Source organism: Ruditapes philippinarum, unplaced genomic scaffold (genome assembly GCF_026571515.1).
Source record: "Ruditapes philippinarum isolate M1 unplaced genomic scaffold, ASM2657151v2 ctg5162_1_1_1_1, whole genome shotgun sequence".
NCBI lineage: Eukaryota > Metazoa > Mollusca > Bivalvia > Venerida > Veneridae > Ruditapes > Ruditapes philippinarum.
In genome coordinates this window covers 1-72,089 of record NW_026856021.1, presented here as the reverse complement: position 1 = coordinate 72,089, position 72,089 = coordinate 1, and the positions used below count along the sequence as shown (strand labels likewise).

The window sequence follows — 72,089 nt, the reverse complement described above, 5'->3', positions numbered from 1 at the left end:
TTATTTCGTGTTAATATTATATGTTTTACAAAATTATTTATGACAATTATTTTTTTTAATTACATAAATGTCAGCAGTATATTGAATAACAAATATTTTAATTATCTATTAAAACTTACGTAAATCTAATAAATATTTCTGAGCTTTACTGAAAGTGTTAAGTATCATGAAAAATAACTATTGAATTGATATAATGACAAGCATGCAGCCCTGTACTAAAATGTTTCAATGATCTTCCAACAAACTTGTAATATTGTAACAATATCAAAAAGAGCGCACCAAATATTTCAAAGTTCTATTGAAGTGAGCATTTAATATTGTAGTTATCTACGAAGGAGCTACCAAGAAGCATGCGCTGACTTAGTAATGCATAACAGAGCGGTAAAATTATATGTATCTTATACTTGCATCAGATGTTTATACCATGTGATTTCATTTTCCATAAAAATCCTTTACCTCCATTTATAGTAGTTATAACACAGGCACCAATCACTGTATATACCTGCTCTATTCTGAGAGTCATCTCTGTTGGTTGTGAAGAAAGGGAATCAGACAATGCGACTTAGCCGCAGAAACTCTCTTATTTATTCACGAAAGAAGTATTGCTGTTGCATTCCCATTGGTAAGTCTATAATTTCCTTTCAGTATCACGTGATTTGCATTTTTTGTTTTCCTTGAGACTATATTTTGTCAGTTATACAAGTATACAAATATAAAAGTCCTTATTAATTTCTTTTACGCCACGAATTCTATGATATGAGTTTTAATAATGTGAACAGATGTATCGGATTTCTAAAATATAAGAGAAAGCAAAACAATAAAACAAACGTGCCTTTTTATTATTATGAGATTATTTATGGTAATGTTGTATTGTCTTTTCTCATGCTACCATAAATAATATATAGTATTTGATTAATAATTAATATCGGTATCAGCGGATGTATGGCTATTTACACCGGTTTAGAGTTTTGATGTGTAGGAATTGACCATGAAGGCCGTAGACAAAATCAGGTGGAGTGTTAGAATACACATTAAAACTATCAACACTTAAACGCCCATAACTGACAACATTTACAAGTTTATTGTTTTGTTTCAATTAAAAGAATTGTATGGAAACAAAAATCAATTTCGCCGGCTACAGTGAATGTAAATGAAACGACAAGAACTCCTAGGACAAATTTTGATGGGGTAAATGCTTTTCATAACCTTGATTGGGGCATGCTTTTTGCGTAGTAGTAAAAATATAATATTCATTCATTTTTGTTCAAAGTAGATACAAAAAATCTACCTATATTTAAAGAAACATGAAATGTACAGGATATGCTTGCTCATATATCCCAATAATATATTTAAGCTTTACTCGCATACGTACATCAGCTTTGTTGTTTCCTTTGTAAAGTAGCAAGATAATAAAGTAGTACTTATATCTCGCCTTCTCTTGTAATATAAGGTTGTAAATATGCTATTTATTGGCTTACAGAACTACAGTGGTTCTTTCGTGGGAACCGATTGCGTACGTGATAATGGATGGATAGCCTCTGGAGTTTCCTTCCACCAGTAATTATCCGAAAAGATCCGAAAGCAATTGAAATAAGCGAGGTGTTTAGGCAGAGATAAGCGAAATTGAATCAGATTTGATTTGCGGTACAAATTATCAAGCAATCACAATTACCTCCTTGTGCCGAGGCTTGGTCGTCACAGAGAAGGCACACGGAAAAAGCACCTCCTCCTCCTCAGGCGTGCACGTCGCAGAGAAGGCACACGGAAAAGGTACCTCCTCCTCCTCAGGCGTGCACGTCGCAGAGAAGGCACACGGAAAAAGTACCTCCTCCTCCTCAGGCGTGCACGTCGCAGAAAAAGCCACGGAAAAAGTACCTCCTCCTCCTCAGGCGTGCACGTCGCAGAGAAGGCACACGGAAAAAGTACCTCCTCCTCCTCAGGCGTGCACGTCGCGGAGAAGGCACATGACAGGTCAAAGTTGAGTCATTCTAAGTAATAGGTATAATACATATATCTACCTGTTATGACTACCTCGGAAGGATGTGGCCATTGTCATACAGAAGGTCGCGAATATGAAACATGCATGCTTATCTTCCAACGACTGTCGAACACCTTAACCACCATCGATTTACAAGATTAACTACGGATTAACATGTAAATTAAGGATCCGATGAAACTACTGAATTGAGCCGACAAGGACGGACGACGCAGGTCTCGAGCAAAGACTCTTTCCGGCTCAAGACCCCGAAATAAACATACCAATCAAATATAAGATTGCTTCGCTTTAAAAATGTTTTATACACAGATAAAAAGATTTCAGATGAAATCACACTTACTTGTTCATCGTTTTATAATTCTTTTTGCATATCGTGTCACATTAATTACTTGTACAATTAATGAACTTAAATTCTGAACTATTTAAATATTCATACACCAGTGATTCGTTTGATTGGGATACTGAATAGTTTGGTAGGAAATTTTCTGTCTGTCTGTAGTTTATGCTTAATGAGGTTCCATCTGCCCGTAAGGGTACAAAATGCAACCTTCGCTATAATAATAATAATAATAATAATAATAATAATAATTATCATTATTATTATTATTATTATTTCTGTCTGTCTGTAGCTTAATGAGGTTCCATCTGCCCGTAAGGGTACAAAATGCAACCTTCGCTATCGACCATGGACCCCGGAATTGTCATCAGACATGCCCTAAAATAGTTAATTGTTGATCTTAAAGAGTTAATTTTGAAGCACAAAGTGGTGATAATTATACCCCATGCGATTTCCATGGAGCATTAGCCATACATATGAATTTTGAGCCAAAATTACGTCACTGTACGGCTGTAGATGAATTTATTCATGTATAAACAATATTCAGTGCGAGTACTTAAATTGTGATACATTCTAACATGACCCTGCATTTTTTCTCTATTGAACATAAAATAACCGAAAGTGTGTGTTATTTAGGAAATAAATTATACTATAATGCACGAAGAATTATTATCGATTTTCATTCTTACTCACCAAGAAAAAATATATAAATGGACTATATGTTTGGTAGTTATCTCCTGCCGATGGAATCGGGAGGGGGATATAGTTTTGGTGTTGTCCGTCCGTCCGTCCTTCCGTCCGTCCGCACTCACAGGAGAGTAATTATGTGGCTAGAGGGACAATACACCGAGTCCAATCGTTCACTATGTTTCCCAGGCGGAGAACGCATGAAGAGATCAATTTTACAGGTGGAAAACCGATACTGTGGTAAGAAAATTGTCTTCAATTTCTTTGAAAAAGCATATTTCACAAAACTTTATAGCCTATTCTGATCTCGTATGATTACTTTATCCGACAGGCATCTCAAACTCGCCAAATCTTTGTTAACTTATTAGATCATTATCGACAACTGCACACGAAAAGTCACAAAATTGGTAAAATCGCACTTTGATAGGCAATAACTTGACATCCAAGCAAACTTCTAAACATTTTTATCGCTCTAAAGGTTCTTTATTAACATATCCTCATCCACCAAAAGCCTGTTCTATTTCTATTCCGTATTTTTGGAGTATAATATCGTTGGAGCGAATTTTCAAAATGAACGCATGAGCCGAACTATTCATGTGGTTTCATCAGATTGAAAAATGAACGCATGAGCAGGCGGGTTTTTTGGTTACTCCACTTTTCATGGATATCTCACATGCTATCGATCACTGAACCTTTAAATTCCAAAATTTTCGTTCCAAATGTGTGAGCAAACAGAAGTCCCTATCTTCATACCTTATGCCGAATTGCTTATAGGCAATAGATGAAGGTCTGTTCGGTTCTGTGAAAATATAATAAATCCTCATTGCTAAAACTTTGAGTAAAATATTTGCAAAATACAACATCATTGGTTGATGGGACTTAAATTTCCTGTATGTTATAATTAAAGATGTAACATACACTTAAAGATCCTGTGACTCAAAATTTTATGTTCATATATGAAAAATCGTTGGCTAAAATAAAGAATTAACAATGTTAAAAGTTACAGAAAACCTTTTTGATAAGGATATTGCCAAAATTTAAAATTTCCGATAATAAATGGAGATAATTTGAAATCTGTTTTTGGTAAAAAAAATCATTTTTGCATTCAAATAAAAATTTCACAACATTTTTTCCTCAAGAAATATCATATTATGTGTTTAATAATGTAAACTTCTTAACTATATGTTTTTCATAAGAACTGCGTTATATACAACTTTCGCAAGAATGTTACATCCTTAATTATAACATACAGGATCTTTAAGCAAGAATATATATATCACCTTCCTTACAACAAAATACATACAAGAAAATGTTGAAGTAACACATATTTTTGTAGGTTCATTATAAGTTTTTCTTTTAAAAATCATACACTTTCTATTTTAATGAAGAATAGGCAAAGTATTTTTCAAAACGTGTTTTAATTACCTCCCTGTATTTACGGAACTTGTTAAATTCGATAATGTCTATGTAAGATTGTGTAAAATTGGTAATTCTTTATTTGAGTATCAGGTTTATCATATTAGACTATTAAAGTTTTGAGGTACAGGGACTTTAAAAGAGTATACATATGCTATTACTTGTCCTTTGTCCTTTGTTGTATTTGTTGTTTAATATTAAGCATGTATGATAGTAATTAATCAGGATTCATGATTTAATTATCAAAGTACATATTTTGTAAAACAATCACTTACAATGCGTGCAAAAATCAAGGATTTTTCCAAAGTGTCATGTAAGATTATTATATAAATCAGTCGTCAGCTGTTGATTTTATTCAACATGACAAGACTTAGTTATCTCTTTGTTTTATGTATTAAACAATATTCATTTGTTTAAGTTATTCAATAAGAGGTTGTTCATTAAAGCTGATAGTATGTGTTATTTTTATTAACAGATTTAAGTTTTGGACATGAGGAAGAAAACCCACCTGACTCTTTACAAACGATTTAAACGATATGCACCGAGCAAATTATCAACACCAACAAAGTCCCCAAGTAAGAAACGACAAAGAGTGTCTACGTCTCACCAAACGCCATCGAAATCAATAAAAAAATCATCAACCTCTCCAAGTTATGTGGCATCAAAACTACAGTCTCCATGGAAACATCCGCCCTCAGCAAGTAAATGGATTGATGTAGAAACTGAAAACAATGAATACACAGAAGAAGATTGTAAGCATTTAAATACATTTAAAAGAGAATTAGAGAACTATGGTCTGTGGCAATACTTCAAACTATTTATTGACTTGGTGTCAAATCAAATGTATCCTTTAGACAATATAGCCATGCTCCTTTTTCTAGATACCGTTAAATTTTTTGGTAGTAAGTCTACAACTTGTATGAAGTACTTTCCTGAAACCAAACGATTCTGGAAATCTGGTTATCGCCTGTTTCATGCTAAGTTTTTATACTACATGGGTGGTCCAAAGAACGTCGGAGTTAAGGAGGAAAATCAGCGAGACCATATAGATCCATCCGCAGCAAGAATAAACTTTGCAGTACCAAGTATCAATGTCATTGAAGAGTTTGTTGTATCTGAATCTTCTACAAGTATGTCAAAGAAAATGCCAGCTGGGGTTATTGAGCCAATCATTGAATCAATACAAATGTCTGTTCAAGATAAAAGATTTATGCTATGTGCAGATGCCAAGAAAGTGACTGCCGGTATAGACAGACAAGGAGGAGATGTGGACCTTTTCGGATTCGAGGACGGAGAGACACTGGCTGAACGTCAAAAGAGATTGTCAAATGAGTTACAATCCTTGAAGGAAATCGAGGAAAAGGTGACAAGTGAAACTAACTTGCCAAAACCGGATTTAGCAGCTAAATTAAGAGAAAGTGTTACGATGATTGGTAAACGAATCCAAGAAGCTAGAGATTTAAAGTCTAGACAGGAATTTGGATTGAACAAATTCGTAGCTCTCGGTGGTGAAAAATGGCGAGAATCAAAATATATTTATGCAATAAGCGCTCTCCACACCTCATTGTACAGATTAAATGAATTTCTGTCAACTGCTCTTTCAACGTCATATAGATTATGCCGAGCTACTACTTTATTATCAAAGCCCATATGTTCATTAGTGGATGACCTTGTCGTAATGAAAGGCCATCAAGAAAATATGATTTTTCTTAATCCGGACTTACAAACTGATATTCTGGAACCAAGACATACATTGCAGAGAACACCTACTTGGCACGCAGTTAGAAAACTCGCACCTGTAACTGGAAGTACCATTCATGATGCTATAGGGCTAAGAGGATTACAGCAGCAGAAGAAACATATTACCAAGATATCTAACACTAATGATCCTGAAGTTTTTCCTGAAGACGTTTTAACAAGAATGGAGTATGGAACAATTAATGAAGGAAATGCATTAGCTACTTTAGCTGCAATCGTCATACCAACATTCTTTCCTAATTGTGTCTACGTAGAAGAAGGTTGTTTCCTAAAACAAGGGGATACCAAAGATATTCTAATGGTTATTTCTCCAGACGGAAGCTTACGCGAGTTTCAGTCAGATTTAAAAAGTACAGCAATACGGGAAAAGGGTTTGTGCACCCGTAAAAAATTGGTTGTTTTCCAAGGAGAATAAATTTCTTTGCACTATAGTTACCACAGTTTTTACTTTTGGGTCAATGCAGCAGAGATTTTTCGCTGGGAAACAAATGACGCTATTTTCATTGGTCCCCAGAACCTTTTTTTTTCAGAGGTTTTTTTTTTGATGCAGTTTTGTTTTCTGTATATTTTTTTTAAAAAAAAAACTACATACCGAACCTAAACGACCACACATGCCCCTGCTCAGTTGAAAAAGATCAAGCTAGGCATATCGAAGTTTGTGCAAACACATGTTAAGTTTTTAGCAGAAGTTCCTTCCGCGAAGATGTATTGTACAGACGTTCCTATTACGTCTTCATCGGAGCCATACATCATTCCTCTTCCAAGATCGTTACCAACAACGACTACATGTGTACAACCTGAAACTGAAGAAATCATGATAGCAGTTAAAAATGGCATAGGAGCAATTGAATTAGCCCATGATTTACAAAGACGTAGAGCAACAGAAGTTATGGTTTGGGTTTTGACTCACATTGACAGGGATACAAAGACTGATTTACCGTGCTCTGTACCGATTGCATTTGGATTAAAGGACTACAAATTAACATCAGGCGCCTTCAGAAATGCAACAAATTACGTTATAAATAAATGTCAAGAGAAAGGTCTTCAAATATGTTCACTCTCTACGGACGGTCAGTGGATCCAGCTTATGACAAGAGACAATGATGGTACACCTTTAACAATGTTACAGCTTCAGAAAGAAGTTTGGAGCAAGTCTCAAAAAAAATCAAAAGTAGACATATGCAAATACATTTCTGGTTTAAACAAAGTAAAAAATCTTGACAAAAATGTACTTGAAAGTGTTCAGATGGAGAAAGTCAATGGCAAAATATATTTGCAAAGTAAAGATCTTGTCGTAAGAAAGATCAAAATGCCCGACACTGAAATACTTCAGCGATTGATTGTCTCGAAAAAACGGACACATGGTTCAGAGAAAGATATAGATGCAAATTCCAACGATACAATAAATGCTGAAAACACCAATACTTCTGAGTGGATACCAGAACAGTTAATAACGGTATTACAGGATTCTAACGATGAGTCTGTGAATCAAGTAGTTCGAGAAATTGACGAAAGTTTAGAACGAAGAGATAAAACTGGAAGGCAAGATAGCAGGCCTTGATATGGGTTAGATGACACCTTAGATGATACGGAAGTAAACGGTCAATCTGAAGGAAAATCAAAGTTAAGTAATGCCGGTGAAGAAAGTTATACATCTGACCAGATTACACTAGAACTAGATTCAGATATGGAAATTACCACTTTATCTGAAGAACAGACATTGAATCAGCCTGAAGAAACAAATAGTGAATATATTATGGAAGAATATAGTGAAATTAGAGCTGTCCGCATCTGGTATGTTTGTCTCAGAACAACAAATTTGGTCAGTTGTAATGATTAGAAATCCTTGGCAAAAATCGTGCTAATTGATCTTTGGAATGAGTTTACAGTTATCGGATTATAACACTTGAATCCTGATAAGATGTTCGGTAGAGGCAGTTTATGACACACACAATAAGATGTTAAAGATGTTGTAATTTCCCAGGAACACATTGGTGGCAACAGTTCAAACGCCCGTGAGGAGTATTATAAGAAAATCAATGGAATAAGACTAAGAAATCTGAACTTTTAAAACGTTTGTTAAATGGAGGCATACATCCAATAGCTGAAAAGAAGACGACGCGACGTAAAAACGTACCTTCCCTTTCATCTTTGTGTGAACGAGTCATACGTTCAAAGAAAATGCCAAAGTCCATTTTAAACACAGTATATGCGTCATGCATATTTGATAGTGAGTATGAAAATTGGAAGAAAAAGATGCACTCTATTCCACTCCCCGATATATTGGACAAGAGCGGTGAACGGTCTGTTCCATTTTGGTACTCGTATCCTGAAAAGATGAATTCTGATGTAGTTGGTAAAAGCATCGATTGTTCTCACAACCTGACACATTTACGAGTAAGATCATGTACAACTGGTATTGGCTCAGTAACACCAGAAGCGTGGAAGAGAATTTCGAAAACGAACGAAACGAAATTAAATCCTGCCCTTGTTGAGGATTTAATAGACAAACAGAGTGTGCCCAATGCAAGAACAAATTTTTCTGAAGAAGTTGAAGAGTGCATGCGAAAGTATGGATATGTAGAAGCTGCATCTGTGACAAAAATTATACGGAACTGGTATGAAGCTTGTGACGCACCGGGAATAGCTGCTGAAACACGGATAAAGTTTCTTGTTGAAATGAGACAATTTCTCTTGAGTGATGTTAGCTTCTGTCGATTCCCACCTCCAACACGATATATAAACAAAATCCCAATCGTAACTTTTGAAGGAATGCTTATAGATATTGATACTAAGATCCAACTCCATTGGCTAGCAGGAGCATACAATATAAGGAGTGTTGGAAGTCTTGCAGCAGAAACAACAGTTGGTGTTCTTCAGCAACTAAATCCTGTCAGCAGTGTTTCAATTAAGGCCAGGGATGTTCCAAGTGTTATCTCAAACGTAGTGGAAGTAATGACATGCCGACTTAACCCTAAAAGGTAACATTCATATAAAGTAATTAAGACAATATTAAAAAACAAATTTGTTTCGGCTACATTTCATGAAAGTATGCTTTATCGCTTTTGGAGAAATTATTTAGAAATACAATAGAAAGTATGTGATTATTATTTGTAACAATGTGTTTAAATAAAACTACTATTTCATTTTAGTATAATATTTGATTGCTCATTAAGTGTTTAGATTTATGAAGACTTTCACATGAGAGAGACAAACGAAGATGGATGATATTAACAACAACCACGAGCGACCATTATAGTGGAAAAAGAAAGTTCATCTTCAATGTTGACGGCCTTAATTTTTCCATACAGGGTAAGGGTTAAATAAAAACATTTGATAACTCTTAAAAAGGAACAAACAAAAATAAATAAAAATCAGATTTTGTGTTTCACATTGAACCACCAAAGTTCCTAGAAAAAAGTGTAACTTAAGTATGTACACCGTTCCGTTTGGGCAAGAAAGTAAAGGTAATTTACTTTTTTGTCCGTGAGTATGATCAGAGTACTGAAAAATTGGAGAAAAAAATCTATTAATAATTTTGAGATTAAAGACGATTTAAAAATATAGTTACTTTTATTCAGATATATATGTGTTTTATCTTTTTCAATTTTTACAGTATATCGTTGAAATAATCCAAAAAGAAGAGAGGGCAAGAGAAAGGAGACGATTTCGGAACGTTCAGGACCGGACAGCTCCATCAAGAGGAGCATTACCTGTCCGTCAATTTCACAGGAAAGACGAATCGAAAATTTTACCCTCCAAAAGATTTGGAATTGATATGCTGGACATTTAGACATCACAGATATTCTTAAGTTTATAAATGTTATGTCCAATACCAGTTACAACGGAGGAAGTACGCCTCGTGCGAGGTTAAAACTAGAGACTAATGGATAACTATCTGATGAAAGGTCCATGGGTCACTCAGTTTATTTGTGACAATTGAATTCCAAGTAGAACATCTGTGCATATACAGTAATATTTCTTGATTAAATTATCGATGTTTGATATTAGGATATACATAATTTGTTCACAAGTATTCTACTACACACATATTTTTAATGACTGACATTTCATGGTGTTCCCTACATCGTATTTTATTGTGATTTGAGCATGCTATCAGGATATGCGACTGAACTAGTACATTTCACGTCTGTCTTATTCATGAAATTCCTGCCATAACTGGGATTTGAGCTTGCTATGTACATCTTAACAATTTGTATCTTATATGTCTCATTACAAGAACAATCCTGATACTTTAGAAATACGATTACTGATTATTATAAGAGTTTTTTTAGTATTTGTTAAAGTAAAAGTCAAGAACTATAGAACAGCAGAGGTTTCAATAATACATTCATTCAGTACAAAGATTGCACAGTTTGATTCACTTTTATTAACAATAACATTAAATAACTTTCAAAAAGAATAATTTGGCAACTTTAATCACAGGGTGAATTAGAGTATATAAATGATTTCCATAAAGATTTATAACGAAACGAGATCAACATATTAAAAATGAACATACATTCATACATTATTCAAACATTATGATGTAAATATCACAAGAAGGCAAACAATTAAAATATTACTTTAAATTATATATCATGAATGATTATTGTTAAAGTAAAAATCATGAAAATCCTACTTGAAAGTGTTGCTTATCATTCTTAAACATAAATAAAAAATAATTCGCGTTTATTTAACGTATATTTCGACTGTATCTCAAAAGCAAATCTCTAAAAAATGCGGTATCATAATCTACAATTCTATTCCCATTACAGGGTTGATATAGCAATAAAACATTCATTCGCAAGAATAAATCTATATGGTAAGAGTTCCTTCAGAAGGCCAATTTATATAAGCATAGATCGCGGCTGAAATTCTAAGAAGGAATAGGTCACTAGGTCAAAATATTTTTACTCTTTAAATAATATAAGGAAAACCTATCAACATATTAAAAATGAACATACATTTATATATTATTCAAACATTATGATGTTAATATCACAAGAAGGCAAACAATTAAAATATTACTTTAAATTATATATCATGAATGATTATTGTTAAAGTAAAAATCATGAAAATCCTACTTAAAAGTGTTGCTTATCATTCTTAAACATAAATAAAAAATAATTCGCGTTTATTTAACGTATATTTCGACTGTATCTCAAAAGCAAATCTCTAAAAAATGCGGTATCATAATCTACAATTCTATTCCCATTACAGGGTTTGATATAGCAATAAAACATTCATTCGCAAGAATAAATCTATATGGTAAGAGTTCCTTCAGAAGGCCAATTTATATAAGCCATAGATCGCGGCTGAAATTCTAAGAAGGAATAGGTCACTAGGTCAAAATATTTTTACTCTTTACATGATATAAGGAAAACCTATGCCCCATATCTAAGCTCTGGCTGAGAAGCATTTATTTTTTAATTTTTACATTTGGAAAATCTGTGACTGCCGGAGCAAGGTCAGTTTAGTCCCCAGTGCTATTATTTAGGTGTAATAAATAATTCATTGTTAACCAACATATATCCTCTATGTCATCAATAGTATAAGCTATATAACCTTAATTATGTGTCATGAAAACCTACTGATATTGTCATAAACGAAGTTTAATTTAGCTCAGGGTGTTCCTTTCTAATATGAAGAAGTCGTGTAGACCTATAACGGAAACTAGTAGGGCAGTGTTTACAATCATATAAAGTACTGTTGTGAACGTTTTTATTGTGCTGGTTGAGATAGCGTCTTTCTTTGAATGATTTATTGCATGAATTGCAAGTGAATATTTGCCTCCCTTCTTCAGACGTGCATGTGCAGCGTTTCATGTGCTCTTTCAGTTGCATGAAGTATTTGCCACACTTTGAACATTGCTGTTTCTCCTGATAGTGCGATGCAATATGTCTTTTAAGTTGAAATTTCAATGTAAATCTTGCGTTACAAACATAACACACATGTTTCTTGGTGTGTAATCGCATATGATCACTCAAAACTTTCTTTGTTTTGCACTGCTTGCCACACATATCACAAATAATAATGTTATCTTTGCTTTTATCATTACGTGAGTGAATATTCCTTTCATGTGCGATAAGGTTATCTTTTCTAGTAAAGACACGCTCACAAACTCTACATTGCAGATCCTCTCTTTCCTCGTGGACTTGAAAGTGTCTTTTCAGACTGTCCTTCCTCGAATAGGCCTTCCCACATATCTGGCACACATGTTCGGTCTGTAATATTGTAACTAAAAAACAGGAAATTATGATATGAAAACGTTTCATGATAATCTTTATATGTGTGTGTGCGCGTGCGTGTGTGTCACAATAACATACTAGAATATCAACAAATTGTACGAAATCCATTTTTAAGCATAAGTCTTGTCTTCAATTCACTGTAAAAATTTCGAATGAATAACACACACGCATGCACGCCAACTAACTTTAAGTTACTTTTAACTGTAATAAAATTGTAAGACTATGAGCAAGATTTTGCGAGACATTTAATAGCATTTTTCTTTTTACAATGGTATCTTATGTTTGGTAGTAAAAATTAACGGAGAATGCTGATAGCAAAGTATTTGAAAATCTGGACCTTGCTTAAAGAAGTCAAGACTCTTAAAGGAAATGAATGCTAAATTCTTACAACAAGATTGATCACTTCTCAAATTAAAGTGTACACATCTATATCTGATGAAAAGTATTGTAAATATTTAAAAGCAGCATAGGTACATTGTTTCCATTAATGTTGTGACAAGAGTGCCTCTGTTTTTTATTTTACAGATACGACAAATGTACGTTATCTGAAATAAAATGTTCCCCCTACATATTCTAATTGGCTTATTGATTATTTTATGCATGTTCCACTCCATATCAATACAAAGGTAGACGCATTTCTTCCATTTTTAGGTATTTTGTATCTATTCTAATCATGTTACAAACGATAAAACATCGAATATATAGCATTATACACTTTAAAACCATAAAATAAAAGCAAACTTTCCGTTCCCATGGCTGGCACTGGTGGTTCTTCCACGGGCATTATAGGTCCGTATTCTTCCATATTCTGTAATATTAATAAAAATACACTTCATTCTAAGTGATATTTTTTTTTGTTCCTTTTTTATGTTTTTTTTAACAAGTATAACAGCAATTCCGTATATATTATGTACAAGACAATTTGCACAGTGCAATTATTATTTCTTACCAAATCATAAGCATGTCGACATGCTACATAAATTTCGCATTAAAATGGCTTTAATTTAGTTATCAATGATGTGTACCTTTACATTGGACGGCATATAGCACTATACACTACCAAGATTTACTGGTATTCTATAAACTTGAAAAAGGAAATTTATATTGAAATGTTGAATATTTAAACATGATTCGTGTATAATATATTTTCATATGCTCATACTATAAAAACAGGGGGAAAATAATTGAACAAAATAACATGTATTGGAGAAATTCATGGAATTACGTCAATGCTACAATCGTTTACAAGTTTTAGAGGAATTATTATGCCTTTTTTGTCGTCTTAACCACTGCTTTTGCAAATATTACAAACGAGGAATTACTTCAATTTCACACGTTCTTTCCCAACAGACCTCGTGCTATTGCTTATTATACATATCTATACAGCGTTCAAAGTATATTCTAATTTGTAAAAAGAAGTGTCTCTCACTTATTTGGAATAAAATTTCAAATTTTTAAAGTTTGAATATGTTAAATTTGTTATATAATTAGGAAAAACTGGAGTTTTAAAAATACCACCTGCTCATGCGTTCACTTTGCAAACCTATGAAACCACATGAAAAGTTCGGCTCATGCGTTCATTTTGAAAATTCGCTTCAACGATATTTTACTCCAAAAATACGGAATAGAAATAGAACCGGCTTTTTGGTGGATGAGGATATGTTAATAATGAACCTTTAGAGCGATAAAAATGTTTAGAAGTTTGCTTGGATGTCAAGTTATTGCCTATCAAAGAGCGATTTTACCAATTTTGTGACTTTTCTTGTGCAGTTGTCGATAATGATCTAATAAGTTAACAAAGATTTGGCAAGTTTGAGATGCCTGTCGGATAAAGTAATCATACGAGATCAGAATAGGCATTAAAGTTTTGTGAAATATGCATTTTCAAAGAAATTGAAGACAATTTTCTTACCACAGTATCGGTTTCCCACCTGTAAAATCGATCTCTCCATGCGTTCTCCGCCTGGGAAACATAGTGAACGATTGGACTCGGTGAATAGGTAACTGTTCTTTCTCTTTGATGTCATTCATTCCGTAATGCTTTTATGTGGCTATTTTCTTTTGTGTGGCTAAAAAGAACAATAGAGAGAACAATAGAGTAGCCACATAATTACTGTCCTGTGAGAACGTCCGTCCACCCGTCCGTCCGAATTTCGTTTCCGGAGTAGTTCTCTGCAACTACTGGCTGGAATTCAACGAAACTTTATGGGAATCATCAATATCAAGAGGAGATGCGCATATCGTCGGCTTGTTCAGGTCCGACCCTTTAACTCAGAGTTATGGCCCTTGATTAGTTATGTAGTATGCATATAGAGTAAAAATCGTTTCCGGAGTAGTTCTCTGCAACTACTGGCTGGAATTCAACCCGCCGATGGAATCGGGAGGGGGATATATAGTTTTGGCGTTGTCCGTCCGTCCGAATTTCGTTTTCCGGAGTAGTTCTCTGCAACTACTGGCTGGAATTCAACGAAACTTTATGGGAATCATCAATATTAAGAGGAGATGCGCATATCGTCGGCTTGTTCAGGTCCGACCCTTTTATTCAGAGTTATGGCCCTTGATTAGTTATATAGTATGCATATAGAGTAAAACTCGTTTCCGGAGTAGTTCTCTGCAACTACTGGCTGGAATTCAACGAAACCTTATGGGAACCTTCAATACCAAGAGGAGATGCGCATATCGTCGGCTTGTTTGGGTCAGACATTTTACCTCAGAGTTATGGCCCTTGATTAGTTATGCAATATGCATATGGTTTAAAAATCGTTTCCGGAGTAGTTCTCTGCAACGACTGGCTGGAATTCAACGAATCTTTATGGGAATCATCAATATCAAGAGGAGATGCGCATATCGTCGGCTTGTTCAAGTCCGACCCTTAAATTCAGAGTTATGGCCCTTGATTAGTTATGTAGTATGCATATAGAGTAAAAATCAGTTCCGCACTACTTCTCTGCAACTACTGACTGGAATTCAACGAAACTTTATGGGAACCTTCAATACCAAGAGGAGATGCGCATATCGTCAGCTTGTTCCGGTCTGACACTTTAACTCAGAGTTATGGCCCTTGATTAGTTATGCAGTATCCATATAGAAACATATTTATTTCCTCGCTACTTCTCTGCTACAACTGGCTGGAATTCAATGAAACTTTATGGGATACTAAGAGGAGATGTGCATATAGTCGCCTTGTTCCAGTCAGATACTTATAACTCAGATTTATAGCCCTTGATTAGTTATGTAGTATGCATACATCTCATTGGCATTTCCAGATTTTACTATTTAACACAAAGTTATGGCTCTGTTATTGCCCTGAATATTTATCAAGTTCAAAGAATATTACTGTTTATGCCATGCTTAATATATAAAAAAAATAGAAATAGATGATTTAGTTAAAAAAATGGGCAAAATTGACAATGAAAAGGCAAAATGTGATGAATACCTAAATGAATTGAAATGCAATGAATTTAGAAACAATCTACTGTTTTTCAAAGTTGCAGAAAACAGCTCAGAAACAGATGAATCTAGGAAAGATGCAATAGTCAAAGTGATACATGACGATATGCTAGTACAAAATGCTAAAGAAATACCTTTTACCAGTGTCGAACGAATGGGAAAACCAAACACCGGAAAAACACGTCCAATACTGGTTAAATTTGAGAATTTTGCCGGCAGAGAAAAAGTAAGACGGTCTTGTGGTAACCTTAAAGGGAAACCTATTGGGGTCAGTCAACAATTTCCAAAGGAAATACAGGAAAAAAAGAAAGCTTCTTATTCCCGAATTGAAAAAGGCAAGAAGTGAAGGAAAAGGGCGTTTTTAAAAATGGCCAAATTAATTATTGTTGATCAAGATCAACAAAAAGGGGTAAATGCATAGGAACGGTGTGAGAGTGTTTTACATATATTATCATGGAACATTGAAGGTCTGATTCAGGATAAACGATCAAGCGATGACCTACCCAATTTTCTCTCAACGTTTGATATAATATGCTTATCTGAGACATGGACTACAGCAAAATCAAATATTGAATTGAAAGGTTACAGTAATCAATTTCATTCATTCCGAAGGTTTCAAAACAGGCGGGCGAGGCGAGCTAGTGGAGGAATTATTATATATATTAAGGATTCTATTAGAAAAGGTGTCAAGTTGATAAAAAACGATATAGACTGCTTGGTGTGGCTTAAACTAGATAAAACATTTTTCCTCACTGACGATGATTGGTACATGACCTATATAGCACCAGAAAATTCCCCGTCCATGATATATATAATGTAGACATATTTACCAAGCTTGAACAAGAAATAATGCATTTTTCGCAATTGGGACGAACATTGCTATTGGGAGATACAAATTGTAGAACCGGTCAAAAAAGTGATTATTTTGAAGATGAAACGATATCATCATTGGATTTAAACCAATCACTAAACGACATACCCCCGAGTAGAAGATCAATGGATTATAGCACGAATAGATTCGGGGATTTACTGATAGACTTGTGCAAAGCTGTAAATATGTGTATTGTTAACGGTAGATCTAATTCAGCAGACGATACCGGTAATTTCACATGCATGACCCATAACGGCGAAAGCGTGATTGACCTAGTGTTAACAAGGTATTCGTTATTCACCTATATAAAGGATTTTAAAGTGCATAATTATACGGAATACTCTAATCACACCCCAATATCGTTCGGAATATCGATTGGCCAACATAGAGAAATTAACGAAAATTATACAAAGACAATTTATAAATGGAATGATGAATATAGAGATAGATTCAAAGTGGATATTATGAGTGGAGTGAATACATTGGAAGATATAGTGAACAGTACGCATTTATCTGTTTCAGATAAAGTAAAACATTACACAAATTATATCACAAATGTAGGAAATAAATATTTTGAAAAGAAAATCGTTTGCCGAAATTACACTTTTATTGATAATAAATGCACGGAAAGAAAAAAGTGGTACAATGGTAATTGTAAAGAGAAAAGGAGAATGTATTTAGAGGCGTTAGAGCTATATACATGTGAAAGGAATTCGGACAATTTTACTAGAATGAAACAATTTAAAAAAGACTATAAATACTGCGTCAGGAAAACAAAGAAAGAATATAATGTAAAACGAGGTAGAGATATGGATGAAATGCGCAGGAAAAAACCGCGCGAGTTTTGGCGAATATTTAAACCAAAAGGACAGAGCCAGAACGAGGCTGTCTCTGCTGAAGATTTCTATGAGCACTTCAAGAATTTAGCAACTCAACAAAACATGAACGACGATGAAGTAGAGTACTTTTTAAAATTATTTGACGAAAATCAACATGATGATAATGTATCTTCGTGTGATATTGACAGATCAATCACAAAAGAAGAAATACGTAAAGCGTGTTCAAAATTAAAGCGAAATAAAAGTGCAGGCATAGATACATGTTTAAATGAATATTTCCTTGAAACGGCAGACATACTAGTTGAAACATTAGAAAAACTGTTTAATACAATACTTAATTCAGGTGAATTCCCAAAACAATGGACAGAAGGGGTCATAGTGCCTATTTTAAAGAAGCCGCCATGTGATGATACAAATAACTATCGCGGTATCACGCTTACAAGTTGTTTCGGAAAAAATTTTACGTCAATCCTTAATGAAAGGATTCAACAATGGTGCAATGAAAATGATCGGCTTACAGACGCACAATTCGGATTTAGAGCAGACCACAGTACAACAGATGCTATATTTGTCATACAGTCACTAAAAAATCAAACTATCAAACAGAAGAAAAAACTTTACGCAGCCTTTATAGACTACCAAAAGGCGTACGATAAAATTTACCGAAATGGTTTATGGTATAAGATGATCAAAGAAGGAATCAACGGGAAAATTTTAAAAATAATTAGATCTATGTACAGTGAGGTGAAATCATGTGTAAAACATTTAAATGAGCTGTCAGACTTCTTCAATTGCGATATTGGATTATTTCAAGGGGAGATAACTTCACCGATACTATTTTCTCTGTTTATCAATGACATTGAATTAGCCGTGCAAGAAAATATATTTTCCGGAATAGACCTAGAACATATTTCCATTTATCTTATTCTTTTTGCAGACGACTGTATCCTTTTAAGTGACACGCCGGAAGGCCTCCAATCACATTTAAATTTATTGTCGGACTACTGTGAAAAATGGAAATTGACTGTTAACATAGATAAGACGAAAATAATGGTGTTTCGAAAAGGTGGCCGATTAGCAGAAATCGAACAATGGACGTATAAAGGTATTAAAATAGATGTGGTAGAATCGTTTACTTATTTAGGATTTATGGTCAGTACTGGCGGTTCATTCAAGCGTGGCATAGACACTTTATCTGGTAAAGCCGGGAAAGCTGTGCACTCACTATATACATTAACTAGAGGCATGGATATACCAGTTAACATTCAATTCCACTTATTCGATTCATACGTGTCCCCAATCTTATGCTATTCGTCCGAAATATGGGGATTTTCAAAGGCTGATACAATTGAAAGAGTTCATAGGAAATTTATTAAAAGTGTGTGATCTCCCTTGTGAGAGGTTGTAAAATTTTAGTGCTCTGCAAAAAAATAAATAAAATGTAATATTCTGGAGATTTACTATAAGCAAATTATCGGAAATTGTGATGTGAAATCTTGGACTTAAAATAAATGCTTTTGGAACTGCAGGTATTGTGCATTTTATACCGACAGACGTCAATTTCTTCATTACATTGAATCATATTGGCGCCAGCCCGCCATTTTCCTAATCCATGAACTACAAACCTCCATATAACTTATGAAAATAACCAAAATATATTGCATAACACATCGAAAATATTACAAATACTGGATAACTGTAAACTGTAACCGTTAAATTAGACATCACTCTACTGTTATTTTACTAAGAAGTATTTCCCGGATATACGCCGTTAAAGTCAACAGGCCAATGGATACGTCCACCCCTGAGTCAAAAGCATCATCTATACGCGATCTGTCATCCCCAATTGATGTGATGGACATTAAAAGTCTGAATCATTAAACATAAGTTATACCGAAATACTAGCAGGAAGTCAAACAATGACCCAAATTACATTAACGTCGGAGAATCTTGAGTTCATCTCTAACCAGCTAGCAACAACTTTTAAAGCTGATATGTCTTCAATGATAGAAGACCTTATTAATAAGATGGTACCAACGCTCATTAACAATATTCAAACGGAAATGGCCAATCGGCTCGAACTCGTTGAGGCTGAAAACACTACATTGCGAAAAAGGGTCACTCAACTGGAAAATGATGCGGATCGTGCCCAGCAATATAGCCGACGCAACTGTCTGCGTGTATCAGGCCTGCCAAAAAAACCGGGAGAAAATACCGATTCACTTATACTGGACATGGCAAATACTATTGGCTCGAATCTTGCCTTAGACGAAATTGATCGAAGTCACAGGGTTGGAACACCGAAGGCCCATGAAACACGTCCTAGAGACATTATTGTTAAATTCGTCTCATATAGAGCTCGGCAAAAACTTTACTCTAAAAGAGCTTCACTTAAATCAAAAGGTCATAAGAATTCCTATATTAATGAAGATCTTACAAAAAAGCGAAGCTCACTACTCTTCGAAGCACGACAGCTGGTCAAGCATAAGTCGATACTTAGCACGTGGTCTTCTGATGGTACTATCCTGACTAAAGATAAATTCAATCAAGTGCACGTGATAAACTCAGAAGAGGATCTAGCGCACATTAAGACACATACATATGCAGAAGTGGTTCTAACCTCGGGATCTTCTGGCAGTTAATAATGTAACTCATATTATGAGAGTTCATTAAGACAACATTCATGTATATACTAAAATACTCATTGATATGCTACTTTAAATAACTGTTATTTGTCATACAAATTTACATTCAGTAATTAGAACATGATACAGTCGTTGTTGTTGTTTTATTGCATGTAGTAATATTGTGAAATGTGAAGACTGTTATATGTGCTACATGTTATATGAATTATATAACCTTATTTCATACGATTTACGGTCTATAACATCTGTGATCTACTGTAATACTTTAGTGTTAGTAGTTTGTATTGAATCATAACATACTTTTTCGACCTACTTATTGTAGGCAAATAACTTAAACGGGAAAACTTTAACAATTTAACGGTACTTATGATTTCCCGCTGCGTACATACCGGAAGGTTCTGCAGTGTACACATTCAGATTCAGATTCAGACTGATCACATATCACGGTTTTTTTCGTTTTTTAATGTATCGGACTGTTATATATATATTCATGATCTAAATTCTTGCTCTTCGCGCGTAATAATTTATGACATTATGTCTGTAAAACATCCCACAAGTAATTGATATATTATCTTAGTAGAACAATTTTATTTATTATTATCTGTAACAAATACATTGTACACCTATACCATTAACATTACCAGGTCTCGCTTCTCTTTTTTAAAAATCTAATAAATTATGATAGATAGTTGATTATTAAATCTTATCAAATTAAAATAAATATTGTATATCTCTATCATCAAGTATTACCGCGGCTTCAGATAGTCGAATATGCCCGTTGTTTGTGTTTCATGCGTTATTTGACATTTTGACATCAACGTTTATAATAATTATAATACTCAAGTAATATCAATCTCTCTTTTTACAATAATTAAAGTGCATAGTATATAATTGATCGATATTTAATAGTTCAATGAAGAATAGTCATTAAGTTTATCAGAATTGGCACTCGCCTAAGTTAAATTGTATAAACTTATTTAAAGAGATGTTTTATTACTGAAAATACTTTTGTTTTCCATAGTATGCTATTTCTGTTTATGTTCTTGTATAATTAATACACTTGTAATTTTACCTTGGTAGCCGATATATACCTGCATTACTTTGAATGTGCATTAACTATGATTGTAAGTATAATTAATGTATAAATATGTATGTGCTTATAGGTCATTTTGCGTATATACAAATGTACTACTGACAAATTATGGACTTCCTCGCTGATATTAATGCGTTTATTCAATACTTGTTTTTTGCCTTATTATGCAAATGGATTTAATCATTATATTTCCCCTTCTCTTTTTTTTATTCTTCTTAATATAGGAAGTTCAAATCTTACTGCACACACATCATTTTAATGTAGTTTACAAGTCATAATGAACACTGTTTAATTCGATAATTTGCTTAATTATATATTTCACATACACGTATAACATGTTAAAAGTTATTATATATTTTTTCTTTTTTTTTTCACTATCCTTGAAGATCACTGTAGCAGTCATGACATTCATAGAAATCTTGCATATTTGTAAATATTTGTTGATTACAACTTATCAATTATTATTATTTCTCCTTTCATCAATTACATAATGGAGTGTACTTTTGTTTTCTGGAACAGAAACCTGTTAGTAGAATCAAGATTTTGCCGTTTTCACTTTTTACTCCTAACAATTTGGTTGCTTCTTAATAATCCTGTATATTGCTTGTCTTTTAGTCAATATTTCGAAGTCAACGCTAGTCGTCTCCGTTCATTGAAAGGACTGACTAAAACATATTCTGTAAAGTCTAGGGCATTCTATAGAAATCTTTCATTTTCCAAAAACGTAGCTATTGTTTTCACTGTTTGTTTAATAATATCGTGGTCAACAATTTTCCTTTTACAGTGTGGAGACGTTCATCCGCATCCTGGGCCCGACAACTCATTTTCACATGCATCACTTGATACATCATTTGATATTTCACATAAACTTGTCCATTCTACATTACAATGTTCAGAGTCTTTTACCCAAACTTGACATTATCAAGACAGAGTTCGATTCTTTTGACATATTAGCATTTAGCGAAACATGGTTACATTCATCGGTTAGCAAAAAGTGCACTACAATTAAATAATTTTCATATTCCGAGCGCAGAGACAGAGGACATGACCAAATATGGTGGTGTTATATTATACGTCAACGAAAATTTAGCTTATGTTCGAAGGCATGACTTAGAATTCTTAGATATTGAATGTATTTGGATTGAACTTATTCTAAAGCGGAACCTTAAAATGCTTATTGGACCTCTTCTACCGCCCACCAAACTCTGATTGCCCAATATGACCTTTAAAATTGAACAATCTTTTGACCTTGCACTTAATTCTGGTATTCAAAACATTACAATTGTTGGCGACTTTAACCTCAATCCTGCCATTCCCGCATCCAAGCGAAAAACTTTTACACCTTTGTAACCAATTTGGGCTTGCTCAATGTATCAATGATCCAACTCACTTCACTGAAACGTCCTCATCCGTCATAGATCTTATTTTTTAAAAAAAACATACGTAGTTTGGTACTTAGTGGCGTTGGTGAACCAGTTTTCGATCAGCAAATTCGTTATCATTGTCCCACTTTTGCACTTTTTAAATTTACTAAACCAAAATGTCAGGACTCACTCCCGTCAAATATGGCTGTACGACCGAGGAGATTATAATTGCATTGAGATACTCTTTAGAACAATTTGATTGGCAGACCATTCGTATCACTGATATTGACCAATGGGTCTCTGCATTTACATCTACCATATTTAAATTGTAACCAATATATTCCTAATAGGTTAATCACCATCAGACCCACAGAACCACAGTGGATATCAGGTGAAATTAAACGACTTATACGCAAACGCAAGCGTCTTTTCAAACAAGCTAAGCTCCATAATCGAACTTCGGACTGGTCGAAATTCCGCCAACTTAGAAATAAAATAGTTTCCCTTAGTAGAGATGCTAAATCAGAATATACAGCCAAATTAACCCAGACTCTCACTAATAAAACATCTAATAAATCATGGTGGGCCACAGTTAAAATGTTTATCTCCCCTAATAGTCAAATAAGATCTATTCCTCCACTGCTCAATGACTCAAATATTCTATATGACAACGAGGAAAAGGTGGACGCCTTCAATCGTTTCTTCGCTCAACAAACATTTCTTGACGAACCTGATTGGCAACCCATTCCACCAGTTTATTCTTTCTCCTCAACTCTATCATCACTTCATTTTGAACCATCTGATATCGTGCCATTATTACGAACACTACCACTTGGGAAAGCAGTTGGTCCTGATTTAATAAACAATCGCGTTTTAAAAGAAATATCGTCTCAATTAGCTGTTCCTTTATCAGATATTTTCAATTATTCTCTGTCTACCGGTACTTTTCCTACTCAATGGAAGGTTGCAAACGTATGTCCAGTTCATAAAAAGAATGAGACCAATGTAATTAGTAATTATAGACCAATTTCACTTCTCTGTTCCCTAAGCAAAGTTTTAGAAAAAGCTGTTTACAAACACGTATATAATCATCTAATTAGCAACAACATTTTAACAGAATATCAGTCTGGTTTCCGCCAAGGCGACTCAACTATAAACCAACTATCAGTAATTTATAATTCTTTCTGTGAAGCAATAGACAATGAAAAGGAAATTAGAATTGTATTTTGTGATATAAGCAAAGCTTTTGATCGGGTATGGCACAAAGGACTCATAACTAAATTGTCATCTGCTGGAATTCGTGGAGATTTACTTCTTTGGTTTCAAAGCTCCTTATTCAATAGGCAGCAAAAAGTCACTGTCCAAAGATCATCATCTTCTCTTCTTTACGTCAAGGCTGGTGTTCCTCAAGGATCCATTCTCGGTCCACTGCTTTTCCTTATATTTATAAACGACATTGTAATAGATATCGACGCCAACATCAGACTTTTTGCAGATGACACAAGTTTATCCCTTATCGTTAATACACCCGAAATAACAGCAAATGTACTAAACTCTGATTTACAAAAGATTAACCAATGGTCTAAAGAATGGCTGGTTTCGTTTAATCCAGCAAAGACCATATGTATGACTATATCTCGGAAAGCTATCAAAACACAACATCCTCCCCTACTTCTGCAAAACCAAGTCATTTCTGAAGCTTCTTCTCACAAACATTTAGGAGTTGTTCTATCAAACGATTGTTCATGGTCAAATCATCTAGAATATATTAAAAACAAAGCTTGGACAAGGATCAATATTCTCCGTAGTCTAAAATTTACACTCGACAGAAATACATTAGAAACATTATATTTGACATTTATCCGTCCATTATTAGAGTATGGAGATATACTTTTTGATAATTGTTCAGCTAGCGAAAAGCATGAATTAGATATTATGATTCAAAACGAGGCTGCCAGAATAGTCACAGGTGCTACTAAACTTTGTTCTCTTGAAACACTTTATGACGACCTAGGATGGGAATCATTATCAACTCGACGTAGTAATCACAAACTGGTCTTTATTTACAAAATTCGAAATAGTTTATGTCCCACTTACTTAAACACTCTAATCCCAACACGTCAAAACGAAAGATACACCTTCAGAAACTCCTCTGATATTCCTCCTATCTATTGTCGAACATCCTTTTATCAAAACTCTCTCATCCCGTCTAGCATCCGTTCCTGGAACACGCTCCCTCAGAATACAAAATCATCAGAATCTTTACAACAATTCAAGCGACTTCTTTCAAACCCACACAAACCTCCTAATTATTTTAACACAGGGCCTCGCAAACTTCAAATCCTGCATACTCGCTTAAGACTTGGCTGTAGTTCCTTAAATGATGATCTTTTCCGAAAAAATATTTCCGAATCAAACACATGCACCTGTGGTCAACCAGAATCAGTGTGTCATTTTCTTCTAAACTGTCCTTTGTATCAACATGTGCGAGATATTCTCTATAGGAACATCATACAACTGGATAGATCCCTGATCATAACTCACACTCTGCTATTGCATGGTTCAAATTCCCTTTCAAACAACCTAAACGTAGATCTTTTCAAGTCTGTATACCTTTATATTGATTCTACGAAACGATTTATATAATGTCTGACTGCTACTACTATGCTGCTTATATTCTTTTCTTGTCCTTATCTTTATTTGTTTAATGTCCTTTTTGTGTTTTTTTTTTTCTTTAGTTGTTTTCTGTAGTTTTTTACTTAATTTTTGTCAAAACTTACTAAAATCTTGTCCTTACCTTTAACATTTCATTTTTCTTTTTCAATCTTGCATTATCAAATGTGTTTTTTTTTTTTTGGTAACTTGTTAATTACAACCACCACAGTCATTGAAGATTGTTATTGTTAGATAATGGCTTCTATAAGCTTCTGCTTTCGGCCAAAATCTATAATTATTGTAATGTTGTTATTTACACATGTACAAATATTCTAAATAAAATATGTTTAAACCAAAAGTGTGTTGAACGTTAAAATGTCCACAAGCAATCTAGCGATATATGGCGACACAGGAAGAACGCCTCTTTTTATAAATTGGAGTATAAGGATTATTAAATATTGGTTTAAACTTGGTAACAATAACGTAAACTGTATATTACAAAATGTGTATAACAATATGTTGTTGTGGTGTGAAAAAGGAGAAAATAATTGGCTGTTTAAAGTAAAGACATTACTAAATAGAATAGGATTTGGCGAGGTGTGGTTATTTCCATCATCAGTTGAGCCAAGATTATTTATACCTACATTGAGATTAAGACTGATGGACATTTACATTTCAGAGTGGCGGGCTAAAGTGAACGGTAGCCCAAGTTTGATATTTTTCAGGGAAATTAAAGAAGAGTTTGAACTGTCAAAATATCTTTTAATAATTGAAAATAAGAAACATAGACAATATTTATCAAAGCTTAGAATGTCATCTCATTGGCTAAATGTAGAATACGGTCGACATAGAAATATAGAAAGACAAAATAGACTGTGTGAATTATGCGAACAATGTACAATAGAAGATGAATATCATTTTGTCATGGAATGTAGTTTTTATAATACATTACGCATTAGGTATATCCCAAGATATTTCCGTGTTTGACCAAGTATGGTAAAATTTGTTGAACTGATGAAAACTGAGAGTAAACCATTGCTTTATAAAATTTCAGTGTATATAAAACATGCTTTCCATAAACGACAAGAATTTTTAAATGCCGCGTAGAGGAAGAACTACACAAGTATTACATTTACTAATATCCGGGAAAGAGTAATTTATTATCAGTAACATTTTTTTTAATCGATTTATGTGATATCTAAACTTTAGAAACACTCTCTTTGATTATGTAACTTGTATATAATTATGTGTTTTAACTATGTCATTGTTGTCACAAATGTATTTATATATTGGTTGATGTCGATGTGCTGTATATGCATAAGACTGAATAAATTTCTGTTCTGTTCTGTTTAAATATGGCTTTATCTTTTTTGTGGTTGATAATCAATTTTACAGCAAAATGATTTAAGTTTAGAGTTACCATGTACAAAACATATGATACCATTTTCCTTGTAAATCAACTAAGTAGCCAGAAGTATAAATATTAAATATATTGCACTATGTATAAAAAATGGATACATGTATTTTGTTCAAAATTTCACTTGTTTTTACTTTTTAGATATTCATGTAAAGCTATGTATTTTAATTGTTTGATCTAGTGGGTACAATCTCAGCAAAATGCATGTACCTATATACACAATAATTAAAATGATTAAATTGTTATCTGTAGACTGTTCAACATATCTTATTGTATCGATAATCAAAAGTATCTACAGTTAATATTGTATTGGAAATAAGATACATATTTCATGTATTGGAAATAAAATCTATATTTTATGAATGGTCAAAGGTCATATAAGGTTGTCAGTCATAAATTTTTGTTATACATTTTGTAAATAATCTGACTTGAAATTACATGATTTATATTTATATAGGGTTTTGAAGAGCTCAAGACTAAATATAAACATTTTGTTCTATTCTGTTCTATACAATATAAAGTTGCATATTACAATATACACACTACCTAATTGAAAGGAAAAAAAAGAAATAATAACAATATTTGTGTAGCACTTTCACATTTACAATACGTAAATATAAAGCATCTTTTACAATATTGAAAAAACTTTCAGATTTCAACACTGAAATATAACTTATATCACTTACTGTATATCAGAAGAAAGATTTTGTTTTACACTTGTGAACTTAAAAATGAAAAAAAAAAAATTTTAGTATCTCCAATGTGTTAAGCATAAATCAGTTACCAAATTATAACTTTATATCACGCAGTCAAAATATATACATGTAGAAACATACTGTACCACTTATTAGAATTTTTTTAACAATTTTAAGCTATTTGGCCCCAAACAATGAAAAAAGTCCTGCCTAAGAGTATTATGAGTGTAATTGTGCAGTAAATCTTTTTAATGATGCATGTATTTAAACTTTTATTTTTTTACATCAGCCTGGATGTTAGACTATTTATATAATAATATATTTAAGCCTAGAGCAGAGTGCCTTCATAATATACTACAATGAGATTGATATTTTCATACTGATGTGATAAATGTAAGTGTTATTTTTATATCTTTCATTTTTACTACTCATTTTATAAGGTTTACATTTAAGACTTGCATATTTATTTTAGTAAAGCCTTATACTTTATTGTGTTTTTACTTGTACCTGTATTTATCTATAAATAAATAAACTATGTCTTCAGTTGTTGTGTTAATAATACCTAGTACTCGGCGGGGGATATAAATTCAACGAATTTGCTTCTTATATTTGTTTTCGCCTCAGGGTTCACAATAGAAACGTTATTTAAAGGTTTTTTCAGTCGGTTAAAAAAGATTGTCGTTAAGTCTGCAGTTCGCTGAAAAATATTGTAAATATATTATTGTATTTGGATGTTTTATAAATGATAATTATGTTTTTCAGAAAAAGGAAATGTATTTACTATTATTTTTATGTTGATGTTTTTTGTGTTCTTTCAGAGTGTTGATTGACTGATTAAGGACTTATTAACATGTAGATGGTTTAAAGTGACATGTGAGATGAAGTGTTGAACTATAAGATTATATCATTTAATATAAAATAAATAGAGTTTAACTGTGCACATAGATGTTCGTATAGAAAAGAAATGAAATACATATAAAAAGACGCCGCCAAGATATAAGTATTAATAGAACCAAATTTCTTGGTAATTATTGAAACTTGATCCAGACCTATTATAACAACAAAGAAACAAGCACTTTCCTTCATTTTCAAGATTAGTACTACATTATAATCGTCATGACCTGATCATTAATTTGATTTATGTTAGCACGCTGTTAACGGAAGGTTCTCTCAATTTTTTGATACCATTTTGGCGAATTTCTAACATGAAATAATAGGTTTAAGCTATCGATGACGAAGCAAATCCTTCTTTAAATGAATAGTTTATAAACTTTATATCATTTTATGACCAGTCATGGCGAATATTTTATACCAGATCTATTTATGTACTGTACATCTGGCTTCTCTTCAAAAACGTCAGTCAGCATGCTCGGTAGACTGGCTATATTAATCAAACACGCTGTCTCAAATTCCTTTTGGACCCAGTCTCCGATGCTCTCAAGCTGCCCAGAGGCAAGGGATAGAACTCACCCACCCTTCCCATTTGTCTTGCTGTTGTCTCTTTTTTATGTATAAATGGCCACCGCGGTACTATGTCATGACTGGCATTGCCATTAAAACAGTTATAATGGCTACTTTAGCATCACCGGAAGTTACCATAGTAAAATTATTCGGTTTCTGTATAAGCATAACAATCCTCCATTTTGGACATCTGTGGGATGAAATAAATTTTATAAACTCTAACCCGATGACGGTAAAATGAACTTGTATCACTTTTAACATCTGTATATATATATGTGAAACAAACCTAAACATTTTACCAATATATCTTTTATTCCGAACGCTTTGTATGTTTTTCATTCAGCGAATTTCTAACATAAATCTATAGGTTTTAGGTATCGATGACGAAGCAAAACCTGTTTTATATAAAACGTTCTAACTCTATATACCATTTAAAGTTACTATCCCACATATTGTAGTATTGGCGTTTTTGAAATAAAATGTCAACAAAAGATAAAATTTCACCGTAGACTCGTACATTTACATACAGTATAACTAGATGATTAATACATAACTTATCCGAAGAAAAACACCCATATAAGAAAAGTGTTTGCTATGTTTTTGATGCTGTAATTTTAAAACGTAGCAACGTTTTTTTTTAATATTGACTTAATTTATACACACAACCATTAACTGTTGGCAAGTAGATCCGTTGGTTTCGGGTAGAACAGTTGTGCGCTTGGTATTGTTTTATCCTACAATCGATTGCTGCACAATATATCATAGACACATTTGTCTTGTTTGTTTGTTTGTGTCATTTAACGCCTTTTCCCAACAGTATTTTAGTCATATAGGCGGGTAGTTTCCTAACCATCGTTCCCGGAGAGTTACACCAGTACTAGACTACCTTCCTCCGCGCTTAACTACCAAAGCATCTCCCGGGGATCGAACCCACGCCAGAGAGGTTACTGGATTAGAAGTCATCGAGTCTAACCCCTCGACCACGGAGACGGTCACATTTGTCTTAAAAAGAGACAAAAAGAACATATATCGGTGATCCGGAGTAAAACTGACATTGATATACTAGTAAGTTTTACCTGCATCAAGCTGTCCTACTCGCAACATGTTCACAATTCTGATAAAACTGTTGTTTATATCTGTGTCAAGTGAAACATAACAACCGTTAGGTCACGGTGGCTCCGTGAAAACTGCAAATTTTACTTCTATGCATATTTAATAACTGTTAACACATAAGTAGACCCGTTTTGTGTGGAAGAGAAGGTTTAATTACCAGTCATGACGAAAACTTTTATGCAAAACATAAATATAATAAGTTTAACATATGGTTCGTTCATCATTATTATTTGATCTGTAAAGTGACTTAGTTCAATGTTGCATATTATTGGCAATATTTTTGTCAGTTGCGCCTGAAATTACAAAGGTACATGGAATTAAAAAGGTAAGTCCAAAATAATTCGTTTTTATAAATTATATCATGGTACCAGTAAACACACTTTCCATTGAGAATGGTAATGCAACATCATGACAGAACACGAACTTTTTGGGACAGAAACGTGTATCACTACGATGCACACCTTAAAAATTAAACATCCAAGTATTTTTGCACGTTCATGAAATATTCTGAGAAGACCTTCTGATTAATTATTTATTTGAAACATTATCAGGATGTAACACAAGCTATATACAATACTACAACGTGTGAGGTATCAATTGGAATATTCACTGCCGTTTTATCTCATTTTGAGAAGCGCACTGTTTTATAGTACAAACTTGCCTTTATATTCATTTGAAATTATTGCCCTTTGTAATTTTACAATTGTTTCCTCCGACCAAAACTCAAAAATGTTATAGATATCATCTTGAAATTTCATACAGTGATTTATCATAAAAAGGGACCTATTTTGTATTTGAACCATAAGTCTCTTTTGTATAATTTAAATGACCATCTTTGGTATTTCCTATCCATTTTTTTTCTTTGGGGAAGGAGGAGGGGTCATGAATCTAGATGTGCTTTAGGTATTAACATTAAAGAGTGATACAGTGTATAGGAACTGTAACACAACACAACATTTGAATGGAATTGTAACACTACATCATGTACATTTGAATGCAATGTTTATGCTTTAAGATAAATAATTCTAAGAATCGTCTATTAAGTGGTTATATAATTTGACATGGGATATCAATTCAACTGAACAATTTGATAATGTAAACTTTTATCCCTTACGTTATTGTACACTGGTAATATTGAGATACTTCTTTCATGGACAACATTTTTGAAACAAACACCTTTCATTACCTTCACATCGAATAGAAGAAAAAAACACGAAATTCTCATTGGTTACATTTATTTCAGATAGTTTATATGCAAATCTAATGATGAACTAAATAGCATATCGTATACTTGTATGTCATAAAAGTACAAAATGGCTTTAGTGGTAAAATATTAAGAAACTTTACATTCGACTGTCAAATTATAAAGAAAATACAAACAACATGGCAAAACATGTCATACATAATTGTACACTTAATTAGGATTAGTTAAAATCTTGTCTTTGTCACTATTTTCAAATAAAAGAGTTTACAGACAACATTTTCAGATTTTACTGCGTGAAAGGCAAAATTTAGTTTGATGAAAGTGTGAAAATAAAACAAAATAAAATAAAAAAACCTGTTACCGACTAATTAGCTAAAATAAGTTAAAGTAGGGAAAGGAGACATTCAAAGAAAGCATCTTCCAACAAAGTCAGAGACACAGGATAACCGGCAAGGCGCCAAGCAGAAAACCAAACAAAGCAAGAAAGGCGTAGCACGGACGGGCGTTATTGTAATAAACAATACAATAATGGAACTGATAGGAAATCAGTAAAAACATTTAAAACAATAACCTGCAAAGCATCTCCTGTTTGATGTCATGGTAGCGTTAATATTACGTATACTCCCTATTGATTTTCATTTAAACAATCTTATAAACTTTTTCAAGCGTTCTAAAATATGTGCATAATTGACTGGTCAATATATTTTAAAAGAAAAGGAGTATTGAAACGCCTTTAAAACTAGTTTTATGTTTTACAAAAAGTCATTCTGACTTTTATATTACTTTCAAGCTTTATGACTGAAGTGACGGTTATGTTAATGTGCTGTTATTTTGAATGCCATATAAAGTCAGATCATGGCTTTAATCTTTTAAAAGAATCATTTAGTGATACACCACCCACCTTGAAGAAAAAAATGTTTTGTTTTTGTTCTTCTAAACAAAATTTAGATATCATGTGGCAGATCACATAAAAGTATAATAAATGTTACCATGTACCATTTTTGTTGCATGCAATTTACATTCTTAAAAAGCTAAAATTATAATCTTACTGAAACACACAAGCGCGCACACACACCAATACACGCACGCATTCTCACACACACACATTATTCAACTGATACATGTACACACCATTTTATAATGCATTGACTAAAAATTGCGCAAAAATAACTCGTATAATGAAATGAAATAACATGTATAATAAAATAGAATGTAATATCTCATTTTGGTTAACATAGATACTGGCTTATATAATAAAGCTAAAATACGGACTTTGCTGCGATGTCTTATATGTTTTAAGTGGAAATATAACGGATAAAATAAAGCAAGATTGGTAACATTATATGATTAAATATTCTACTATGTTCATGCAACCCTTTTACAACAATTTTAAAAAGCCAAAATTATAATTTGACTGAACACATACCCATCCGTACACGCAGGCACGCGTACTAAAGCAAGCGTGCGCGCGCATAACACATACACGCACGCACGAACATGCGCGCATACACACACTTTATTTAATAGATACGAACCATTTTGAATGCATGTTAAATCATGCAGTGTCTAAACAATAGGCAAATAAAAACTAGAAGGAAATGGGATGTTATATCTTATTTTGGTTAACATGAATACTGGCTTATAACAAAGATATATTGAGGTATTTTTGTAAGGGCGTGAAATGTATACATATTTTAAGAAAAACATTTTTTTAAATATCCAGCTGTTACATTTCGATTGCAATGCTAATATTTTGAATTAGCAAAACATAAAGTTATTACATGTATGTAATATCTTATTGTGCTTAACATGAATACTGGATGATGCAATAAAGATAAACTGAGGTCTTTGCTGTGAGGTCGTATATATTTTAAGTAGAAAAATAACAGGTAATATAAAGTAAGATGGATAACACAAAATTGAAACAAAACATTCTACTATGCTATCATATAGCATGTAACGCTATCACAATATACAATTTTAAAAAGTTAAATTTATTATCTGATTGAAACACACATACCCAACCATACATGCATACACGAAGGCGAACGAAAGCAAGCGTGCGTGGGCACATACACACACGCACAAACATGCACGCATACATACACACACGTGCGAACAGGCATGTTTACACACAATACACACTTCATTTAATAGATACGAACCATTTTGAATGTAATTTAGAATCATGCTATGCATAAACAATAAGCAAATAAAAACTATTAGGAAATTAAATGTAATATCTTATTTTGCTTAACATGAATACTGGCTGATAAAATAAAAATAAACTGAGGTCTTTGCTGTGAGGTCGTATATATTTTAATTAGAAAAATAAAAATAGCAGATTATATAAAGAAAGATGGGTAACAATAAATTAAAAAAAACATTCTACTATGCTATCAAAAAACATTCTACCATGCTATAATTTTATAGCATGTAACGCTATCACAATATACAATTCAAAAAAGTTAAAATAATTATCTAATTGAAACACACATACCCAACCATACATTCATACACGCAGGCGCGCCTACACAAGCAAGCGTGCGCGCACACAGAAAGAAGAACATGCATGCATACACACACACTTCATTTAATCGGTACGAACCATTTTGAATGCATGTTAAATCATGCAGTGGCTTAACAATAAGCAAATAAAAACTATAAAATGAAATTGAATGTAATATCTTATTCTGGTTAACATGAATACTGGCTAAAATTAAAAAAAAGATAAATAGAGGTCTTTTTGTGAGGACGTGAAATGTAAATATATTTTAAGGAAAAATATATTCTTTTTTTTCAATATCTAGATATTACATTTTGATTACAATTTTAATATTTTGAAGAAGCAAAACATAAAATTATAATAATATCTAAAGTTTGAATATCAGATAGGTTAGCAAATTGAAATTGTGTTACATATCTTTATCAACACTATCTTTAAAACAAAATAATGAGAAAATTTCTTTTCAATCACTATTGGAAGCACAATCTGTCAGATGATAAGATTCTATATCTAGTCTAACGTCTATATATGTCATTTACACAAGCACGCGTATATGGAGTATGTATTTTACTACAAACAAATATTTGTAATGTGTTTTTTTCCATCTTTTTATACAACAATCTTGTAGATGTAGAAGTTTAGAGGTTCTGGTAAACGTCTGTACGCTTGATGTGATCCATCATCAGATCAAAACAAAACTTGTACTGCTCCTTTATTGAATAGAGAAAATGATAGGACAGTGTAAACCAAACATTAATTTATCATTTTAATATGTTCAAAGCTATATGTAATGAACTTTTTTTATAAAATTCATTAAGTGTAACCTGACGTTGTTTTATTATCTTATTATATAAATGGTGGTAGCTTAAAATGCCCCTGTTATTACAAAACGTGAATATAGCAAATAAACATAATAAATGTTCACTTTTTGTTTACTTTTTAAGTCTATATGAACTGTAAGAGACCCAAAAAGTAACCCCCAGTACGGGGACATTTTAACTTAATGATATACATGTACAATATTATTTTGTAGATGCCAAAAATGTAATGCTATATGTCATATATATTAGGTCTGGGCATTGTGCTTCCGACAAAGTTCTAAAATATATTTTCTTAGATATGTCTATCTTAGCTCTGTGACACTAGGGACTGAGCCCATATTGGGTTTGACTAATGTAGCGGTTGAAAGGGCAACGCTACTGGTCAATTATCTAAGCGTATAACATATTAGTTTCATATAGTAATACTTGAATATGTTTTAATATAAATTATTATCAAGTTCTCCCCAAGGTAGAACCACATTCGATCTGAGGAAACGCTAATCTGCGTTCTAGATTTCCTGATTATATTGGATCAAAAGAGACAAAGCGGAAACGGCAATTTTAAGTTACATTAACATTAACACGAGAAAGATCACAACTGCGTTATACATATCATTTTATTACGGTAAACATTTCTGGTTCAACGTTGTTTCAAAAGATACAGGGCGGACACAAAATTGCTAGCAGACTGACGGACGACTTGTTCCTTACATTATAAATTTGTTCGGGTATAAAATCTTTACATATTATACAGTCATGTCAATTTTAAATGGATGGTATTAAAAAGTATCTTACATAACTTCCAATCAGATGCCTTTGTCGTTTTTTAATCATTTTAACAGACTCTACAATGTTAACGTGGCCTCCTTCATATTTAATCCTCTGAAGCTCGTTCAGGAGCACACAAACTATACCAGATCTTGTACAACCGTCACTGTAAGATTTACAACTAATATGCAGCAAACATAAAAAAGACTTCATTAATGAAACATGAAAATGACATTTATATAAACTAGGTAAGCATTACAAAAGTCATACGCAGTACAGGCATAATATGAAAGTGTAATAAGTAATAAGAAATTAATACTAGTAAATCGAACTCATGCTAGATTTCAGAAGAGTGGTATTGTGCACCATTACTTGAGCTTTATTTCAATAGAAAAGTTCGCTTTATTTTGACGTGAAATGCCTAATGATAGTATAATTGAACATTATATACCCGCAAAAAACAAGTACAGGCTGTGACTCGGACAAATGCGGCTGCCATTTTAAGACGGCTTCTATCATATCCAGGAATGAGGTTGTGTCACCTGGAGACGGGTATCCATTTTTCCAAGCTGTGTATTCAAACTGCTTCACCGTTGTTAGATAGTCTTCTTCCTGAGGATATAAGGTATACATTAATCTTCCGATATGTTCTTAATCCAACATTTGCAATAAATGATGCTTTCTGAAATTTCTTGCCCAAATATCAATTTCTTGGAGCGTTTTATATCCAAATAATAATTATGTTAGGGAAGATTTATCTTAGTATTGTTTAAAATATTAAATTTCATATTCAAACATTAACGAATCGATATTTTATTAAATACTAAAATATTATCTTAAATGATGTTAACGTGAAAATATGGTTGCATATGTATGTCTTGAGTGTTTGACGATGACAAAAACTATTACCTCTCTGCCACTTTCCTTAAAGGTGAAGGTTCTCTGTGTGTAACCCTTTCTTATTTTCTCCTCTTTCTTGTTAACACTAAAAATGCTTTCGCCTTTAGAAGTCGAACCTAGTTCACAGCTTGACTTAAATTATAAAGAGTAAGCTTACTTTATATATAGTCTACATTATAAAATTGATAAAAGTAAAAATAGACTGCAAGTTTCATTATATATCCTGTATGTTTTAATTAAGGATGTAACAGCACTTAAGTGAAATTTTATACATGTACATAATTAATTTTCCTAAAACAATTTCCAAACATCAAAGAATATGTTAAATATATACTGCAAATGTTTATCGTATTACTAGTTATCATTAAAATCTACGCATCTTCCGACTAACAAATTAGGCTTAGACTTTATCGAAAATAGATTTCTAATTACCTCCCTTTATTTAAATGATATGTTAATTCGATAATATCTTTGCAAATAATGTGTTTTTGAACTTACAATATTGATACATCTCTATTTGAGCATGAGAGTTATAAAATAAAACCATAAAAATTGAGTTACAGGACCTTTAAGGTTTCGTAAAAGCTTATTAAAAGGCAAACCCAAATTGTTTGAGTTTATAAAATAAGATTGATAGTTTATTCATCAAACATTCCAAAATTCCATTTAAAGATAATTTTCTTTTAAAACAGATTCAGTGCATTTGAATACATGCATGCAAACTTAAGGTAATAAATCATTAACTCATTTAAAGTAAAAAAAAACCATCTTACAATGTATTGAACGATTAATGCTACTAAATGACATTCGATTTTCAAATGATATGTATATCTCCACATAACCAACAATGTAAAACATATATTTTTTATGCAGAATAGCTTAAGAATATTGTACAAATATAAAGAAAGAATTTAAACCTGATAGCATGGAGATGACTGTTCTGTAAGCATTATAACTGTCTTGATGTTGTTGTCGTCAACGAGAGACCAAAACTCTTCCATTGTATCTTTATCTGGTGACATTGACACAAGAAATGTGCTCTTTCCCTTGTAATTCTAGGTAAAATTAAAAAAAGTTAAATTTAATAACTGTCATTGCATAATGATAATATCAAGGTCTCAGTAATAACCAAGCAAAAAAAAACAAACAAATTACAATGTAGTTTTAACGTTTACAGTTTAACCACCACATTTTATGTTGAATAGTAAAAAGATATGAGCCGCTTCACGACAAAACCAACATAGTGCGTTTGCGAGCAGCATGGATCCAGACCAGCCTGCGCATCCGCGCAGTCTGATCAGGAGCTATGCTGTTCGCTTACAAACCCTATAACAAGTAGAGAAACTGATAGCGAACATCATGGATCCTGATCAGACTGCGCAGATGCGCAGGCTGGTCTCGCAAACGCATAACGTATGGTTTGTCGTGACGCAGCTCATTTTATGTAACTGTTGAATTCAATAATAAGATCTTACAGGGATATACATGGCACGCAACTGCTGTACAAATTTTGACCCTCTATTCTTCAATTTCGGCCTGTACGCATCGCCTGAAAAGAGCAATGGTGCGAGTGTTTGATGTATGCACATGATCGGTTTTCTTAGTTAAAGTGAGCAATAATATTTCCTAGCATTCTAAAACATGTAAAAAGTATGAAATTATGTCGAATTCCATTTTTTTTTTTTTTTTTGATGACCTTGGGTTAAAATCATGTCCATCAGTTGGGAGAAGATCTTAACACAAATATTGTAAGATTGTTATTTAAAAGACAACAATACAAATATACAAATGTTACTTTATACAATCAGGTACATAATTCCTAAAAAAGTAAAAATTGTTATACTTTCTGACAAAAGTGTCTCAACATTAGAATATTCCGGACTTTCTGAAATTTCTGACGTAGAATTCACCACACTTTCTTCTATAAGCTGAAATTTGTTAAAAGATATATGAGAATTTGACTATAGAATTGTCAAAATATTATTCAAAATATTTTTTTTAACAGAAGAGTCATCGAATGGAACAATGTTTTATTGTTTTATTTATTAGTGTTATTTTACTGTTTTCGTTTTGAACATCTATAGAAGAGATTACAGTCAGACACAGATGCATTTTGATCATGTTAAATAACAATGAAGTATGTACTATATGAAAAATAAGAAGGGTTATCTGGTACACTGTAATTAATATTGTTCATAAATCTATCCACCTCAAACTGTATCTGTAGTCTTGTTTTCGTGTTATTCTTCTCATTCTGTGTCATAAATGATAGAACGTCACCAAACTGCTTGGTCCACACAATGTGGGTTCCAAACAACATGGCATCAGCAACAGCTTCATGCAGGTAGACATACTGCTCCTACAGTTGTTGGTATATAATTTGAAATATATTAATTGTTAAACATATCAAATAAGGAACCAGTCGTTTTCACTTATTTGTAATGTTTATGCATCAGAAATTTACATTATTTAAACTTTTAGAAATGTCAAACATGTATTTAATAATGTTTACATGATGGTAAAAGAGCATGTTAGACGTTAAACAACTGGCAGAAGAAGCGCTGAACATGCAGTCACGTGTCGTGAAGGTAAATGTTAACAAAACGTATTTTGACTTCCATATAAAATACTACACATGTATTTCACTATAATTATACTTATTGCCAACGTAGCTAAAGATGTAGCAAATCAGTATTTTTTGGAACTGTAACAAGATACCAACATTTTTTTTTGAGAAATAAAAATATAGCACGTCTGAGGCATAATGGACCTTAAAGAAAATATTTTTTATAATCTATGTTTCCAGTACACAAAACGTTCGTAGACATAACAGTACATGCTCTCGTCAACGGTAATAGATAATTTTAATAATGTTTGAATCTTAAACACAATTTGTGGTTCACATTATAGCGAAACCTTATCATACCGCTCTCTCGGCATCCATTGGACACTTTTTTTGTGAACTGAAGCAATAACAAATTAATTTTTTGCTCAAGTCAATGACAAGAATTCTCTTACTCGAAACATTTCCAACATAAAATGAGTGTACTACCATTAGACTATTGCTTACCACAGCTAATAGCAGCTTGATATGTGCATTGATTACATTATTTTCGATAATGATTGAAGCAGGAAAGGAAGCATTATGTTACTTTATCAAATATTTGATCGTTATTCAATTATTGTCAAAATAAAACCAACCTTTGTCTGGACCATATTAACTCTTTGCTGTCTCAAAGTCTGTACAACCTGTAATGGTCTCACAAAACCTTCAACACGCGCTTGATTCACCATATTGTCAAGACCAATAAATGTTCCAGTTCTCCCAACTCCAGCCCTTGCAAAAAGCAATATCTTAGTTATTAATAGTAAATTATATATTATTTTGGGAGCTTGTGTACTTTTGCGTACTTTTACGTAACTTAGTAACTAAGTGAAGGAATATTCATACGTTTAATAATGGGAAAAGAACCTGTTTGATTCTGTTTAGACAATATGAGGATATTATACGTTGTTGAGTTCAATACGGACCTTCAATAGTGGATAAATACACAGCTGATAAAGCTATATTGGACGTGGCACTAGCCGAATCTAGTAAAGGTTTAACAGATGTGTACGATTTCAAAAGAATCAGCCTGTTTCACAACAATGTATAATGAACTCTCCACTCAACAACACTTTAACACAAACATATATATGGACACTTTGGATTAGGAATATGAAAACGAAGCTACATGGAGTACAATATGCATTTACTACTGATTTCTTGCACTAGGGAAATAAAACCTTGCTTAATAGATATGTTGGATTCAATTATGATCTTTATTGCAGCATTATGTGGTGCAAATGCCGCATGTTAATTGGTTCAATTTAGTTACTGTGTAAAATAAATGATTTTATTTGATTATTGAATAATTGTTGATATATGTATTAAGGATAAAATATGTTAATTACTATGAAAAAAAAAATCATTTACTACATGCTTTGCGACAGATAGTAAAAATAACTTGGATCATTTCACATTGAAGTGATCAAAACATGATTTCATTGATGCCAAACTTTATTTGAATACATATGAAAGAAATATCATAAATGAATGACTATTTCATTAGAAATACACGTCGCCGTAAATAATATCTGTGTAAATCAACGGAAGTATCATGTCCATTTCAAATATCTATTAGAAACGATAGCATGCAATATTTGTTTACGTTTAATGTCTTTGTACATCATAATGTTATCTGCATGCAAACGTGTTGTGCATGTTTGACACAGCATGTCAGAAAAGTGTTAAAATTAACGAAATGTTCACATTATGATTTTTCAAATAATTTAATATTTGTAGACGCCATGACGTTACGCGGTAAAATTAGTCAGTCACACTTTATTTCACTAAATAGGCATATATGAAATATAAATTGTGTAAGATCAAATTATCTTTAAGTCGTGAGCTCCAGCTCAGGTGTTAAATGTTTACTCGTTGCTACGCCACTTGTGAAATTTTGATCACTGTGTAATATATACATGAAAATATGATAAATACTGGGATTACAAACTGAATCATATATTGTAATATTGATTTCGTGAAAATGAAATAAAAATGTAAAAATATGTTTATAAGTATACATACGAGCAATGAACAACTATAGGGCCTGCTTTAGAAATAGCATTGGTATCAACAACCCTCCAGAAGTTAACAAGACACCATGTACTATCAGGAACATCTTTGTCAGGCCAGGACTTGAAATGAAATTGACGAATTCTTCGTCTAGGTTCATCATTCTGTAAAACGTTACAAAGAATCTCAATATATCTTCAATATGAAATAAAAGTTGTAAGGGAATTATAAAATAGACAACACAGACAGGAACTAACGAATGCTATTTCCAATGAGTTGCTCATTTAAATACCAGGAACAATTTTAAATAAACCATGTGTTGCTTCACACTTCATCGGAAGCACAAGGACGGATTTAAAGCCCGAGTCTGCAATAATAGTTCGAGGGCTTCTGCAGATTTTATATTAATGCACGAAAAGAGTGCATTATGGATATTCTTGCATAACAAAAAGGATACAGTAATCCAAATCGATGTTGTTGTTTGTATTTCGAATATTAAAGAAACACGTGCAATGGCATTTAAGTGTTGATAACAAAACGACCAGGGCTGTTATGCATATAGAAATACGTGCACCAACGAACCGTAATCACGTGTATCTAGTAATTAGGAAATGTAATAATTTCGAGTGCATTGTTGTAGAATGATGCACGTTTTTCGGGTTCAAATGAGTTACCAAAGCATTAGAACGATAAACCGTATATTATTTCAAAAGTAAAATTGACATCTATTCAATTCTAACATGCTAATAGACTAATAATAAAAGAGAACTGAACAAAAAAAAAAAAACAAACAAACAAAAAAAGCCATGCTCAATTACAGTGTACATTGGTTGTAGAAGTAATTTTCCTGACGTCATTTGTTTTATTGAAATCATATCTGATTTTGCATGACGTATACATAAGCATTCTCGTTTTATGTTGTGCATGAACCGGGTAATATTTCACTTGATGGCATGCATTTGACAGGGGAATTGTTTGAAGCGTGTTATAATGCACAGTTTGTCTTGCGTTAATGTATATCTTTATGCAAGAATAAAGACTAGAAAATAGTTAACAGCACCTGTTTCGTTCATTTAGAGCATAAGTGGTCACTGCATTGGGCTGGATGTATTCTGATAATAATTTATGAATATTAGAATTCCCTTAATATATCACTGAACTTACCATACGGACCTCTAAATATCTAATATTGTAGTCAAGGAATGTCTCTGTATTCAGAAGCTTGACGATAACTTTGTCATAGGTACACTCGTTTCCTTGATCTTCGTTAGGCCAATACTGCATACACTTATTCTACAATATAAACAAGGGCAAATTGATCTAGTTAATAAATAGAGTCAGATGTATTATGTATTGTGTACATGTTTTTTTTACAAAGAGAGTATTAGCTTATGAAATGTATGTATTCATGTTAAAACTACAGTCTGGAGTTTACACACCAACTTAGATGATAAGAAGACAATAATTCTAACACTCCTTGTGATCTTGTCACTATAGACAAAGAAGAAGAAAACCGGTGTTAAACTGCACTTAAACACTGGTTGGGGATCACTATTATATGCGGCTGTTATGTTTTCTCCCTCGATTATATATTTTAAAAAGCCATTTAAAGCAATAATTAAATGATTTTATTTATATTTTCAGTTCTTATAATATTTTATTTTCATGCAATACCGAAATAATATCTCACATACACTAACGCCACGGATTTGATCCATATCAGTTAATAAATATTTTGACAAAACGGCGCCAATCCGGAAGCAGCGTCATTACGCCATCCTAAGTTCATTACTCATTCATAAACTCTGGCGTCATTTTATACAACCAAGAATGATAAATTGGGCACTGATGTAAACACAATACAATCCATTCTAAGACGTATGTTTTTTGTTGTTGAAAACTTGAGAAAATAACCTTTTTTCAATCATTTCTTCTGTTTAAGAATTTATACATCTTAGCAACAATATGGTGCGAAATCGAACAACGTTATACGAAAGTCGGCACCGGAAGATATTTCCGCTTGAACAAATAACATAAGTGATCTTCCCTATTTCATCTTGTTAGAATCGAAATAATATCGGTCTGAGCGGTGTTAATCGGCTATTTACAAATGTAACACAGGTTTTGTCGTTTTGATGCCAAAAAAAAAACAACAAAAAACACTCAGGCCTGCGACCTTCGTGGTCAATTCCTACCCATCAAAACCCATCAGACACCGCTAAGACCGATATTATTTCTTAAATAAACTTACCGTTCCCATTTCTATCAAGTTAGTTAGCATGACAATTTTATCTGATTTAAGCTGCCAAACCATCCGCCAGAAGTCGTCAATCATCTGTTTAGTTGCACCTTTGAAAAAAATTAAATTTTTAATCATTTTTATTTGATCTTGTTGCTGCATTCTTACTTAATTATTCATAACACATTTAAACGTTTAAAAATACTTAAATGAAGAAGTATGAAGCGAAGATAAAAGTTTTCATTATAAGTATATTAAAAATACCTTGTGATGCTACGAACTTTTTCACCTTTTCATAACCCTGTAAAAACAATAAATTAATGTATTAATAAATAACAATTCGATATACATGTATGTTCTTTTGAAACAAGTAACGTTTTTTGGAACGCTTTGTGCGTCGTGTTGGCCTAGCGACACAGGACAAAGCGACAAGCGGCGCGTTGTCGGACTTTCGTCTCTTTGTCCTGTCGCTAACGATGTACGCCAAACGGCGCGTTGTCGTGCGGCATGTTGTCACGATGTCACACTGTCGCTCGGTTCAAATCGAAGGATTGGCTTATAAGCCTTAGCGACAGGGCGACATATCGCGACAACGCGCTGTACGACAACGCCCCGTTTGGCGTGCTTCGCTTTGAGACAGGACGAACAGACGACAGCGCGACAAACGCGCCGTTTGGCGCTTTGTCGTGTTGTGCTAGCGACAACACGAAAAGGGCGATAACGATAAAGGTTGCGTTGTCGCTCCCGACAACGCTATGCACAATGTACCAAATTAGCCACCATAGATGACGGATGTTGTTTTCATTTTGACTATATAAAATCTAAATCTGATTTAAAAGTAGTCAACTAGAAAATCAAAACAGAACGGAATCGTTTCAGTTAATATGACCTCGGTACTTACCTAAATTGCTGTAAAATACTTTTTTGAAGAGTACTTACATCAATATAACAAGCGTTGATATAATCGGTATTTTTACCATCTTCTACGTCACTCAAAATAACACGTGTATGGTCATCTACGAGACGATAAAAACAAATTAAATAAAATAAATTAAAACAATACAAAACATTACAGGCATGAAGCAAGTTTTAGTGAATTCTGATACAAATAAAGAACGTTTATTAGAGAAAAAGCGAGTCTTAGTGAGGTCCGCTTCCCAGGGACGAATCAAATCTGAGGGAGGTCAGATTCCCAGAAAAGAAGCCAGTTTTCACGCAGTATGATTGCGAACAATGCCAGGAGGCGCTGCGTCTAGACTTTGCGGCAAGTCTATTACTGCAACGTGTCTTGATGTCTCAACCAGTCCAAGGAGCACAGAAAGTCTAGTTGGCACAGGAAGAGCAAATTGTGCAGCATGTCCAATAATTGCAGCTGTTCTTAAGCTGCAATAGTCACAAGTATCGCTCGGAATATCAATTAAAATCTCTAAATTGAAACCAAAACTTATTTTTACATAATTAATATGTTGATCACAAGGACTGGGTGATTTATTATAAGCATTTGAACGATAAACCTTGCACTATAATGCAAGAAAAAAAATATCTACTTCCATTCTAACGTTCTAATAAAAATAATTGATAAAACTATATCGAAGAAGTATTTTTCTTACGTCATTTGGTTGATTGACGTTATATCTGATACGTCATATCTGACGTCTTTTGACGTGTTATAATTTTTTTTTGTAAGCTGTGAATATATTGTGTTTTATAATGCACTGAACTAACCAAACTGTTTGATATGATAATGGTGTGAAGCGTGTGAATACACAAGAATATTCATAATAATTCTTTTGAAAAACGCCAAACTTACAGGCGTACATTTCCCTGTATCTATTTTTCCCTTTGTTTGCTATTTCATCTGCGGATTTATGGCTATGCACAAGACCATATGGTAATGTCTGGAATAAATAAGTAAAATAAAATAGTATTTCTTATCATATAATTTGACATTAACTATTCAGTCTAACTTGACACAAATGATAAAAGGCAAATTATACCTCGACACAAATAAAAGAATTGTTAAAGGTCACCTTCTTTAGAAATGGACAAAAGTTTCATTGTGTTTATGGGTTATAAAAATGCTGGATGCTTATCACCTGAAAAAAAGTCTTTAAATTTTCTATCTTAAAAATAGCAAAATCTAAACAAAGTAGTATTTTGACCGTTTTGACGCCACAAAATAAATTGCTTTTGAGAAATAAGATTAACAGTTTTTTCTGAGGCAAAATGGGCCTTTAAAACGATTTTTTAATAATAACATTATTGCCAGTAAAATATTAATATAATATTATAATATAATGGTATATATAGTAAATACCAAAGGATATGTTTTCGCTTAAGTCAAATATGGAACATATTTTCAAGTAGCATAAGACAATTTAATTTCATAGGTAGAATGTAACCTTGTTCAGTGGAAATATATTTACGATTCCACTGAAAACGAAACAATAACTTTTTAAACTTAATTTTACCTTGAAGTTCATGAAATGTTGTTTACGGATACACTCATCTGCTAAGCAATTACAACCGTACAGCGTGCAGAAATACATTGATTATTTATAGTTGCGTGGCACTATTCAATATACATTTTATAACAGCCAGACACCACGCCCATTTCGATATTTATTTCGCATTTTGACTTTTAAATGTATTTTAATATACTTTTACTTTATCTAATATGATATATATTTGGCTCATATAGCGCCATATGTCACCGGTAAAATTAAATAATTATTTTCAGATATTGTAAATAAAGTAGAATGACAGTGTGTAAACCTTAAACTCCTTATAAAACTGTTCGCAGTTGTTTTCCATTTTTTTGTAGATATAATCCCAAAACTCACAGATCTTTATACCGGAACACTCCCCAAAACTGTAATAGTCGTTCGAAACTGACTCATTTATGTTTGTTTCCGCAATTCCTTGATGAAAAGAAAACATACAAAAATCAATTAAACTATCAGATTAGTGACTTAAGCGTGTAATGAAATAAGTCCAAATGTTAGTTATATTATTTAAAGTTGATAAATGTAAGCACATTTGCACATATTCGTTTATTTTTTTTATTTTTATCGTCTTCGATAAGGAAAATAAATATCAGTTCTCTTACCATCAAATGACTTATTATCATTGCCGTACAAATTTGATTTTCGTGTTTCTTTAAGATTTGTTGTTTTGTCCTTATATGCGTTTCGTTTAGAATTTCTTTCTGATCTGTAAAATATTGAATTAAACTTGAAAATGAACAATCATTTTACAAGTAAAAACATTTTTTTAGTTCGTAAAATAAATATATGACCGACCATGTTGTTTTGCAGTGTACGATGAGCTTTGTACATAAAAATATAGGTTTCCATTAAAGAGTTCATATACATGTTAACAAGATTAATAATGGTTTCTTATTTTAATTGCATTGTGTATGTGAAGAGGTAACTCTGCCATGCATTTTGGCAGTACGGTCTTTTTTGGCAGTACGGAGTTTCTTCCCTTCAACGATTAGAATGTTATCTTTCCGTCTAAAAATGACTTCTTGTTATGACAGCTAAGGATTTATTCTTAATGATAACTATTTAAATGTTTCTTCTTGACTTTATCACACCACATTTGATTGCCCGGTTCATTTTGTGCTCCTGTCGAGTTCTTTTTGTTTGAATATATTGTATGTACTCCCTTTTTGTAAAGGATCATGTGTCATGTGTATCTGTAGGTCATTGTCAACTTACAGAATAACTGCATTTTTATTGCAGTTTATAAATTTTATATCAAGGCAGGAGAGAAATGGACATTACAACGATAACTATTATCATTACACTGTATACGATCTAAACATCAATTCTTTTCTTTCTTTGTCAATATTTGTATCCTCAATTGTTCAGCATAATTTAATATGTTAAATATAACAAGAGCGATCAATGATCACATAAAAATATGTCACCTAATGAAAGCTTGCATGTTGCAGCTAATGTGTAGCAGGAAACGCAAAAAAAAGCATTAACAGGGCAAAGCGCTTTTTTAAATCAGCCAAAAATCATTCAACCGTTAAACACGTGTAATATGCGCAAGAATTTGAGCTATCATTAGTGATATAAGAGAGTAGTCCGGACAAACTTTAAAAAAAAAAATCATAAAAGGGCCATAATTCTGGTCCAGACAAGTTTCTTTGTAGCTGGCAAACTAATTTTTTTGTTCTAGGGCCATATCTCGGCCACAACTAATTCAATTGTAAACTTTATCTGCAATTCCTAATATACAGAATCCTTTTTATTTATTTATCTGTAGTAGCAAGCATTATTTATAAATGGCAAAAGTTCCTACCTATCAGTCTGGTCCAAAAGACAACGTCAGCGTCTATGTAACATGATAGTATTCCATTCGAATTAGTGTCAGTGTAGATTCCTTTCAGTATATTTTTACGTCCTATCCAGAATGCTTTACAACATTTCTTTGTCTGTTTTTACTAAAACATGTTAAAACCCTGCATTTGACTCGGTCAAAATCTTTTACCTGAATCATATTAATGTATATTTAAGTTCTGATTCACCTTTCTAAACTGTATCATCTCTTTTTTTTTTCGAAGCACACGTGTAAACAAAGTAGTAATCGAGTACACAAATTTCATTCATAGCGTGTGATAGCGTAGTAAAAGCCATGTAACTCCATTCATAACGCATGTATTTATTTGAAATTTCACAGGTGACTAATCTTCGGCCAAAACAATGTGTATAGATATATATATAGACTGTGCATCCATAACTGTCATAATAGATTAGTAAATTCCAATTATATAGCCTGCGTATCCTCAAGTGTCACAGATTGGTAAATACAAAATTAAAATCTCATGTATGTACCAATATAGTTATAATAATTTTTGATCCATATACAATTAATATTGTCGTGAACATCTTGTATAATAGGACAATGTGTTTATGTTTTCCTATTATTGGTATTGTATATATATTACTTTCATTATTCTATGTCCCTTATCCTCTTTTCTTTCTCTATTTTTGTCACTTTTATCTACGGAGTACCTCACCCTACAAAATCTATAGTCCTGGAGTGACATAATTATCATTGATAGTCAAATAACACACAGGGTGAGGATAGGATCTTTCTGGTTCCATAATATTTCTTTTGGTGTTATTGTATTCCTGTCTTTTAAACTTTGGGCATATATTCTTCTGCAAAGATCAGGTGATATCCATACAAATCCCGGACCCGACTCAAATAGCTCTGAGTTTTCTTATTCTTCATCTTCTACATCAAGTGTAAATGATATCTTAGATAGCTTCAAAAATTCATTATCTTTGGTTCATTATAACGTACAGAGTTTTTTCCACAAAAGAGACATTTTACAAGGGGAATTACAGCACTTCGACGTCATCTCCTTTACAGAAACGTGGCTTAGCAACAATATAGAATCTGATTCGATCTCTTTTGAAAAATTTTCCTCACCTTTCAGAAAAGACAGGATTGTTGATAATCACGGTGGAATTCTGGTGTATGTCAAAAGTAATATTCCAGCCATAAGAAGGCAAGACCTTGAGATAAGTGGTGTTGAATGTGTTTGGGTAGAACTAAGAATTCATCATACAAAATTCCTCATTGGTACTTTTTATCGGCCTCCAAATTCACCTTCACACGTGCTATCAAATATTGAACGTTCAATTGACCTTGCCTTTGATACTGACATTAAAAACATAGTTGTTACAGGAGATCTTAATCTAGATTTATTAAAACCAGCAACATCTAAAAAATTGTTAGATTTAGCCACTCAGTATAATATGTCACAAATTATAAACGAACCAACACATTTTACCGAATCATCTTCTTCTCTTATCGACGTTTACCTTGTTTCTTCTGAGTGTAGTGTCAATACATCAGGTGTTGGTGACCCTTTTTCTTGATCAACAACAAAGATATCACTGTCCAGTTACTTCACTGCAACAAACCACATGCTAAATCATTTAAACGTCTTGTCTGGAAATATGACCAATGTAATTTTGACAATATGAGGCGTGATGCAGCTGCATATAACTGGGATTCTCTAGAAAATAATGATATTGATACCTATGCAAACAATATAACACAGACAATTATATCATTATCAAAGAAACACATCCCAAACAAAACAGTAACAATTAGACAATCAGATCCTCCATGGATGCATAACGAAATAAGAAAATGTATAAGAAAAAGGAAAAGAGCGTATGATAAAGCTAAAAAATCAAATAATGAAGAACACTGGAATAAATATAAAACATTAAGAAACAAAACAACTCACTTACTTAGAAATGCTAAATCTGAACATACCAAAAAACTGTCGGAAAAATTAAGAAATCAAAATCTAAACACATCAGATTACTGGAAAATCCTCAAACAATTTATTAGGCCAGCAGTAAATAGTAATGTTAAAATATTAAATGACAATGGCAACTTGTTGACATCTGACACTGAAAAGGCAAACTTACTAAATAATTTTTTCCAATTGCAATCCTCACTTGATGATAAGAATAAACCTGTCCCTAACTCTGATATTAATCATAATAATAATAACAATAATTATCTTGATATAATACATGTTACATATGAAGAGGTTCAGGACACTCTAAAAACACTAAGTGTAGGCAAAGCATCAGGGCCTGATAATATTAATAACAGAATTCTCAAGGAACTGTCAGGAGAACTTGCTGTACCTCTATGTCGTTTATTTAATAAATCAATTAGAACTTCAAAAGTCCCGTCACAATGGAAGCTTGCCAATGTCTGTGCAGTATATAAGAAAGGAGACCCAACAATTGTTTCTAACTATAGACCAATATCACTCCTTAGCACAGTTAGTAAAACTTTAGAAAAAATTATACACAAACACATTTTCAACTTCTTTGTCTCAAATAACACAATAACTGCATTGCAATCTGGTTTTGTTCCAAACGACTCTACGACTAATCAACTTGTCTCTATATATAACACATTTTGTAAAGCCCTTGATGATGGCAAAGAAGTAAGAGCTGTTTTCTGTGATATATCCAAAGCTTTTGATCGTGTTTGGCACAAAGGTCTCATTTTTAAGCTTGAGTCTACTGGAATAAATGGTGTGTTATTAAATTGGTTTCGCGATTATCTTTCTGAAAGAAAACAAAAAGTAGTTCTTCCTGGCGGCTCATCACAAATGGCTTCTATCACAGCTGGAGTGCCACAAGGGTCTATATTAGGTCCGCTTCTTTTCCTCATATATATCAACGATATTGTCCTTGACATAAATTCATATATCAGACTCTTTGCAGATGATAAAGTTTGTATATTATCGTTGACAATCCTACTACCGCTGCTGTAACACTTAACTTAGATCTCGAGAAAATTACTGAATGGGCAAACAGATGGCTTGTTAGTTTCAATCCAAATAAAACTGAATCTGTCATTTTTTCCCGTAAGGTTAATAGACCTGTTCATCTTCCCCTTTGTATGAACGGAATACAAATAAAGGAGGTGACCACTCACAAACATCTTGGAGTAACTTTTTCATCTGAAGGAATTTGGAATACCCATATACTGAATATATCACAAAAAGCATGGCAACGACTTAATAGTAGGAGGTCTTTAAAATTCATCACTGATCGCAGATCACTCGAAACTATATATCTTTCTTTCATCCGGCCTCTTCTTGAATACTCAGATATAGTCTGGGATAATATTACTCAACAAGATGAATTCGAGCTAGAAAAAATCCAACTTGAAGCCTGCAGAATTATAACTGGTACAACGAAACTTGTTTCTCTCTCAAATCTGTATGAAGACACTTGTTTTCAACCCTTAAAAGTAAGACGCTATAAACACAAACTAATTCTGCTATATAAAATGTTCAATCACCTATCTCCACAATATTTATCTTCCATAGTTCCAAACACAGTAGGACAAACTTCAGTATACAACTTACGAAATGCAAGTAACACTAGAAATATTTTCTGTCAAACTCAACTTTATTCAAATTCATTCTTACCATCTTCGATTAAAGACTGGAATGATCTCCCTGTCGAACTAAGAAATGCACCATCGCTTCCAATTTTCAAAAAAAGACTAAATGAAGATGTCCAAAAAGTTCCAGCTCACTATTATATAGGTGAAAGAAGATATCAAATAATACATACACGATTAAGAACACATTGCAGCTCTCTGAAAGAACATCTGTTTTCAAAAAACATAATAGATAGCCCTTTTTGTATATGTGGTGAAATAGAAAATACAGAACACTATTTCCTCCGCTGCCCCATGTATCAAGATGACCGCACTATCCTTATAAACAATTTAAGTCAAATCACAACTGTTACATTGAATAATTTACTATACGGCGATAATTCACTTACCGGTGCTCAAAACGAAACAATTATATCTCATATACATAAATACATACAAAAAACAAAAAGATTTGATACATAATAATATTCGTTTGAAAAGAAAAAGGTCCTCCAACTCCATAGTAGTAAAGTGACTTTCTTTCTCTTGTTCCTTATCTCTTCTTCTCTTCTATTATTACTTCTCCTCCAATGTACATGTTTTAATAATTAAATTTCTCAACATATTAGTTTAATTAACCAATCACTAAACTAAGCAATATATCCCTTTAAAAATGAATTCATACTCGTGCTTATACCTCTAATCTAACAGCAATGTATCTTAAAATTAGTTCATGAATACTTGACATAAACATAGTATGTATAGTAAGAAAGCAAGAACAAGTCGATATGATATGTATAGTTTAGTTTAGATATTTATATTTTGTTACCATTTTTTGAAATTTGTTAAATACTGATTACGGAGAGAGTTTTCAAAAAAGCTTTTCAAGCTTCCTACTCAATCCGTAACTTTTATTTTATGTAATTTATTATGTAAATGTGTGGTTTATAAATAAAATATTGTTTAAACTAACTAATTCAAGCCAAAATTCTGTGTATTATGTGCAAGTTTTTGAGCTACCGATCAGTCCTGTAAAGATTCATTGAATTGAATTAGTGGTATGAGAGAAGTAGTCATAACAATATTTATAAACACCTATTTAAGGGTCATAACTCGGCAAAGAATCATTCGACCAGTAAAACCCGTGTAATTTGCGCAAGTACTTGGGCTACCAATCAATCTTAAAAAGTTTCATTGATATTGCATCAGTGGTATAAAAAGAGTAGTCCGGACCGTACAAACTTTAAAAATAACACATCTCGAAAGGGCCATGACCCTGATAAAAATATCAAACGAGGAAAATGCCGATGATTTGTTCAACTACACTTGGTACTGATCATTCCTGTGAAGTTTGAGCGGAATTGTACCTGTAATTTTTGAGGACTAGTCCGGACTAGTTTTTTGACGGACGGGCAGATGGACCACCGTACAGACGACCGACGGCAAAGTGATCTCTATATGTCGCCAATACACTGTTGAGGTGTATTGGTGACACAGAAACTGACATGCGGACAATTGAATACGTTTCAAAATACCACCCGCATCTTTCAAAGAAAAAATCATAGCATATGCAACTTTTACATTTTTTAACGATTTCTAGATTGTATTTGTATGCATGTTTAGTGATGACTACATATTAAGACAACTAAATTATATCAAACATCAAACAAAACATACAAAATTGCTGAAATAATTTATACGAAAACTGTTAGTTCTGCAATTGTACTAACTTGTATTTTCAATCATAATCACACAGTGATAGTTTCAAAAAAGCTTTACAAGCTTCCTACTCAATCCGTAAATTTTATTTTATGTCCTTTTGCTTGTAAATGTATGGATTATAAACAAAATATGGTTTAAACTAAATATATTAACACAATATTTGTATTCGTTTCACTTACGCATTTCTTTTCTTATAAATGATGAATCCTATAATGACGCCTAATGCAATCACTATAACAGAGGCTGACACTCCCCCAGCAACTGCAGCAGTAGTTGAGGATGGTTGATCTTGTGACAAAGGTAGCACTTCTGGAAACAATAAAAAAAAACATCATGAAGGTGGTCAAGTATTCAAAATTGCCCATAACATAAGGCACTTTTACTGATAAATAAATATAAGCATAATTATTGAAAAGTGATCAGAAATAGCTTTTTTATAATGAACAAGTTAAACAGACGGAACGGAAAGGAAAAAAATAAAACGAAAACGCAAAACTGTTTTTTTCCCTTTTAGCGATTAGTTGTATTTAGTTCAAATCTTTGTTTACTACATGTCATTTAACATTTAAAACGGCTAGCTTTGTTATAATTTATGTTCTTGAACGACACATGCATTGATATCTACGATAAAACTCAATTATGTTAATGTTTTAGTACACCCTTTTAAAACTAACCAAGACCTCTTTGATATTAAGGGGCCTCAGTGGCCGAATGGTTATGCTTCCTGACAATTAATCACAAGCCTTTCACCGCTGTGGGCTACAATCCTGCCGATCGATTTTTTATGTTAAATGGTTGAATTCAGCCAACTTGCAGAATGCCACGTTTTTTTGTTCAGATGTCCCCTCGTGTTTAAATAATACACTGCGTGATTTCTGTATCAGGAAATCTTGAAAGTCGCCAAATGACCTTAAAAGTGCTGGTAATTTTAAAGTTTCCAAAATAAATATTGATAAATATCGACAAGTAAACACATAATGCAATTTAATTAATTTCAAATACCAATACTACAGTTATCGCCCTGCCATCCGCTTTGACATCCTCCGAGAAGACATTTGCCGTCTGTTGGACTGCAGTTTTCATCACGGTCACAGTGACATTTGTTGGAACAATTGTATCCAAATGTACCATTGCAAGCTTTAAAAAAGAAGTATTATTAAATATCAATTTTTTCTTAAATACTTTAAAATAATATATAATTTAAATATACTAATTAAAAATGTGAGAAGTTAGCAGTGAACACTGAGCTGAGTACGAAGCATTACAATTTAAATAGGAAATTTAATACCAATTAAAAAGCAAATTATCCCTTCAGTATTTTAGGTGAGAACAGCACAAACGAACACGATTTACAAGTATAACTTTATTTAAAGGAAACCCTTTTTGAATACGACTGTCTCGCACCGTAGCTGTTACATAACTATTAAAGGGTGGTTACAGAACATTTTCTAATCACACTTAATTTAACTGTAAAATGTTTTGTCCGTTCGTGATACGGTAATGTTGAAATAACATAAAATAGTATCAATTCTCAGGAGTGCTCGCAATGACAAAGAACGTGAAAGTATGCAAACAATGCATTGAGAGTCAGCACCGAAATAAATTTTAAGATCAAAATAAGGTATGTATTAATGCATTTACAGGAATAGAATCAACGTGGTCTAGCAGAAAAAGAAGCTACCTTGCAAGCAAACATGCAAACGTTTAAGATTTACCATCGTTACAACTGTCTCCATGCCAGCCCGCGTCACAAAGACTTCGATCACAGCTTCCATTAATATGATTACATCTTGAGTTGTCGATACAGTGGCAAATATCATTACAATTATCACCAAAATGAGGAAAGTTGCAGGCTTCAATGTGGAAATCATACAAACAATATTATAATGTGGTAATCGCAAGGATTCAATCAAACATCAAATAATTATATGTAATTCAGTGAAATAAAGCATATCACAAAGTTTTAGTTCTGTTTCATATAAAGATATACAGACAATGCACAACGTATTAAAACATATACATTAGCTTAGCGTGAATTGGTATCATTAGACTAGGTGAAGTATAAAAACTATATAATAAGGCGTAAATAAAAAACGTGTTTTAAGTACAGATTGAATGCTTGTCACTTCACATTATTTTTAATCTCTTCTTTTTTGTTAAATATTCCGTTTGCGCCAAAAGCAAAGTAACAACAAGCGTAATTACAATTAAAACTTAAATTGACATAAATGTGCGTTATTAGTTCAGTCATTTGATCATACTTAAAACGACGTCCAAGTGTATTGTTTTTTAGAAATAACATAAAAAGGATGAAATAATTTTCATATCTCCATATCAATTCAAATTGTATGCCATACATGTTAATGTAAACGCTTCTTTGGGATATGTTGACGTTAGGTTTTGGCTAGTAACTGTTCCGGTCATTAAGGTATCCTTTAGACATAATAAAGTGGTTAGATTTCCATAAATCCTAAGTATGTATAATGGTATTTAGGTCATTGTACAGACAAATACAAACATGTGATATGAATTTGATAATGCGAAATAGTGATGTCCCAATTGATAAACAAATCAAATAAAAATCAAATAAAACACTATTTCGTTTAAGCGCTGAAAGAAGTATGTGTAAGTACAGACAAACACACAAACACTTACGTTTTAAGTTTAGTTAAATATTGTTCAGACTATATTATGTACTTACAGATAACCTATGATATGACCTATGATATGATTTAAATATAGCAGCTAGCAAAGCCTCTGAAAGCTAAATAACATCATTATGTTATTCCCAAAGAGAAATAATTCTGGGTACAGTGGTTAAAGTCAATTACTTATCACTAGACTCGAAGTAATTGAAGTGAGTTAAACATATGTTTAGATATTCATATTAAACACGCAGGATCAATTTTAAAGTGTAATACCTTGATCGCAACTTAGGTCTTGCCAACCAGGATCGCATGTACCTGATAAACATTTTCCTGTGATGGGATCACAACTGGAGTTCCTAAGGCAATAGCAGCTTGATGAGCAATTCAAGCCAAAAGATCTATGCTTGCAGACTTCATGCCAAGTTAAAGAAGAAAGTTTCAATTAATTGCTGTTAAGGCGTCACTTATTGAAAACAATAACATGACAAAATATCTCTTTAAAACACTTCTTTTGTATCAATTATTTCTAAGTGCCAGATATCAAATGCACGCAATGAGTATACTGGCAGAACTAACCTTATTTTATATTTTGATTTGTACGATCTTATTTCGTGTAACCATAATGCACTGCACTGATACTGATACATACTATTGTCAAACATGTTTTGTTATTGTCTAAGCCGTATTGAGTTTCATTAGGCTGCCGTCATAATAAAAGATAAAATCATTAAAATCTTACGATTAAGATAAACGTAATAGCGAAGACAGATACAGCTTTAACAAGAATCACCAAAGTGTAAAATTTAGTTGTGTTATGACAAAATGCGTTTTCTGGTAATTGAGTTACTTTTCGCATTTCGATTTCGATGTCATTTAATCTTTATCCCATAAAGTGCTACAGGGTTTGCACTTACATAAACAGTATGACCTTGTATGTTGTAATTAAGTTTGTCACCACACTTAAGTGAAATTTTATATATGTACAGTAGGGTGAACGTGTCAGTTTACACGCAAAACGCACGTTACACGCTATACGAACGCACGTTACACGCTATACGAACGCACGATATACGCACGCAAAACGAAACGAAATACGCAGACGCACGCAAAACGATTAACGCTAAACGAAATACGCTAAACGATATACGCACGCTAAAACGCACGCAAAATGAAAACGTTTCTAAACCTTTATTAAAACATCGTAATCATTTTAGGTTTTTAACAACTTTAGCTACATGTAGATCGTTTAGCGATAAATTTTGATTATCATAAAATTATATAGATCTACTGCAGTATGGTAGCTAGAAATGTATTTTAAACGAGTTTATGTAAGAACTGAAATGCACTCAACCTACATGTAGCACCGAAATTAATTTTTGTCACAGCCTCAACAATGATTTTTAGAAATATTTATAAGCTATCGTGCGCTAATATCGAAAGTAAAATAGTTAGGATAACGTGTTCCTTTTATGCGCAATCAAATAAAGAACTATCCCTTGCATTCACTACGTAATCTCTACGTAATAGTCCAACATGGCCGACATTGAATTATGCATTGCAAATTTTTATAAATATACAGTGCAACAATTAAATTCAGATGGATTTATGAGGCATATCTATATATTAAGTGAGGCTGCATCATAAACAATCGAACTATATAATCTTGAGTGTAAAATAAAGGAATAAACTATTTTGACAGAAGTCACGAAAACAGATTAAAAACACAGGATTCTACCACGGATAACATTAAGGGAAATGGATAACATTAAGGGAAAAGCTTCCAGAATCAGGAATGATTAAATTGCTGGCACAATACGTAGATTTAAGTTGATGTCCTGTATGTTTCATTAGGACACCGCATGATTTTTCTTGTCTTGTCGCCAGTAAAATCTTCTCAAAACGAAAGTGAAAGTAGAAATAAACAGTCTACGGAAATCCAGTGAAATCACAAAAAAGGTAAAATTTCTAGGGCATTACAATATATGAGTATATATAAATATTAAGAACGCAATTTTATTTTAGGTCTGAAACAGTAGTCGAGAGTAAAAAAAATGAGGAAAATAAGGAAACCGGTTGTGATGTAAAGTTATTGGATTTACAAAGACAGCGCAACGGAAATTATTTTTCATATCACTTAAAATTGAAATTTATTGACGTCCGCTTAATATGTATTAAAAAGAGGATATTGAATGAGTGTAAGTTCAATGCTGAATTTATTGCACGAGTTGAATAAAATTATATTATGCGACCTCTAGCTGGTGAGCATAATATTTACTTTATTCAATGAGTGCAATAAATTCAGTAATGAACATACACAAATTTAATATAATATTCTATTTAACACATACTTAAAATAAAGACTGTTTAAAGTGAAATCAGAGTCATTTTTCTTTGACGCGCCTTTAGTTTAACGCTAACATTTAGCATATCTTTACACTATGTTTGTATAACGCTAATGACGTGACGTCACGTCGAAATATATGCACGACCATACAATGCCATATTTACGGAGTCGCAAAATCGGCACTGGTGTGTGATAATATAATGCTTTATCACACACCGGTGCCAATTTTGCCACACCGTAAATAGGGTATTGCACATCTGTGCATATAATTGACATGACGTCATTAGCGTTATACAAACATTGTGTAAAGACACACTTTAAATATGCAGCCTGACTGGGACTTGAGCCCGGGACCCCTTGAATACAGTGGCGAAGCTGACTACTGGCTTGAAGCTATCAGTCCGCTTGCATACTCCTCCCGTCAATAGTGAACAGTTCTTAGCTGTAGAAATGAAAAAATCAGTTTTACAGTATCCTTTTTGTGATTCCATATACCTATACCATGCCAGTAATGGTCCCCTGACAGGGAAGGGAACACTTCCTTACTGATAGTGGATCTGAACACCTCAGTGTCTGCATTATAGGACATTTGCCATACCTTTTTTATTTTTTAATGAAATTTGGTGGATTTTTTTCCATATCAATCAAACAGATGTAATTGTTACTCAATATTATAGTAATATGTTGCCTTACTAACTTTGTTTCATTTCCTAGGAGGTTATAATAAGGTAAAATTACCCCCATTTTTAAAGATGTAATGTATTTGCTTGAACAAATAGGCATCATAGAAAATTTACCCTATCTTTCTTCATTGTCAATATAATTCAATGGGGTTTTCTTATTTTAGTCAATTAGATGTAGTTGTACTTGATAGTATAACATTATTTGGCTTTCCTTGACCAGAAGTTTATAAATAGGTAAACTTACCCAAATTTTCAATGATTTAGTGTGGTAAAGTTATTAATAAGGCATTATAGAAAGTTAGCCATTATTTCTTAATTTTCAATGAAATTTTTTGGGATTTTCTTATATAAGTCAATTTGATGTAGGTATTACTTAATATAATAATACTATGTTGCTTAACTAACTTTGATTCATTTACCATGAGGTTATAATCAGGTAATATTACTCCCATTTTTAATGAATTAGTGTGTAAGCTTGTATAGTTATACATAATAGGAAATAAGCCATATTTTTTTTAATATTAAATGTAATTTATTGAGATATTCTTACTTTAATCAATTAGATATGCTTGTTAATTAATATAATAGATTTATGTTGCACTTATAATTCTGTTTCATATCCTAGGCTGTTATAATAAGGTAAAAATCCCCATTTTGTAGTGAATTAGTGTTCTATTCTTAAGACAGTAAGGTATCTCAGGAAATTTGCAATAACTCTTATATTTTGTAATGAAATTTGGTGGGACTACCTTACTTGAGTCAATTAGATACATTTGTTAATTAATATGATAGATTAATGTTCCTCTTATAGCTTTGTTTAAATTCTAAGGCTCTTATAATTAGGTAAAATTTTCATATTTTGTTGTGATTTAGTGCATTTTCTAGGACATTTAGGCATCTTAGGAGATTTGCCATAATTCTCATATTTTGAAATGAAATTTGTTAGGACTACCTTATCTTAGTCAATTAAATATGTTTGTATATTAATATAAAAGATTTATGTTATATAAAAAATTCTGTATCATTTCCTAAGAGGTTAAGTTTAAGGTAAAATTACCCAGTGTATCAACATTTTATGTGGCACTGCTTTCTTTAATAGTTGGGGTCCACATGGAATTTACTATAACATTTATATTTTTAATGGACAATTATTGAAATCTTCTTTTTTAAGTCATCTAATTAAAGCTTTTAATTAATAAAGTTTATTTGGATTGAGTTATTAATTACATTACTTTTCATAGGGATCTTGTATTAAGCTCTTTTTAATGGACTGACCTACCTATGAAGCATAAAATTGATATTGTAGGAAAATTAAAATTACCATCAATTGAAATTGTACAGGTCCCAAAAGATATAAGTATGCAAAATGAGTTTTTGTAAATTTAAATAAATACATAGGTGATATTTAAGTATATTATAGTTAGAATTTTATCAGTTTTGAGGTTATAACTTACATGTAACTTGAGGGAAGTTAAACAAGTGACTTGGGACTACAGCATACCTAGCTGAGAAAAATCTTCAAAGAATTATATGGTTATATATGGATAGGTTATATACTTTTAAGTTAGCAAAGGGCGACACAGGCACTGGTTACGGATTGATAAATCTTTAAAGTGATTTTAGATAATATATAGAATAAAAATAAAAAAAAAGCTATATATGTTTATCAAAGTGGGTTATAATATGGACCTCATATAAGATTAAGATATATTTGAGCAGGGTCATGATAAAACCAACATAGTAGGTTTGCGACCAGCATTGATCCAGACCAGCCTGCGCATCTATTCGCTAACAGTGTCTCTACTTGTTATACGGTTTGTAAGTGAACAGCATGGATCCTGATCAGACTGCGCGGATATGCAGGCTGGTCTGGATCCATGCTGGTCGCCATACCACTATGTTGGTTTTGTCGTGACGCGGCTTATTTAACTTTTAACATGTAAACACTGAACTGGATCGGGAAACAAGGATTGACAATTTTATTAAGATTGCTAAAATAATAATTGTAACTGTTTTTTTTTGTACATAATAGGAATATTGCTATATCATTGTATTCTCTTTGTTTGATTGGACTGGTTGAAATTCATAGAAATCCCTAATCAAGGTATCATTATTTAACAAAACATATATTTATTAAATATCACAAGTAATAACAATACATCAATATGACTGTCAGACAGATCTTGAAACAAAATAAAGGGCTTTAAAAGCCCAGGCCACATACAAAAATAGTAGTCTATGCTTTGATAATGAGCTGACAGATAGGGGAATTTTGTAAAGGGTGGCTTAGCCTGTCTGTTGTGATAACATGTCTAAAAAGTACATCATGGTATATTTTAGCCACCATAAAATTTATCTAGAAAAAAATCTAGCTATTTTTATTTGTACAAAAATATAGAAATAATACAATGTATAATTAGTAAAATGTTCACTATACATGTACAAATAATGAAACTATTAACAAATGTCGGTACAGCCGCGGTACGGTATTTAGAGGGTCACGGGTTCGAGTCCATGTCAGGATGCACTTTTTTCTCACCCTGTGACTGATATAACATTTGTATAGCCCAGGTAGAAATTTAATCACAATGCTAAGTAACCCTGGGAAATTCGAAGAAATATTTGCATACACAGTAGGTTTATAAGTTATAACGATTCAGTAGTTTAACAAGTAAAACGTGTAAGCGGCCGAATAGCTCGGAGGAACTCAAGAGCCGCGGAATGGTATTCCGAGTGTCAGGGGTTCGAGTCCCTGCCAGGCTGTTACATATCAATATAAATCTGTCAAGAAAAATAGGGAGGAACTGTCTAAAATAATTATCACCCTAAATAGGATTCGGATCGGGTTCGGACAGTCTTTGATGAAAAGTCAGAAGATGAACTTGTAAAGGGGGTGGGGTGCTAGTCTGATTACCATCATTTGATGTCTGACGAACTTCATATCTAATATATATTGGTACGCATATAAACACCTGTTTGCTGAATTTAATATCAAAAATGTTGCAATTAATTAGTAACTTATATGCGTATGTAAACTAGGATTAAAACTAATTAATCTTCGGCGTAAAGCATGTAGAAATCTGACCAGTATTCACCGCGAGGTCACAAACTTTAAAACTTTAATGTAAACATCACAATAATACTTCTTTATATAATATTTCTATTCTTTGACAGGGACACAGAACATCTCTTACATGTTTAAGAAACAAGAAATTTACATAATATATCTATCTAAGATATTCTTTTACTTCTAAATAGTAACAGACGCAAAACACGGTACTTAAGCGCTTAGACGAACGCAGACGCACGCTAAATAAGAAACGCACGCTTTCAGACGCACGATAAACGAAAAACGATACACGGAAAACGAAAAACGTTAAACGCTTGAAAACGATGCACGCTTGAGAAAGCGTTTCAGCAAACGCACGTTGCACGCTATACGCACGCACGTTACACGAAAAACGGACGCACGAAAAACGCTATTTTTGACAACCGAAACGTTCACCCTACTGTATATACATAGAGGATATTCAAGTTTTGTCTATAAATACATGATTTATTTTCATCGAGTGGTATGAAAATAAATATTTCATGAGTGGCGGTAGCCACGAGTGAAATATGGTAATTTTCATGCCACAAGATGAAAATAAATCGTGTATTTATAGAAAAAACTTGAATTTTCTGTTTATTATATACATTTTTCTCTTTTTTGACATTAAAATTTGAAAGACTTTCCCTTAAATTTTGTGTACTGGCAGAATTTAAAAGAAAGTAGTCCGGCAAGACACCAGTGAAAATACGGAAAATATGTTTCACTGCAGTGAAAAATAAATTTTATGCAGTGAAAATACGGAAAATGTAAATATGCACATTTTATTTAATCAATATTTCTCAATATTTCATTTGTAAGTATATAATAATCGTAATTATGCTTCTTAAACAATTTTCAAACATAAAAAAAATATGTAAAATATAGACTGCAAAATTTTGTCCACATTATATGTAATAATTAAAATAATTTCATTCATTTTTTATTGAAAAAATGACTTAGACTTTATAGAACATGAAATTCTAATAACCGCCCTTTATTAACATGAAATGTAAATTCAGCAGTAATATTACAAATAATGCTTTATGGAACTTACAATATTGATAAATCTTCATTCAAGCATTATATTTATGATATAAAAAATAAGAATTGAGTTACGGCATGAGTCCTCAAACTTTATAACTGTTGCACTATCACAAATCCATGCTCTTAGCTTTAAACATACAAAACTGGGTGAATTACTGTCTATACAAAATTCAAGGAAAATTAATCGGAGAAAAACACCGCAACAACCATTTTTTTACATACACATTAGGTGATATTATTTGTTGAATATAAACATTTGTTTGTACCTTTGTCACATCTGAGGCCAAGCCAGCCTGGGTCGCATAAACCAGTCTTACAATGTCCAGATGTAGCATTACAACTTGTATTATTACGACAGTTACATACAGATGAACAGTTAATACCAAATCGTCGATGGTCACAAAGTTGAAACACAAGACTAATGATATAACCATAAGTTTTAAACCAGCAGTACTAGCTTATTTACTTTTGTATAATATGATCTAAATAGCGTGTATGCAAAGCTTCACTTGCACTAATATAAACTGCATGATCTTAGCATTAAGTGTACAAAAGTATGAATTACTGTATACATTAAAATTGGCACCAAACCAATCGAAGAAAAAACATACCAACAAGATATTTGTACAAAAAACATTAGGTTATTCTATTGTGGAATAAAAGTTTGTTTGTACCTTTGTCACAGTTTTTGCCAAGCCAGCCTGGGTCACATAAACCAGTGTTGCATTGTCCATTCGTAGCAGTACAACTTGTATTATCACGGCAATTACATACAGATGAACAGTTTATACCAAATCGTCGATGGTCACAAACTTAATAAGTAAAAGCCATAATAATTATGGTCTAACCAAAGATTGGAGGTGTTCAAACTAGCATTTCTAATGATAAACATAGCGTGTATGCAAAACTAATCAATTTTTACTTGCACTAACATCAACTGCATGATCTAAGCTTAAAATCTATAAACATGTGAATTACTTCTTACATTAAAATAAAAGGAAAAAACAATTGAAGGAAAAACACACCAACAACATATACATGTATGTACAAATACATTAGACTATTTTTATTGTGGAATAAAACTTTGTTTGTACCTTTGTCACAGCTGTTGCCAAGCCAGCCTGGGTCACATAAACCAGTGTTGCATTGTCCAGTCGTAGCATTACAACTTGTATTATCACGACAATTACATACAGATGAACAGTTTATACCAAATCGTCGATGGTCACAAACTTAATAAGGAATATCCATAAGAATTATAATCTTACCCTAGATTGGAGGTGTTCAAACTAGCATTTCTAATGATAAACATAGCGTGTATGCAAAACTAATCAATTTTTACTTGCACTAACTTCAACTGCATGATCTAAGCTTAAAATCTATAAACATGTGAATTACTTCTTACATTAAAATAAAAGGAAAAAACAATTGAAGGAAAAACACACCAACAACATATACATGTATGTACAAATACATTAGACTATTTTTATTGTGGAATAAAACTTTGTTTGTACCTTTATCACAGCTGTTGCCAAGCCAGCCTGGGTCACATAAACCAGTGTTGCATTGTCCAGTCGTAGCATTACAACTTGTATTATCACGACAATTACATACAGATGAACAGTTTATACCAAATCGTCGATGGTCACAAACTTAATAAGGAAAAGTCATAATAATCATGGTATAACCGCTCAATCTAGCAGTTTTAACTAATTTACAAATCTATGATACGATAAAATAACGTGTATGCTCCTCAAACTTGATTAATACCAAAGAGAAATAATGCTAGATTGTGTGGTTCAAGTAAAATGCTTATGGGAGTGCTTGTAAGAAGTTTGGCACGGAAAGATGAATAAAACTATGAGCCACAACTCCCTCAAGAATCCCAGTAGGGAATGTTAGTCTACAGAAGATCACTTGTCGCTAAAAGGTTGAACGGAAGGACACTAAAAATATTTCACCATTTGTTTAGTTAAACTTAAATATATATTACTATTGATGTTCAAACCAAGGATATATCATTAATTTTAAAACCTTAATCAAAACTAGGACTATGTTTGCCACGACCGCATACACTTCCGGATATTGGATCAAAACACGATAGATATGCCTCGACAAACAGAGACTTACTCCTTCATGTAAAAGCTTCTCAGTAAGTATTTAGTAGGCGTTCAGGCGAATATAACTTAACTACAGCCCAGGGAACCTCAGTTGTTTTATAGGTCTGTTCTGAAGGAAACATACTCATGAAGTGATGTAGAATTCTATGTTTTAATTATAATAATGATACCTCATTAGGCATAAGCCTAACATTATATTTCAAATTAATATACTGTTATAATTCAAACAGATTAATAAAATTGAAGCAATTCAAGTCCGCATAAAATCATTTATAATCGCTTTTAAAGTAAATCTAGAACAATGTCTACTATTTGGTTGCATTACTTTTGTAAAACTAGGGCTTTTCTGACAAGAGTTGCACAAATGATTTTAAGTGTATAAAGCTATATGTCTGCTGCAAAAGTATAGTTTTAATTTTGAAAAATGATATTTTAATTATACCTGTCTGAAGGAAATACGTTTTCTTAAGTGCAAATTGGGCATGCACAAACTTATTGCTGAATAATTAAACCCTACATGACATATCAGCATTCTTTTTTTTCTCGGAACATTTCAATCTATTTACAAACAGTATTTATTATTGTATGTAAAATAACAGAAAATTCAATGTATCATCTCCTTTAAGAATCGACTATAAGTTTATTTGAACAACATAATTTTATTGTTAATAAATTTTATAAAGGTATTTTATACTATATAGCTTTATACCCTTTAAGAAATGCCCGTTTTTATTGGTTCAGTTGGTGTCACTGCGACAGTGGCAAATCACATTGGTATGTTTGTGACTGTTTTATAAACAAAATTGAAATCAATCAATTACTGTACTAAGATTGTGTATGCCAATTGAACATTTACGTCCAGTTTAATTTTCGTGAGATACATTTGAGATTGCCATAACAAACCCAGAAATATATATAAATTATAGCTAACACATTCAACTGAAAGATGGTAATTCTACATGTTTACGTTTGATATGAAAAAGTATCAAACAATTTTGTGAACTGATAAGATAATCCAAATTACGTTTTGTCTTCTCCCAAAAATATTCAGTATCCTGGAAATTGTCACAGACAAATTGTTTCAGTATTTTTATATGAGCTTTACGTAACAAAAAATGCTAGGATATGTTTGAAAAGTAAGAGAGATACGACATGTACAATTGAGAAGAATAATCATAGATAAATAGAGTCTATCATTGGGGTACATAGACGATAGGGAAATCCCATTCCGGGGGTGATCGGTTTAATCGGGAACGAGCCTTAGCGATTATTTTTCTTACTAACTGGGACATATAAATATCAATGAATCTACTTCCTATGCGCATTACAGGTGAAGCGGGGCTTAGGCACCTGGCTTTCTATGGTTGACAAAAACCATTTTACTGTCCACAAACAATCGACTGATCCAGTTTATGTGTCGAAATATTCAATGAAATAAATTCAGATGAGATTCGTATCCAAAACGAAAGGATATCATGATACAAATGTACAATACTTCAATATTTAAAGTGGAAAATGTCGTAATATTAGTGTTTATAAGGAATTCAGTTCATATATCAATGGTTGACAAAAAGCGTTTTACCGTTGGCGAAAATTGTTCTACTGATTCAGTTATTTTGACCAAATATTCAATTAAAATACATAGTGACTACATTAAAGTGAGATTTGTCTTCAAGAATCAACGTTATCATTAAAGAAAACATGGATGATTTCCAGGCAAAGTGTCATAATATCCGATTTTATTTCTCACAAACCGGATGTTTCTACCCGGTAAGTGAGAAAATTAGTTTAAATGCTATCAGTATATTTATTTACCGTTATTACAACTTTCCCCTTGCCAGCCAGCTTCACATAATTTGATATCACATTTTCCATCACGGTGATCACATTCAGAATTGTTTAAACAGTGACAAGTGTCTCTACAGTTATCTCCAAAATGTGGAAAGCTGCAAGCTTAAATGTTATAATGTTACAATATGATGTTAGATAATATGAGATGATTATGATGAATATATCTAAGCGGAATATAATATTGAAATGAACCCAACTACTAAATAACTATTATCTACTGATTTTCTGTCTCAACATCAAAATCCTAACAAGTCAATATTCAATGTAATGAATTTATGTTAAAGGCAGTTAATCAGTTTTGACTCTGGAAAGTGTATCTAAAGAACATTAGTCTGTTGATGTTTTTGTTGTTGTTGTTGTTGTTTTAATTTTCATTTATTTTATTAAAGGTTTTAAAGTTCATGAACATTTTATCAAAGAAGAGAAAGAGTAATATTATTCATAGTTAATCATCTCTTAATATGAAAAAAGAGGTTAATGTCAAGACAGTTGTATTCTAGCTAGATTTAAACTTGCATAATAGAAAAACTATAACTTTTATAAACAATTACCTTTACTACAATTTGATAGTTCCCATCCCGGATCACAATGGGAGTTATTGCATTCTCCCGAATCTTTTGCACATGATCCATCAGAAAAACAATGACACTGGTATTTACAGTCTGGTCCAAAATGTTGATGGCCACAGGCTTCAGTAAAATTAAAATACGAAAGTAATTATATTGTGTATATTGTCAGACACATACCTAATTAGTGTTTTTCTTACAATAACCACGATGTATGATTTGTTTTACCGTTTGTAATTTAAGTAAAATAATTTCATCTTGTACTTTGTTTTCATAATCTTTAAGTATGGCCGTATCTCATTCTGTGATATTCTATTATATTCTTTAAGTTAGTAATCACACCTTCCTTTCATTACATTTTGTATGTAAAAACAAGACTTAAATCTTACCGTTATGATGAATGCTACATTTATTTTTGATACAAGAAAACACAATGAAAGTACTGGAGTTAACAAATTATTATATAGTCACAATATCATCTCTTAAATACGTGTAAAAGTAAATTTTAAACTGAATCATTTTACATTTTAAACTGAATCATTTTACATTTCCCAAGAAGCAAGAAATGTATCATACATTAAGAACAAACACAACTAGCAAACTGAAATGCATCCTTACTTCGGAATTTTCCAATAACTATTCGCATGTAGTTCGCTAAATAAAAAAGGTAAATTGGTCGTAGCACAATTGCCTTTCTTCAACAGTTCAAATGCATTTACCAGCACCAGCCCAGATAAATTATCACATTAAAGTCTGTAGAAAGTTTTGATACCTCTTTAACTCATTATGACACATTCACGAAATCTGAGTGTTAATAAGTATTATTTATATGCCACTTTGCACTTACATTTATTACAAGCTGCTCCTTCCCAGCCAGGTAAACATCCTTTACTAATACAGGTTCCTTTGACTTTGTCGCAATTCAGCTTGTCAGCACATTTACACGGATTAGAACATCTATCTCCAAATGTTCCAACTGGGCATTCTGATATGACATTAAAATGTTGTGATCTTACATAAATGTATCATTAAGAATTTGTTTTACTCCCTTAACCGTTCTTTGATTGATCATTTTCAAATATTAAATTCACAGAAAATTCATTTTAATTATATTGTGTAGAGAGCTATGCTTTATTAAAGCACTCTCATTTCTGGAAACAAGATATTACTATTAAGGTTCTTGCTCAAATAAACAGAGGCTTGTCCCTGGCAGTGACGGACCTCAACATGCTAGCAATTCTAACGGATAACTTGTCCGACATGTTTACCTCTCAACCGCGCAACTAAAAAGTTCTATACTTTACTGACAGAAATAGTTTTATTACTGACGGGGTTGCGGAAAATGTATTTGAAGAGATACCAGTGTAATTTTATGTTAAGCGTATCTATTACACTTGGTTTATACATGGTTATTTACCTGCTTCGTATAGTTTGACTTCGCATAGTGTTAAAACAGTGTCCTGTTTTTGAATCTTAAGGTATCGAAATAATCGCGGCTTCACGAGTTCCTTCAGAAATACATGTCCTTTAGAAGCGTTGATCGATAGCATCGTACCTGTCTGGTTGATCTCCATTGAAATATTGTTAATGTAGCCAGTTATGTTTTGACTTTGTTCGGGTTGATCTGAAAATGTTTTCAAACTTTCAATTACCAATATGCTTAAAGTTTATAGATTCAAATTCACCTTTGTATAGAATCATCATGAAAAAACAATATTTTCATAGATGGACAATAATTGTATTTTGATAACTAATGTATAATAAAATGCTTTAAATTAACAGATATATGATTCAGTAAGACGATCAACAAATGTCAGGGACGTGATGATAAGCAAATAACGGTTTAAAGTTAAATTTATATACCAAATACCAACAGTCAATATTTGAAATTTACAATAAAACATAGGATATCTATTAACACAATTTCTCTTTGTTAAGCAATTCTGTGTCAAAATTGCCCAATGACTTAACGAAATTATGCTCTAAATACTTGCTAGGTCGGCCAAATATTTTAATGAACTTCACAAGAAACATCGACCCTAAGTCCAACTGCCACCATGAAAACTGAACACTGTTATCGTTTTGTGCCACACTGCAAGCCGCACATAAATTCACATCATTTAATGGATTAACTGGTGCATCTATACCGTCAATTGCACGGTTGGCGCTACAGTTGCTGTACATCCTTGACTGTAGTGCTGTTGCAGAGGTTGTATTGCGCCGAAGGATGTTAAGATCTAAAATATTTGTAATTCAGAGGATAGTTTATCATAACCATTTTTACGTGAAACTGAGATGATATTAAAGATACAAAAACGTGTTGCGAAATACGATGAATGCAGATGGACTATATTACATATTTTGTTTTGATTATCAAACAGTTGATCATAGAATAGCTACATGACAAGCACAATTGTACGTTTAGTAAGACCTGATAGTCGGAGGTTGAAGAGGGGTTGTTTATTGTTGGTTTATGGGTATGAAAACTATGTTGGATACAAATGATTTTGTAAGATAAGATTAAGTTGTAACACATACTGCCTATGACAAATGTGCAAAAAGTCAAATAAGGGAGAATTTTTTTTTACTGTTTTCATAATTTTTCTTTCAATTTTGAAATGTCACAATTATTATTTACTAAGATATTAAAAGTTTAATTTATTTATATACTTTAATATTCCATGATACGGACAATAACGAATACAAAGTTATTCGAGTCTCAAAAATCCTACTCCATAAAACACATGTTTGCATCAATTAAGTAGCAGTTCGATTTTGAGTAGTATTGATATATTCTCGTCCCTTGTACTATTCTAGTAATTTAAATACATTGCAAATATATTTCATAAATTGCATTTTTATAGTGATATTAAGAATGTCGCTATATAACTTAATATGCGATAAAACCTCTACATTATTGTGTCTTTTGTAATTCAAATTAGACCGGTTTACACTGTCTTTTGACGTTTTATCTGTGATATGCTTGCTTCATAATCTCTGATCCCCTTTCAAAATTCCATTTTATTTAGTTCTGCCAATTGTTTTCTCGTTTAGGGCACACGCATTTTTTATTACTTGGGGACCATATGCCTTTCATGGAATGGCACTTACGTGTCACATTGAAGGTTCCATGATAACCGCCATATGAACACATCCGCGGATGTTTTTAAAATTCAAAATTGTACCAATTCATGTTAAATGTTAAATTCTGCTTAAGCCGGTAATTGGGGGCGTAAACGGTAGTTTGCACTTGACAGTGCCGTCCATGAACATGCTCAATCCAACCGAGCCTGCAACAGTTTTAATTTTGTCGTGTTGGGCTTTCTTAAGGTATTAATATTTTCTCTATTTAAAATTTAGACGTTCACAATGGTGGAAATACTGACAAATCAATAAAAATGAAAGGACTAGGTACAGTCTTATTTATGAAACAAAATATTCTAAAAGTTTAAAGTCTATATGCAAACTTGGTCAATAAACTACAAAATGTTCTCACTCATCATTACTTTTTAATATTTCTATATAAACTTGACAATTATAAATGAGCTATCATAAAATAACTGAAAGGAAAAACTGTCAAGAAGTCATATTTTGATGCTTGAGGATTGAATGCATTTATCTGGGGTTTAGATACTGTGATGAGAGGGACTATGATACAAAAGGAAAGAACAAGAAAACACTCTGTACACCATCCCCTTGATCGAATTAGATAACTTCGTGTTTCGGTATTTTTTATTTCACATAAATTATAGATATTGTTCTGACGTACCTTACATACTTGAAATATCTTAGATTTGATAATCATATACCTATACTGCAATTGAAACCTGCCCAACCGATGTCACAATCATTTGAACAATTTCCTTGAAACATATCACACTGTAAATTGCCTGAGCAGTGACACGGATTGGCACAATTTGGTCCAAATGTGCTGTTTGTGCAATCTGTAAAATACAAAATAAAGTAAGTACAGATACAACCTTAACACCTTACGCTACAAAGTGATCAAGTACAATAATGAACATATTATTTAAATAGGCTTAAACATGAACATATTTTTTAATGAAACTGCAATTGGCAGAACTTAGATATTTGGCAGTTAGCATCACGTTGATGACATCATCAAAAGTTAAATAAATCATAGCCCTTGTGTCGAAATTGGCCCTGCCATGGGGGCCACTAAGTTAATATAGACGTAAATCTTTTTTTCCGCAAAACTTCTATGTTTGGCATGTGACATTAGTGTTTTGATGTCATACATACGGTATATAAGTCATTACGCCTGAAGTGAAAAGGACCCTGCCATATGTGTCTGAAAAATGTATGGTAAATATGTTTCACAAATCTCCTTCGCAGAAAGTACGGAGCCCGGAACTGAAATTTTGTCCATTTAGAATCATATGTGCGTCCGCTATAACAATTATATAATTTATGCATATGGGTAGAAATTGCCCGCCCCACCCTCTGGTCACATAATCAATATAGATTGTTTTAAGTCTTCTATTGTGAAACGACAGACAGACGGACAAACAGACGGAAAAATGATTTCTATATGTCGCCGCTACTATGTGCTCTGTAGCAGGCGGCACAAAAAGAGGTAAATGCAGCTTTTACAAATGAAATATACAATTACACTTATACAATAAACAGCTAAAAATACTTGTTAATGGAAATAAATCGTGAAGAAAACTAGATAACTTACAAGGATTATTGATTTTCTTTACAACTTACATCCAGAAAAGAAACATGAAGGAATAACATTAGCTCACAAGACCCGTGATATTTAGTTGCTTAAAATGAGTTTGCATATAATGACACCATTATAACTCAAACAGTTTGAATAGTTGTTTGAACACAACAAAACGATTGCTATAGGGGAACTGGCCAAAAGTTCAACGGCATGTTGCGCCCTACGTATATAGCAAAAAGAATAAGCCACTAACTTGTTTCACACAAAGTACCATTG

General features: G+C 32.6%; 1 protein-coding gene across 1 annotated transcript; it reads right to left on the bottom strand.

Moving 5' to 3' along the window:
• Positions 1-33,861: 33,861 nt before the first annotated feature.
• Positions 33,862-71,067, bottom strand: LOC132745151 (receptor-type tyrosine-protein phosphatase epsilon-like; the record flags this gene model as incomplete). Its single annotated transcript, XM_060733970.1, has 30 exons — positions 33,862-34,468; positions 35,375-35,513; positions 35,799-35,959; positions 36,257-36,379; positions 37,165-37,302; positions 37,723-37,796; positions 38,091-38,175; positions 38,457-38,606; positions 39,449-39,584; positions 40,878-41,029; positions 42,030-42,158; positions 43,117-43,214; positions 43,369-43,405; positions 44,044-44,120; positions 44,915-45,002; positions 45,880-46,025; positions 46,214-46,317; positions 52,956-53,085; positions 53,779-53,913; positions 54,492-54,629; positions 55,698-55,835; positions 63,261-63,398; positions 63,681-63,818; positions 64,101-64,238; positions 66,522-66,659; positions 67,109-67,246; positions 67,971-68,108; positions 68,679-68,747; positions 69,217-69,360; positions 70,933-71,067. Coding segments are annotated over 30 exons (3,626 nt in total), but the record flags the coding sequence as incomplete, so codon positions are not given.
• Between the last annotated feature and the right edge of the window lie 1,022 nt (positions 71,068-72,089).